Source organism: Chenopodium album, chromosome 16, assembly GCF_948465745.1.
Source record: "Chenopodium album chromosome 16, dcCheAlbu1.1, whole genome shotgun sequence".
Classification (NCBI taxonomy): domain Eukaryota; kingdom Viridiplantae; phylum Streptophyta; class Magnoliopsida; order Caryophyllales; family Amaranthaceae; genus Chenopodium; species Chenopodium album.
The window spans coordinates 20,396,588-20,468,676 of record NC_137849.1 but is presented as its reverse complement, the minus strand read 5'-3'; the positions used below and the strand labels follow the sequence as shown (position 1 = coordinate 20,468,676).

Genomic DNA, 72,089 nt, shown 5'->3' with positions numbered 1-72,089 from the left:
AATAAATCCTATGGCTACTGAAGTTACAGAAACTACTGTTACTGAGATCTTCGCCTGTCTGTAATTACCAGCTCCAAGTTCATTGGATACTCTTACACTGTAACAAGTAACATACAAACTCCCATAAATTCTGGTATTCTTTCGACATTAAAAAGAGAAAACCTTAATTCAAAACCTGAATCGACATGATATGAATTCCAAGGTTTATCATTTTAAATTTTTGGTTGGCAGTTTGGGCTTTGACAAAGGATATAGTACAGTTTTATAGTTACCTGATGGCAGCATTGAAACCAATTGCTATCATTGCATCCCAACCTTGTAGGTTCATGCTACAAACATGAAAATTAAGGTAAGGCTTCACAAATCACAAACGTAAAAAAAGTAAACATGAAAATGGCATTAGTTGCCAGCTTGATGAATGATAATATGGTAAGGAAGACTAAAGTATTAAATATTAACCATCTGAAGGATAGAAGGTGCCATTAAAAAATCTTACCAAATGGAAATGGCATCAACAGGTATCAAGGGGTCGGGAAGAACACCGACAATAACCACTAGCACCATCAAGTACCAAAACTCCAAGCTGCATAGGCACATGCAAAAAGTCAAAATTTAACACACATGCATAAAAACTCAAATTTCTTCCTGAAAATGATGGCTTAAAGCTCATACGTGGCAGATGAAATTACCCGTCTTTTGGGATACAAAGATATTAGAGCTTAATGAGTAAAGTTTGAAAGACACTATCAGATTAGGGAAAGGAATGAGATACCATAACATCACAGCTGATGCCAAGGAGAGCTGCACAAAACCCCATAAATCAGCAAATGCCAGCATTGAGAATCCACTCCAAGCACCATCTGACTTTGTTACGAAAATGTAGATAAGCTGCAAGATGACAATCAGCCACCATGACGCATTGAGCACAACAGCTGCGCCTGCCAAGCCCCAACCATACTTCAGCATAAATAGCCAACTGAAGGTCACATGGATCACCAATACAATAGCGGACACCAATGCCATCACAAACACTTTCCTCTGTGCTTGCAAGAATTTTTGTATAGGGAAATGGAATGCATAGGCAAACAGTTGAGGTATCATCCAGAAAGCAAATTTCCCTACACTCAGAACTCTCCTTGTTAGTACATCATATTGCCATAATAAAACTTTCAAAAAATAACTTAATTAATAAAACTGGTTCAGAAATGATTCAGAATTGCAGCTGCTTAAGTTGTAATAAGCATTAAACAATATAAGGATACAATGCAACAGAACTGTGATTTTATTTAATTGTGTACTTGGTAATGTAATTATCAAAACAAATATTAAGGTGGCCTTGCAAAAATGAATTTAATTACAGAATAACAACAAATTAGGCCCTATTCGCTTCACCTTATTCAAAAGTCATTTCAATTCAGTAAAAAATAAGTTTTAATCATAAAAACCAATAAATATAAAGAACAAATATTAAAAATTATAAGTTCTAATCAGTAAAAATAAATAAATTTCAATAAAAAAAATTTAAGTTATACAAAATAATTCAGTTTAGTAGATTAAGAAACTCAGCTTTAGAAGGAACATTGATACAATATTTATGCAGCTTCACAGTCTCATTAGGTTTGTACTTCTATATTCCAAATTAATATAGACTACAATGTTATATAGGAAAGTTTGTCAAAAATAAAATGACTTATAGCCATTCTGACATTTTGATTATTCCAAAATAAAACGATCATTGACAGACATATGCTTTGCCAAAGGTCGTTTTATTTTTAACTAGTTTAGGTCCCGTGCCATGCATGATGATTTTCAGTATAATTATCAATGTTAATCAATGAAAAAAAACTATCATTAGTGTGAAATAAACATAGTCATGAAAAAACCGATTAGCTAAATATGTACTATAAAATTAAGCATTTGAGCATATGGTTGTTTTATGTATTTCGGTGTGATATCTTAAAGTTTTACTTTTCTTGTTAACTAAATAAAATTTTTAAAGTTATGTACTAACCTTGCGAATAAATTTTCTTTGTACACACTATTAAAATCAATGTATTATTTCAACCAAACCTGTGTAACCTACAATAATATTATTACATATCATTATGTGGCTCTCTAAACATATCATTTCGATAACATATTATTTCTTATTCAACTTTTCTCTTAATATGAACTCTAATTAGATATCAATACATTTTAAATTAAATTTTGGTAATATTTTATATAATAATTAATAGTTATCAATCAATATATTATATAATTATTGATTGATGTTCTTACGTAAATATTGGTCATCAAGGTAATTTACATAACAAAAATAAGTAATAAAAATCTTAAGTTGATAATCTACTACGTAAATGACATTTTTCCTAAAAAAAGTTATTGTATTTTATTCTTTTTATAATTAAAGATCTAAAAAATAATTATTTATTTTTTTACAATTAAGATTATTTACATTTTAGTTAACTTTTTTTACCTCATTAAACTTTACTTAAAATAATCTTTTCTCCAAGGAAATAAAAGGGAAAAAAAAAAAAAAAAAAGACGATGACACGTGTCATTGTGGGTGTATCTTTTATTATATACTTTTTAATTCTTAATGTTGGTATTTCATTTCAAAACAAAATTATTGATGAGGTGGCAATTCTAAATGTGTATTTTTGTATCGAAGAGGTATCATATATATTTGTATCAATGTATCATTGTATTATGTTGTAACCACTTCGATTTCAAATGTTAGGTCATGTCAAGAACAAGTCAAGTTCAAACAAGCCTACTGGTCGAGTTAATTGCGTGACAAGTAGTATGAAACAAGTTATATTGGTTATAAGTCAGGTACAATTGGTTTTAGATTATTAACAGGTGAGTCTATAACAAATTAGGTCCATTTGGGATCAGGTACATTTGGTTACATATCGTGTCTGAGTCTTAAGTTATTAGTTCTAATCTGTTTCGGGTTTGCTTCAGGTTGGGTCAAGTCGGTTATGGGTCACCACCTCTAATGTCATTATTAGGTCGGTACAAGTTAGTTTTAGGCAATTTCACAAGTCGGATAAGAAATGGCAGATCTATTCCTAGTTTTCTAAAGACCAATTACAGAGTATAATACATGGAACATACAAGCTAACTATACAAAAAAAAAAAAAAAAAAAAAAAAAAAAAAAAAAAACCTCATGTTTGGTTTTTTTAATGCATCATTTGAGATTTTACACTATTCACACATTAGATTTGATATAACTTTTTAACTAATATACAATAAATAAATGGTATCATGTTTACATTGTTGGATTAATTACAATTACAATGTTTACTATAGTACAATTTTTGTAAATTTTTTACTAACATTTAACTAAAGATATTTATGTTTATGGTCAAAAGTTTACATCGACAAATGTATTCAAGTGACGCTTAAAAGAAATAGAGGGATTAATTTAGATTTTTTAATTAAAATAAAGCCAATCTATTACATATTACCAAAGTTGAAACCAATAAAGACACTTGGCAGCATTGTGTTAAAAATTTTCACTCCAATAACACTTGCCAAAAAAAATCCTTCAATAATCGTTGCTTTAAGAAAATTATTACTTTAAGAAAAGATTTTATCTCAATTATTACATTTGCTTTACATAAAATACAAACCAAACTTTCTAAAATTCATTTTATATGTGACTATCAAAAAAAAAATTGTTCAATACTTCATATAATTTTACATGTGATCTTAGAAAAAATTCGTTTTAAATGATAATTGAACAACCGTGCATCTATTGAACGGGGTTTTATCCTAGTATTAATAAGGATAAATTGAGAAGTATGAAAATATGAAACTTGAAGTTTAAAAGAGGTAATAAAAAACTGAAAACAAGCCGTCCTTGGCAACCATATGAATAAGTAATTACTCTGTAAAAAAAGTAGAATACATATAATAGTCATTATTATGAAAATGAAATTCCTGTCATATGTGAATAATTGAAAATTCAGATCTTGCAACCTACCCTAATAATGGTCCCAACTCCCAATTTCAACAACCCATTTACAAACAGAAGTTTGATTACACAACAATTGTAGAAGCAAGTAGCAAATTAATCCACGTTTTTGCTTAACACCCCAATATTATTACACGTTTATAAGTCAATGAACCACCAATTTCATACGCCAAAAGACATGTTAACTTTCTGCCAACTATCTTCCTCAGTCTAAAGATTCTTGTAATAATGCATATTAATGCAATTTCTAGATCACTAGTGCAATTTTCTATTAATGAATCAATGCACGTTACCTAATTTTATCTTATTGATTAATTGTTTTTCTTTTTAGTATTTGTTTATGATTATCTAGTTAGGTGAGCTGCTGATAATGTTGTATAAATTTAAAATAATTTTCCAAATCACACTAAATCTTGGATTCATACTAAATAATTTTTACTTCATAGTTTATGTACTTATAGAGTTGACCAAAACGAACCTAACATGAAAGCACGATGACTAAAATTGCTAAATTAAACCCAAACATGACATAACTTGATCCGAACTTGATTTGTAACATTTACTACCGTGTTATATTACGACTTTTTTGGGTGAACGAGACATGAAACCAAACACGAACATGAATACATGACCCATTAGCCTGAACTACACGGCTAATTTATAAGAACAGAAGCAATAACAAAGAAACAATACTAACCGGCAGCTTGAGAGATTTCGGGTGTATTCCCGCAAAGTTGAAGAAGGTAAGGAGAGTAAGTATAAAGTGGGGTGAGCAAACAAGCAGTAGCTAGTAAAATAACCCATGATCTCTGCATATAAATCCCCATCATCTTGAGCCTCCCCGCGCCATATGCTTGCCCACATAATGTCTCCAATGCGCTTCCCATTCCGAGCTGCAATCATAAAAATTCGATCTCTCGATCAATATTTTATTTGTGCATTTACTAAATAAAATGGACTATAACACTTTCGAATCAATATACACAATTACGTTTTACTCACTACATTGTTAACGGAATTACATTATCGGCGTGACTATTGAGTTATCACCAAAATATATGATTAAAAATGACTGTTGACTTTTCACCGATCACCCAAACCCGCCTAGTGGTGGGTCCAAATTAGCAATCAAAAGCTGAAGAAATTCATTGCCTTCCCATTTGAAATAGAAATAGGATTAGATGAAAAAGAAAAAAGGATCATTTTTTAAATCATTACATATTAGCAAAAGTAACATTTTCAAACCACCATTTTACACGTGACCAAAAAGTAAAGCAAATCAAATTTCAACAAAACTTCTATCATAATCAAACCAAACCCAGAAATTAATTAAAAAAAAAAAAATTAAAACCCCATAACAAATAAAAACTCCCCAAAAAAGAATGAACAAAAAAAAAAAAAAAAAAAGTTAATCAATCTCGTACTTTGAGAAAGGAATCGTAGCTTAAATCTATGAAAAAAATACAGCACAAAAGATAAATTCATCAACCAATTAGAAGAGGAGAGAGAAAATTAACCATAACACCGAAGCCAAGACCGGAGATGACAGAGTTTTCGACGGAGAAAGCGGCGAGCTCAAGGTCTCCGACAAGACCAGCAAAGGTCTGAGTGAGAGCACCCATTGAGTATTGGCATACGGCCGTGAAGATTGCTGGTCCAGCAATTTCCCATAAATTTCTAGATTCGTCACTGAATTCTCTTACTAAGCTTAATTTCTGCTTCTTCTGGTTTTCAACTTCTAAACCCAACAATGGCTTTTCATCTTCTACTTTTACTTTCTGCATTTCGGAATTTTTTGGTCAGCTTTTCTCGGGTTTGGTTTGGTGCGGTTCGATTTGCGTTTTTTTTTAAAGAAAGGGTACAATGATAGTGTAAATACAAATTGTAAGAGAATAAAAGGGTTTGATGGGGTCAAGAAATTGAGTTGAATAAGTATTTGCCTATTTGGAAGATTGTCAGAAAATTTGAATTGAAAAATGAGAATTGTATAACGTGAAAGGGAGCAGGTAAGCTAGCTCCGTAGCTGGAGTATAGTGACTTAGTGAGGGAGTTGAGGAAAAAATGTGACGCTTGATCATGTGAGAAGATGTATGACTTTGGTTGGTGGGTTCAAAAAAATAAATTAGAGTTTTTGTTTAATAGTCTTTGTCTCGTGGGAGAGAAATTATTTAGTGTTTTTAAAATTTTTATTGATCATGTTTATAAGCAACAACTCACGACCAATTATAAGTGGCTGCTCAAGAATTTTTTTTTTTAACAATTATTTGCTACAATAATTTTTTTAATTTGATAAAGGTGGTGAAATTTTGGAAGTCTTTGTTCTCTTTAAATTGATTGGATTAGATTAGTTATGACTTTAATGAATGTAAGTTGTTGTATGAATAGGGATGGACGAAAACACTTTAAGGGTTATGGTTATGTTTTTTGTCCAAATAGACATTGTTTCAGACAAGTTTCGGATACTAAACCATCAATTATTAGTAGCATCTTTAAACTTAGTAAACAATCCATCTTTGCCGTTGAATTGGTACAATTACTAGATAAATAGCATGAATCAAATTTTGGAGATAAATAGTTTGTTGAATTGAGTCAGCTTTATGTCTTGCTAAAGACCAATACTAATTTTTGGGTTAAATTAAACTCAAGTTAACTAATCGAATCCTATGTAATCACATGTGACAGTGATGGATCGAAAGGAAAAACCATAGCCCAATTGTTGGACTAAGATGGCTGACCATATGGGAGTAAATAGGGTATTGGTTTTAGCTCTATTTAATGTATAAAAAGATTATATAATTTGGCTATTTTTTTAAAACAAAAAATGACTACTTACTATTTAACAAAGCAAACAAATCGTATGTTTTCCCTTCTCATATCCCCAAAGTAATCGACTATTATTCTCCATTAAAGGGGAGATTGAGTTCTTCTGCGCAACTAGCATTGGTGAAGTTTCAACCCACACTTTTGACCACTCATAGAGGGGCATTACTTGTTGCTCCAATCTCCTAAAATAAGGAAAAAGATCAAATGTCGTAATGACAAAGGAATTATTACCGAACACATCAAGGAATTCATGCATGCATCAAATTAAAGGTTGTAATCTCTAAACTATTATGTGATTTGCAGCATGTATATGCTTGTGATCTTGGATTAGGTGTTATGTACATGTTACATGAAATTTCGCTTAGTGTACGTACCTAAACTCCTACAAATAGATCATTTATTTGTAGCTTATATAAGCATTAAGCACAATAAAAACAATAAAAACACTATAAAAACAGATACCTAGTTTTTTGGACCGTACTACAAAATAATGAAGACATGTGCAAACTGTATAGGATTTGTATGCTCAGGTGCACAACCTGTTAGGCGCCGCTTTTATAAGAGCAGTAAATCTTTGAAAACTACAGGACAATTTCGATGAGCAATGCACTCCAGTGCACAATGGCAGTGTTGAACTTGGTAATGAACAACAACCTTAAGAAATAAATGCAATTATTTTCCTCTTTGGATATACAAATAGAAAATAATTCATTACAAAGAACGTGAAGTCATTTAACCAAACGCTTTAGGTTTTAAGTTTGAACATGTTCTTTATTATAACATTTGTTCTTTATAAATATAGACTATAGATTACACAAGTTATTTAGATCTAAACTATATGCTCTAAGGTATGAGATATATTATTTTTATCTGTGTTTTATAAAATATGTGTTCTTATAGGGTTGAATTACATACATGAATGAGATTTTTTTTCTTGTTTTTTTTAATGGAATAGAGAGGGGTAATTTCATTAAATAATAATAGTCATTCGACACTTACAATCATCTCCGAAGAGATTTAAATTCTCAATACAAGCATTAAACATCCCTAAACTAATGTCATCGCTTCTTAACTGATCCTGAATAATTTTAGATGTCTTTGCATCGTTCTTGACGGAGCTCCATTGATGTATAGTCACGAAAGTGTTAATACTTGATTGGTCATCAAGATTGACAAATTTACAAGACGAATCTTTTAAATTTGCACCCCTATACCAATAAACCCGCAATTTTACAAATTTGCTAGACGAATCTTTCAAATTTGTATCCCTGCACACACGAAAAACAAACAAACAAACCATTATGGCCCCGTTCTTTACAGCTGCTCTGCTCAAAAGAAATCTGCTCTGCTCCATTTTCAAATAATAATAATAATTAATATTCAATAATAATAATTAATATTGTATTGATGATAATAATTTATTATTTTAAATAATTATAATAATTATTAATATTAAAAATAATTATAATCAATATTAATATTAATAATAATTAATATTTATTATTCATAATAATAAATAAAAATAATAATTATCAATAATAATAATAATTAATAATTCAAAATATTAAGAATTAATATTTAATAATATTATTAATTAATAATTTCTAATAATTATAAAAATTCTTTCAAAAAACAAAATAATAATAACAATTTCTATTTATTTTTTTGAAATAAAAATAATAACAATTTCTACTACTTAAGAATAATAATAAAAAACAGATAATATTTTTTTAGGGAATAGTAATACTTAATATATTTTTTTTTTTTTGAAAAGCAATACTTAATATTTTATAATAATATTAAATACATAATTTTATTTAATAATAATAACCAATGATATAAAAAGAGTAAAAAAAAACTGCAAAAAAATTGTGTGCTTTGAAATATGTGATAACAACGAAGATCAAAGCGACAATGAAGATGATAACAACGTGAAGATGATGAAAATGACGATCATACGGAAGTAGATGGTTAATTCACCACGATGTTAAACTCTTATCTAATTATGTTCTTATTTTGATATGCGCTTGTAATAATTTGAGAATGTTAAACTATTGTCTTTTATATTTCTACTATTAATATATGTTAAATATGGTACACATTTATTTATGTTTTCACTCACCTAAATCAATGGTATATGCACTTAATAATAGTAATAGTAATAGTAATAGTAGTAGTAGTGTAGACACCCAAAATAATAATTAGATTTTGATAAGTTTTATTTGGAATAAAATATTATTTTATGAGAAATATTATTTCGATTTTCATACGGACTTTACAAATCGATTTTCATTGATAAGTGGACTCCGTATTTGAAAGCGCGTAGGAATCCAGGTTGTCGCCAGACGACAGGCCTGTCGCCACGCGACAGATCCTGTCGCCTGGTGACAAGGTCGGTTTTGCAGCGACAGCATGGAGTTTTATTCCTTATCAAATTCTACCTATTTCCGGACTGTTTTCTTATAAATAAGGTCCCGAATCTCCGTTTTTCATCAACAATCCACAATCATCTACAACAATCATCATCCACATCCATCAATTCTATTCTCTCAATTCTCTCAATTCTTTTTCTAAACCCTCCCTCTTACAAAATTCCGCATTCGCGAGATCTAGAAACACCTAGCCAAGTTCGAAGTTGCCTTCGCCCTAGACGTGAAAGGTTATAATTTCTGAGGGTTTGGTCCCAAATCTCTATTTCAATTATTTAATTTGATTGTTTGATTTTATATTTTCCTTGAAGTTACTAACGTGTGTATTTTGTTATTAGAAAGAAATATGAGGCATCCAAGTAAGTGATTTAATTGTTTATTGATATATAGAAATCATGTTTAGGTTCCTATTTTGCTTTCTAGTATCATGTTTAGGGTGTCTTTTACTCTTTTCTAATATCATGTTAGTATCATATTAGGGCTAAAGCTTTGATTTTTATTGTTTAGTGACATGCTAGGGTTTGTTATTAATCTTGTTAGTATCATGTCTAGGATCTTGCTATTAATATTATGCTTTAACATGATTATTTTTATAATTATTATGATTTATGATTATAATTATGATGATTGTTGCTTGATGCTTATTTATTGTTATTGCTTGATCACGCCTTTTATGCATGTTTAAAGGGAATTTGTACTTGTAATCACGCTTAATAAGATAATTAATAATCTTGTTTAGGGCTAATATGGTTATAATTCAAGTGATCACCAATAATAGTTTTACTTGTGCATTAAATTCAACCAACATAGATAAACAGGTTTAGGGTTAATCTATTGATTGTATGTTAGTCAGAAAGCACACATGAATACACGAAAAGAATGAAGTAGAGGCCTATTTAGGGCAGGTTCAATCTCTTTTAGGTTGGATTTGTACCTTCATCCCCGAACCCTATTTGGTTCAAGACCTTTTGGAGTTGACGATCTCATGGATCGTTAAGGGGTGTAATCTTCACCTTGTGAACGGTTTACAAGTTCTTAAAACTTGTTGGCGACTCTTTTGCTCTAGCTTCCTTCCCTTTGGACGCTGTTGTTTCAATGAATACTACAAGAAGGGGGGGTTGAATTGTAGTATGAGAGTTTAGCCAAACTTTTTGCGGAATTAAAATTAAGCTAGCTAAAGGAACTGAGAGATTAACTAAAGGAACTAAAGAATGCAAGAGAGATTTTACGTGGAAAACTCCTTGGCCCTAACAAGGAGAAAAACCACGACCACTTGGGATTTTGGGAAAAGAATCTTCACTAGAATAGGGCAAATGATCCTATTACAAGCTAAAGACTCAAACTCAAGTTCCTCTACGAACTTGAGACCCTGAGGAACAAGTCACCCAACTTGTTACTCTTCTCTTCTCTTTCTCTCTTCTCACTTCTCTGTTCTCTCTTCTCTTTCTCTGTTCTCTGTTCTCTTTCTCTGTTCTCTCTTCTCTTTCTCTTCTCTTCTCTTTATCTTCTCTTTCTCTTTTCTCTTTCTCTTCTCTTTCTCTTTTCTCTTCTCTTTCTCATACACAAATGTTCACTCGAACTTCCCCATTCCCCAATTACAACTCGAAAGAAAAACAAACTCTAGTATAAGAACATTGAGAACACTCTAATCAACTTATGTGGAATTGGACGCTTGACTCAATTAAAAGCTTGAAAACTTATGTGAGCAAGGACAAGTTTTTCCAACAGAAATCAAGAGCTATTTATAGATCACAAAACGCCTTGGAAAAACTTCATTGTGCTGCAAACCCATTACGCCACTACTCATGCCCACTAAGAAGATCATGTCCCTTAATTTAAGGAACCATGAACTCCTCAATTTTGCAGAACCACGACTTGAAGAAGAACGTGGGAGAGTAGGCCGCAAGTTTTGGAAAAACAAGGTGATTTTATTTTTTCAGAAGATAATTTCGAAAATAAGAAAATAAAATAAAATCTTTTTGCACAAGATATTTTCGAAATTCAGAAAGAAATAAAATCCCTTTCAAAAGATAAACATTTTAGATTGCAACCGTTTTCCTAAAAACTAGCATGCACAATTTTATCTTCTTAGACCAATTCCACACAGTAAATTCGAATGTAACTAACTTTCTTATACTTACATAAATCCTAAAATATATAAAATATTTAGTCTTCATGTTTCTCTGATGAAGCTTCTACTCCGAGGCTTCTGTTCCTTGGAAGGAACTTCTCTTCTCTGGTGATGCTTCTTCTCTGAAGCTTCTGTTCCCTGAGGGAACCTTCTCTTCTCAAGTCTTCATTTCTGAAGCGCCAGTTCCTGTGAGGGAACTCTTCTTTTTGGATAGCTTTGTTTCTGGCCTTCCTGTTCCTCATGGTATCTTTGCTCGACACTTAATTCTCCTAGTCTTTGCACTGATCACACACTCAAACAATCAAGCCTTTATTAGTATGTAAGTAAGTGAGGTTGTGTCATCATCAAAATCATTAAGTCCAACAGACGCCACCATGCTTAAGTGTATGATCACTGTGGGGTTCAAGCTTGGGGTTAATGCTTGAAATATTCCCTACAGTTTTTGGCGACTCCACTGGGGAGGATTTCTATTTTAATTCCTGAAATTTATTTCGGCAATGATTTAGAATGAGTGGATGAGACTCGAAAAGTTCTAATTATTTCATGTGCGTAATTTTGATTAGCATTATTGTCATATGCATAAAAAAGGTCCTCATTGGATAGACCATCCGAAATGAGTCAAAAACATAAGATTTTTACACGTAGGAAATTTGAGAAATATCTTTCACAACTAGAATTGAAATAACGCTGCGAAATCTGGAAAATTCTAACAACGTAGATACCTGCTGAGGCATGTAGGAACTAGCGCCTAGAAAATAGGGCTTGTCGCCTGTAAAGTGCTTCTGTTGCCTGGTGATAGTTCTGTCGCTTGGCGACAGGGGTACTTTTGCGGCGACAGTCCTTGTAGTCTGGCGCCAAGTTCTTCCAATACCGAGCCAGAACTTTGCCTTCTTGTTTTGACCATTTCTAGCACTGTTGGCTCGATTCTACTTCCTGATTGAGTTTTTCTCTCTTTTCTGAAACCCATATGTGTTCTACATATGGACATAACCCTCTGGGGGTTCACGCTCCATCTACCCAATCGAACGCTCCTGGCAACGACGGGTACATCCGAGTTTGTGAATCCACCAAACCGTGGAAGCAAGTTTTTAACTTGCGGGGTCCCATCCACTCGCGCCAACCCTTCCAAAGGTAAGGCTTCCGCGCGGTGTATCTGGACTCATAACCATGGACCCTCTTTGACTAACTCATATCCTGAACTTTAGAGAACTAGAGCCATGGTTAGGTTGCAAACTCATTGCATCATGTTGTGATTACTTGACTATTTGTTCATTCTTTGCGTGTGCATACCTTATATGTGCTAACCGTTTGTTTGACTTGTGTTTAAGTCTAAATAAACCAATTAATGACTAAAAAGGACTTTGTCTAACTAATTAATTAATTAATTTGACTAATTAAAGACTAATAAAATAATTAATCTGACTTAGTACGACTGTAGGCATGTCCCCTTAGAGTAAACTTACTGGAAACAGTCCCACATTAATGTTCCAGCAATGGCACAAAAGTTTGGGCTGTGGCGCCGCAGTTTACAGCTTGTCTCCTGGTGACAGATTTGTTGTCTGGCGACAAGCTTTAAACTGTGGCGACAGTTCTGTTGTTCCAGCGACAGTCCAGATTCTTACTCGAGTCATCACGACGAGTCTAATTAAACAGTTTGCTAATCAGTTCGATTATTTTATTAATAAACAGTACCTTTGCTAAGTTTTTAATTGAGTCTAGTCACATAGTCCAGCCACATGGTCATGACACGAGTCTTAACATGTCACCTACATTCACTAGTCGTAGCACACACTTTGTATAGTCACCATGACCATGTCTTAGGTTCATGCATGAGTCCGTTTTTTCCGTCACTTGAGTTGGGGGTACATTCTATTCCTAATTTTTTTCATATCTCTCCATCCACATCATCTTTCCATTCTCTACATGCTTTTCCCATATCACAATATTCATTCTTCCTACCTTCTTCCATCTATTGCATGTGGAATAGAGTTGAGTCAAATAATTAACAACGAATATCCCTTAATTTCCCTTTCCACAGTACTTGGTCAAAGAGAGAAGAGCACTTAACCAAGACAACACTTTTGATAAAGCATCACTTTTTTATAAAACAAAAGGGTTGTAGTAATGGCCGGTGAAAAAGAAATTTCCTTAAGTAATATTAGTGAAAGCTCCTCAAGCCTGGAAAAGGATGTTCAGGAACTACGAAATACCGTTGTCACGCTTATGGATGCAATAGAAGGATTAAGAGATTGGATAATGGTTATCGAACAGCGTTCTCATTATCAACACCATAGAGGCCATGATCACACTACCAAAGGACGCTTCATCCTCAAAGATCGCGTCCAAGACCTCATTGATTCAAGTCTCCTTCATGTTCCTCCGCGCGACAAGAAGGCCCGGATTAGTAACAATAACAACAGTGGCTGTAAAGGAAAGAAGAATGACAATCCTTCTTCTTCTGGAAACGCCCACTCTAGTAACAATGTTAATAACGGTGTCTTAGCTATGGATAATCAAAGATATAAAAAGAAACCCAGGAGAGAGTTCACACCCATTGGAATGACCTATGATGTTGCTTTGGATTGTCTCTATGATCGAGGATTAATCAAACCTATTGGTCCTACCGAGGATCCAACACCAGAAAAGCGATCTTCGAGATGGGATCCCAATTCTCATTGCAAGTACCATCAAGGAAATGGTCACACCACCGATAAATGCTACAAGTTTCAAAATCTCATTTAAGATCTCATAGAAGCAAACAAAATCCCATTGCCCCTAGCTAGCGAAAAGACTGGGTGATGTTGAAGCAAACGACACAAGACAAGAGGCGAGCTTCAACGACAAGATTTCGTGACCTCTTTTTCTATTTCTTTTTTATTCCTTTCCCCAATAAGTCTAGCATAGGCACCGTTTTATTCTCCTTAGATTTATTTTATAGGATCATTATTTCTCCCCCTTTTAATAAAATGAGCATTTATTTTCTTGCATATGATCATTGCATTGCATTCATTAAAAAAAATGTCAAACTAAGCACAAGATATACCAATGATTTAAGGCACCCCTTGTAGCCACATCATATCACCTTTCACCCTTTAAAAAATAAATCCTTTTTTGATAAACCACTTTGAGTCTCGTCTAACAATAGACCTGTCATTTTTCAACCCATATCTACCTAACCTAGGGATATGATGGTGTGCAACTTATGCAATTTTCAAAGAACGAAAGCTTGAGTGATTTTACATAAAACTCAAAAATTCAAAAAGCAAAAATGATAAAAGTGTACAAAAGGGCAAGTGTTCCAATGTCATTGACATGAACATATCTTTGATATAAACACGTCTCAAATTGCGTTTCTTATCGAGTGCTCGGTACCGTGCCTGAGAAACATGAATGCCAAGTGAGTGATAGACCGCATGATCGGGATTGCCCACGCTTATAAAAAAGAGATTTGAATTTGAAAAAATGATAAAGCAAAAAGAGAGAGCAAAATATAAAGACTTAAAACACTCAAGCATAAAAATACAAAGATTCAAAAGCAAGGTTGCACACCTTGGGGGCTTACCTAGGGTGTTGAGCCTTTATCCCCTTCTTCTTCAAACCTTTGCCACGTTACAACCCTTAAAAGACCTTTTTGAGGTATACACACTTGTGCGAGGTTTGGCTAGAGCTACGTTCGGCCTGATTCCTAACGGATACGTAGGCAACCTCACATCGAGGTGCGGCCGTAATAAAAATGCATTCATATTTACATTGATCATATCAAAGGATCTCCAATTCTTATCCCTATTCATTTAGAGCTAGACTCAGGGACTTGATCCCTACATCATTTAGCTTACCTAGCCTAAGAGTCACCATCATTTGACTCTTCTAAAAATAATACTTTTTTCCACACACTTAGCTCTTGCGGCCTAACTTTAGTGTCACTTTCACACACTACACAGATACATAACTAAATATACTTCCCTTAGGAACCCTTTGTCATGAAATCTTAACACAACGCTGAAGCATGCCTTGTCATGTCAAAATCAAGATCAATCATCATTGCATCACAAAGTATGAAGTACTTAGCCTCCGCGCCTAAGCTACCTAAATACTTTCATCTTTAAGTCAACTAGGATAGTCTAAGATGTTACAACAATCCTTGTACTGTGAGAGACAACATTAACGGATTAAGCTCATTCAACTTGCACCTTCAAAAACTTCACTTTGATTCTTTTTTTCGTCTTTCTTTTTCGGGAGAAAGTCGGTACCCTCCACAAAAAATGACGGAAAATTTTTGCTTTTTTGCATTTTTCGAGTCGCACAATCACATTATAATGCACACACAAGTCATGTACGTTGAGTCATGTCACCTCGAATTGAGTCTAACGCATGTGTCAATACACATTAAATCACATAGGAGTCACACACGTGTCAAAACACATTGAGTCAACCTCAAGTCAGTCAATCACCTTAGGCCAACCTTAAGAAAAACACCAGCAAAGTCTTTTGGCAATCTTTTGATTCTTACAGGATACAACCATTCAGCAAAGCTCCTATTTGCAGCCAACCGAACGATCTCAACAAACATTCAAATATCATCAAAGCTCTTTGTTCAAAGACGCGTGGACATATCATCAAAGCTCTTTTGCTCAGAGACGCGTGGGCATATCATTTAAACCTCTTTTGTTCAGAGACGCGTGAGCATCCCTCTAAAAGCTCTTTTGTTCAAAAACGAGTGAACATCCCTCTAAAAGACTCCATTGTTCATAGATGAGAGAACATTCCTCAAAAAGAAGCTCTTTTGTTCAAAAACGAGTGAACATCAACGGCGACAAAGCCTGTCGCTTGGCGACAAGAATAAATAGCGGCGATAAGCAGTTCCGGCTAGCGCTGGAGCGACGACAGAGTACAGGGCTCCATAATATGGTTATGTGAACCTTGTGCAGCAATTTCAGGCTCCTTGGTACGCCAGTTAGCCCCTATAAGCAATTTGACATGATTAAGTAGTCGGCTTGATTACAATCGCAATAAGTGATTGACCTGACGAAAGATCGTTTCACTTAGCTTAAAGCGCCTAAACATTGGCTCAAAGGCACCGACATAATGGTTCATAAACAGCAAAAGCGCCGACGTACTGGAATAGCGGAAGCAAAGTTCAAGCAAACTTTAAAAGATCAACAGGCATTGGTCTTCGGTGATATTCTTCGGAGTATTGTCATAACAAATGAGGATGACTACAAGCAGAGTTATCTTCGGCAGCGTTTCCTAGCTTGTGGAGGGTTGTCACAAACAACTGAAGATGGCTACAAGCAGAGTTATCTTCGATCGTGTTCCCTAGGATGTGGAAGATGGTCACAAACAACTGAAGATGGCTACAAGCAGAGTTATCTTCGATCATGTTCCTTAGGATGTGGAAGATGGTCACAAAAAACTGAAGATGGCTACAAGCAGAGTTATATTCGATCGTGTTCCCTAGGATGTGGAAGATGGTCACAAGCGGGGGAGAATGACTACAAGCAGAGTCGTCTTCGATGAAATAGGAGGTAGCTACAAGCAGAGCGGTCTTCGACAAAAACAAAATGCAACAAATTGGTTACCTTCAGAGACGTGTGCTCGACGGTGCAAGATACGCGTTTCTTAACTCTCTTATCTGTTTAACTAATGCTAGTTTGCAGGTATAGGCGTTACAAGAATGATTTAGGATCGCAGAACGTTCTTAATCATTCTCCGTCCCTATCGCTACTTTGACTTTCGTTTTCGAAACTTGCGTTTCTCCAAACTCAATCAAAGTGGGGGCTTCTGTAGACACCCAAATGTGTCTCCCCAAAACCAAACTCAGTGATGAATACCTTTTGCGTCGAATGATTATCGAACGAGGCGAAAGTGTGAAAGGTCAAGTGTTGCGGTTAGTTTTTATTTCAAAATTCTTTCTTCCTGTTTTCAAAAAACAACTCTATTTTAGGAAAACAGCCAATCCGGTTTAGTTTTATCCACGACAAGGGTCCAATAATAGCGTAGTTGGATGGGGCTTGCAAAGAGCTTTCCAACGATATATTATAAGCCCAATTCCGATGAATAATGAGGAAGTTATGGCCAAAATACTAAACTGGGTCCGGTTTGATCTTTACATGCGGCCCAATGATCTAGGGGAGGGCCCAATGTTAATTATTATTCCTAAAGTTATTAGAATTGATTATAGTCTTCTAGAATTCTTTAGAAGGTTCTCTTTAATCCTAATAGAATTAGAATTAATAATTAGATTTTGATAAGTTTTATTTGGAATAAAATATTATTTTATGAGAAATATTATTTCGATTTTCATACGGACTTTACAAATCGATTTTCATTGATAAGTGGACTCCGTGTTTGAAAGCGCGTAGGAATCCAGGCTGTCGCCTGGCGACAAGGTCGGTTTTGCAGCGACAACATGGAGTTTTATTCCTTATCAAATTTGACCTATTTCCGAACTGTTTTCTTATAAATAGGGTCCTAAATCTCCGTTTTTCATCAACAATCCACAATCATCTACAACAATCATCATCCACATCCATCAATTCTATTATCTCAATTCTCTCTATTTTTTTTCTAAACCTTCCCTCTTACAAAATTCCGCATTCGCGAGATCTAGAAACACCTAGCCAAGTTCAAAGTTGCCTTCGCCCTAGACGTGAAAGGTTATAATTTCTGAGGGTTTGGTCCCAAATCTCTATTTCAATTATTTAATTTGATTGTTTGATTTTATATTTTCCTTGAAGTTACTAACATGTGTATTTTGTTATTAGAAAGAAATACGAGGCATCCAAGTAAGTGATTTAATTGTTTATTGATATATAGAAATCATGTTTAGGTTCCTATTTTGCTTTCTAGTATCATGTTTAGGGTGTCTTTTACTCTTTTCTAATATCATGTTAGTATCATGTTAGGGCTAAAGCTTTGATTTTTATTGTTTAGTGACATGCTAGGGTTTGTTATTAATCTTGTAAGTATCATGCCTAGGATCTTGCTATTAATATTATGCTTTAACATGATTATTTTTATAATTATTATGATTTATAATTATAATTATGATGATTGTTGCTTGATCCTTATTTATTGTTATTGCTTGATCACGCCTTTTATGCATGTTTAAAGGGAATTTGTACTTGTAATCACGCTTAATAAGATAATTAATAATCTTGTTTAGGGCTAATATGGTTATAATTCAAGTGATCGCCAATAATAGTTTTGCTTGTGCATTAAATTCAACCAACATAGATAAACAGGTTTAGGGTTAATCTATTGATTGTATGTTAGTCAGAAAGCGCACATGAATACAAGAAGAATGAAGTAGAGGCCTATTATTAGGGCAGGTTCAATCTCTTTTAGGTTGGATTTGTACCTTCATCCCCGAACCCTATTTGGTTCAAGACCTTTTGGAGTTGACGATCTCATGGATCGTTAAGGGGTGTAATCTTCACCTTGTGAACGGCTTACAAGTTCTTAAAACTTGTTGGCGACTCTTTTGCTCTAGCTTTCTTCCCTTTGGACGCCACCATGCTTAAGTGTATGATCACAGTGGGTTCAAGTTTGGGGTTAATGCTTGAAATATTCCCTACAAGTAGTAGTAGTAGTAGTAGTAGTAGTAGTAGTAGTAGTAGTAATAATAATAATAATAATAACAACATTAATAATAATAATAATAACATTAATAATAGTATTAATAATAGTGCTGAAATCTACTCTGCTGAAATCTAATCTGCTCTGCTGACCCCTGCTCAGCTCTGCCATAGAGGGACTGACTACAATGTTTAGGAGACGATTCTATCTTTTGTTGGAAACTGCTTATTAATATACCACTTTTGGAAATAATTATCTATTATTGTTGATTGTTCATTGTAGATGTCATATGACTTTACTTAGTGATATATAGTGTCCATTAAGACTTGTTTAAAATAAATAAATAAATAAATAAAATAAAAATAAAAAATAAATAAAAAAAAATACCCTTTATACCCAAAAATTTGGGTAGCACCTAATTTCGTCCAAAAATGCCGTTTGCATGCCCCACTTTTTTCTTTTCTATCTAGCTATTTACTTGTTCTTTGTAATTCAAAACAAATTTAAATTAAAAGGACATTCAAATTTCATTGATTTAAGTAAAATTTCAACATCAAGTATATTATTATCATGGGAATTAATATTATATTCAGATTATATAGTCTAATTCAAATTTCATTAATTTAAGTAAAATCTAACTAAAAGAACGTTTGAAGGGAAGGATGTAAGTGCATCTTTTTTTTAGATACATAAATGTCCTTAGAGCGTTTTAACAAAATTTTCAAGATAGAGATTAGTAAAGAATAATGAAGACTAAATTTCCATTAGATCAACAAAAACCAAAATCCATGTTTTGTGATTTCCTTCCATTTTGTCTCCCTGGATACTTTCAAAGAAGATCTAGCCACTAGATAATATAGTTTCTGATTACAATATATGCCAAATAATATCATGTATGAGCATGTCTATGGCCTTTAAAAACTGGACTGATCGACAACTATCCACACCCGCAGGTTTGGGTGTTTGATGCTAAAAATTAAATCCCATCCCCACAACCTTGGTGCCTGTTTAAGCCATGTTCATGGCTTGGTAAAGCTACAGTTCCCGACTTTAAGAGCAACTTCCTTCAACCATGCTACAAGTCAGCACCACAATCATTGGGGCTACAATGCCATGGTCGACAAGTTTGTTGCTGGCCTTGATTTTTGCTTTCTTCCTATACTTGAAATTCAAGCGAAAGTTACTATCTATTTACAGAAGTATGTACATAGTTCTTTCACAAATCACAATCTAGGTGTCCATATAAATGACTTCTGCCTGAACAGAAGCTCGCTTATACCGCACCAGCTCTTTAAGCAATTCCAGTCCTCCATCAGCACTATTCGGTTTAACAGTCAACTTCTCAAGCACAGGAGAATTTGCAAGCAGAAACTTCACAAAATCTAGCTCTGGTTTAGTCGCACAAATATCGATAATTCTAACTACTCGAAGCTGGTGAAACACGCACTCGGCCTGAAGTTTCTCCTCCCAAAAGGTTGTTCCTGTGTTTGCAATAGATTCCTCCTCATACCTAGCCTACAAATAGTCAAAACATACCATGTTTTAATCTCGAACAAAATCCTGATCACAAAAAGGCACATTACATAAAAGTAGCTCTGAAGACACAAGTCTTAAGCATATTTAATATCCTAAAAACAGCGTAATTTAATTAATTTGCTACTTGTGCATGATATATAAATGTTCCTCCAGATTTCTTTCTTCTTTTGGGGGAGAGGGGTGTGTTTAAAATCAAAGTCAGGCACTTACCAGCATCTCAAGTTCGGACAAATTTGGAGAGCTTTTAAACAGACAAAAAGCTGCCTTATTTTCCTTGATATCATAGTAGTTGATACGGATGGAGAGATAGTACAGATCAAGACATGGAACTGGTAGTTTACTTGGCACATTGCCATGAGCTAGATACTGTAAAATCTCAAAGACACAGAACAGTTAAATTTCTGCAACAGGTAGTTACAAATAGAAACAGTAAGATTCAAAAGATTAAGTTAAAAACTGAGAGGTGTTGTAAGCTTGTAATACAAAATAAGATTCCATGTCAAAAACTTTCATGCATCTAATTCAAACGTGATTTATTTTTATTTTATTATTATTATTATTTTTTTTTTTTGTAAGAGAGGGGGGGGGGGGGGGGGGAGTTGCGGTAATGAGACTAACATACCTTTAAGAAGTAACTTTGGACCTCAAGCCTCTGTATATGAGGAAGGCAGGCGAAAAAATTCAACATGTTGCTTGGATGGTTTTGTCTTCCATTAAATTCAGTTTCAACATTGATATATAAACCAATTGAAATTATAGACAACATGTTGGTATTCTCAAAAGTAACATCTTCAAAATCACCTCCAATGTCAAAGAACTGAAGATTAGGAGCATTAATCTTGAGATTGAAGAAACCTTCAAAGTTCATCAATGTCAACCTCTCTAGTGAGGGACACCACGCAATCAGATTCTTGAATGCGTCTTCTGTCATGGTAATATGCTGAAGATCAAGGCTCCTCAAGTTTGGAAAACCTTTGAAAACTGGTGGTGGGTTTAACAGGCAGTTGAACAGCTCCAGATGAAGCAAGTGCTTACAAGAATACAAAGAAGAAGGCATTTTGTATCTCTGACCCTTCCAAATTTCAAGTACAAAATCTTCAACAGGGCTTCTAGATACATATAGAATCCATCGGTCAATATCAGCGACAGCTTGAAGATCTTTATGGGATAGCTTGAACTTCTGTATTATGCCAGTGTGAAGTATCAAAACTTGATCAATGATATTGATAAGTTTGCTCTTGGCTATAGCTTGATCATTAAATGGGCAGCAGTCCTTGTCAAATATGAGATTTGGTAGACTAGCCCATTTGTACCTCCAATTACTCGATAAAATACTAGTCCTAACTGCATCTCTAATAGACAACCAAGACAGAATCCCATCAACAATATGGCTTGGTAAGTTGCTTAGTCTATCTGATTGATTCTGCATGTTGCACAGCGCCTTGGGCGGTTGTCTTCTTCTCTGATATAGTTGAAGCAATACTCATGAAAACGCCCAATAAATACACAATCAAGCAGATATATTGTTATAACAGTATACAGTCATACATAGACTTGAGATATGATCCATTCTTTAGCACAAACATAGAATCTTAAATTAAAAAGCACAACCTGACAACTGAGATACCAAATGTTTAATCTATTCATTTGCAAGTGTAGTTCCCCTCAGGCATTAAATGCTGTGTAATCAAATGCATGTAAACCAAAATCTCTTGTACTAAGTAGAATGATTGGCTCTAGTGTGTTAAAGCAACGTCGCAAGGATATCCGTACCAGGGGTTATCATGAACTCATGATTTTATCCACGACAATGGTAGATTCTTTGGTGAAAATTTCATATCATGATCTTACATAACTGTAATTTCGAAAGAAGTATAAATACTGCTCTATAAGATACAACCAACATACTAATGATCCTATACAAGAACTAGCCTAGATGTTTGCATTTGAAAACCGGGGTCAACTCGTCTAAAATCAAGCCAGCTTATACATTCAAGCCAGGTTGAATTTAAATCAGCTTCTAGGTAAAATCTATTAATTACTAGTTGCCAGCAATAACTTTGTGTTTCATGTGAAAAAAAAAAAAAAAAAAAAAAGGTTAAAGCCCATACTTTTATGGGAAATCAGTGGTTTCCCTGGTATAGTAACTTTTTGTAAGTCTATTTCTGTTGCTTCATGCGTCACATGAAACTTTTAAACTGATGATATGTCTAATAAAGAAGGGTCCCTGGCTCCCTGCACGTGTGAGGAGGAGGAGGTGGTTACTTGGAGGACTGTATTGTATGATACTAGATGAAAGCTAATGATGATCAAAGGTAGGATAACAAGATGACACTACAAGTAAACACCGTTGTGCACTTCCCATTTGTATAGGCATGACAAATCGGTAAATTTGGTGGTTAAAAATAAAACCGATGCATGCGCAGTATATAAAGTTAGTACTTGACAAGGATCGGATGTAGGTCTCCCTCCCCCAACTCACAATAGTACTTGTACATAAAGGACAATGATTGCTCCTATAATTGATATATTTTCAAAGGATTTTTACAGATATCAATTGCAAGGAAACTACAGGAATGTGACTTAGAAGGTAAAGATTCAGTTAAAAAAAGTTCAAGAAACAAGCATTCAAAGCACATTTATTAGTAAGTTTTGTAATTTAATCCAGTTTGCATTTTAAATTTTATTCTCGCTTTATATTAAGTTGAACATTGGCATTTCTTTGTAAGCAAATTTTAGGTTTAATGGTAGGGGTTCTGCAGGAGGTTGGGTTGGATACACATATATGCAGATAAACCAAATACATGGATTACAAGTCCCCATTATTTTGGCATGAACTGCAACAGGTTATTAATTAAGCATAATTCAGTTAGTATTAATGCAAGCTCCAAGGATCGAACGAGGACACAGATGAAGAGATTTACTTTGCTTCAAACTCATAGATTCACACATATGGAATTGTTGGTTATTTGCATTAAGAGCAACTTTCCAGCTAATTTGTCCCTCCTAATCAGCATAGGAATGGTATAGTCAATTGGATAAGCATGGGACGTTTTTCAGACCAAAAGACTGCATGCTTATTATTTAAAGCTTACAGATTTGTAAATTGACCATACCTATTTCCGTTTCTTAGATGACAAAAAGACTTCAAGGACATGATGTGATAAGCAGTGACTAAAAACCTTAATATAGATAATTTGTCCATCAGAGCTGCATATGATACCAAAGGAAGAGATAGGTCCTTAGCTGTTGACAAAAGGGTAGTCCTAGAAATCAAACTCAGCACTAAACAAAATTAGAAGATTAAGCATCCACTTGGCAGCAAATACGTATATGAACCCCAACAATATAAGCATGATCATCTCAAATTAAAAATCTTACACCTTTGTTATCTTCACCTCATTTTATTGATTTAAATTATTTCACTAGACAAAATTATTTTTACTAAATAAATCTTGTTTTTACTTGTTGAAACTGAATTTTATTGATTAGAACTTGTTTTTACTGATTAACAGTTATACTTGTTCTTTAAATTTACTAATTTAAATAATTAAAACAAATATTTACTTTATTAAACAGAGTATTGTTACTTGTTGAAACATATTTTTAACAATTTGAACAAAGTTTTGCTGAATATTACTTTTTAAGGCAAAGATACTAGGGCTCTTAGTAATAGAATAGGAGACTCAAAATTATTACATTAGTTATTCTATTATAACAATGAATTTATGTTATAGTAATGAACAGACCTATGGGGAAGGGCATAATAAGTTTGTTAGGGTTAGCTTGGAAAGAAAGCAAGCAGTGAGTTTTGCTCTATAAAATAAAAGTTTAGGACGAGATCATTATGATGAATGTTGACTGGAGTTATCTTTTAGTTTTATTTTGTATTTTGGGAGAGTACAGCCTCTTGAATGCTTGTGTTTATCGGTTACTTGTTCATATTTCCAGTTTATCAATCATAATCACCTTCTTTTCCCATTAAATTAACACCATTAAATCTGTCAAAGCTATGTCAGTTCACAACAGGTAGTTTACATTGATGGTAGCAATTATCATACTAGACTGGTTTTATTTTATATAACGATTTCAATGCTACAGTAGCAACACGTTTTTTATTTTATTTTTTGACAACCATATAAGGATTTCAATGCTACTCCCTCTATTTTTTTTTATTTTTTTTTTTTTATTTGCATCAGTTTGACCGGCACATTTGCCGAAACGCAACTTTGACCATTAATATCTTTAATTATTAATTGGTAAAAATTATAACAAAATTATATTATGAAACTAGACGTTATGACGAATCTAATGATACATCATATAATAACATTTATTTATTTTATAGAGGTGAAAAAATCAAGTCAACCATGATATGTGAACAGTGTAAAAATCAAAGTGATGCATTTAAAAAAAACGGAGGGAGTACTATATTTTATATAGCAACACACTATAACACTAATTATGAAGCTACAACATTTCTTACGATTGATGATGATGTCATATTCCATTTGGGATTAAGGCTTTGATGCTGCTGTTGTTGTTGATTATCTCATATGGAATCTTGTTGGGGCTTTGAAAACATAGTGAATTAGTGATGTATTCATATTAAATAAATGATCAGTTTGTTCCTGTGGGAGATCATGTCCAGCATGTTTTTCACATCAGAGATTGAATTTAATCATGAAATCATGATCATGCCAGTCACAATCTGGACCACATGATTCGATGCATGGCATTTAATGAAGCTAATTTGATTTTGCTTTGTAATATAACTCATATACGACAAATCAACTTATCAGTTTGGTGAGAAAAGAAGAGCATTTGATGACACAAAGTGGGCTTGAAAGCAAAGCATTATTTAGTGCATTGTTTTAATGAGATAACCAAGCTTCTTATTTTTTTTTTTTAATAATGAAATACGCCTGATTTGTTCCACAAGTTAATAAGGTAGTCGTTGAATAATATCCAAGAGACGAGTTCATGAAGAAAATGGTTGAATGTTTTGCTATCTTTCAGTTTAGTATTAAACCAAACAGATAAACATGAGTTGTGTATCTTGACCGGCAACTACAAGACCCCTCAAACCCGACTTTTTAGATATGAATTTGTTCTTTTCTTTTAGCATACTCATCTTTAATACCAAATGATGTGGGTACAATGGACTTATCCTTATTATTTTCTATTTGAGCTCCATGTTCATATGATTGCTAAAAAGTAGATCACTTAAAATGGCAATGAAAAATCTGTTTAAGAACACTGTTCTGACACAATTTGGCATCAACAAAGTGGTAAAACATCCAAAAATATGTCTCTCACTAATTTAGAATTATCATAAAAATAATACTTCCTGCATTCTACTAATATTGCAACAAGGAAAGACACGTAATTTAAGATGAGGAGAGAGATAGAGAGAAACATGTGAAAATATGACAATGTTGCAATATTTGTTAGATTGCCTAAATATTAGGGGAACGGAAGAAATAATAATACTAATAATAATAATATATAAAATAAAATAAAATAAATAAATAAATAAGGCAAATGTCATAGAGCATTGTTTCACAGCGAGTAACTAACCATTGTTCCTAACCTAGCACATATTATATTTTGTTGTTCTCTAATAAACCAATATTGCCAAAAATGGAGAGCAACACATCCGTTATCTGACTAAAGGACCGAAGGAGGAGTACTCAATAGCTTCATTTTCATGTTTATTTGTAAGTGATGCAAATTGTTTAATGGTGACCCCTTAAAGCAACCCATAATGACTCACTAATGCATGATTTCCACAAATTTAATTACAAAATTGCACGTTTTATAGTGGCTCTTAGTAGCTAGGCAAGGAACTAATCGGTTCCCACGAGTCCCATCATATATCATAACAAATTAAGATCCCTAGTCTTCAATTTGCTATCATGTAACCATCAGCTTTATTAGAATTTAAATTATATACAAATGATCAGTGATTAATTAACATTAAGACCCTATTCTCTTCACCTTATATTTGCTAAACTGAAATTTTTTTGCTGAAGTGGATGTTGATAGTAAGTTGTTTTTACTGAACTTGAATTGTTTTTACTAATGAATCTTTACTGATTTTCTAATATATATATGTTCATTAAGATACTGATTTTTATTGAACTTATATATGAATAAGTTGAAGAGAACGGACCTAACAATGATCACTAGCTCACAACCACAGTACTCAAATATGACATTGCGTAAATAGATTTACCCTTTAAATATTTGAGAACCCCTAATATTGAATTAAAAGAATTCCTAAAGGGTTCCAGTAACAATATACAAAAGAATTTTATGATACTTAAAAGATAATGTGCTTAAGTGCCAAAGAACCCCTATAAGTCAAATCAGCTACTACGCTTCATTTAATGGCAATTCTTTGGTATATAGTCCATAATTCATTTTTAATTCTTTTAACTACAAATTTGCACATATATAATAAAATTTTCAAGGAAGATACGGAAGTATAACAAAAGACATAAATCTTCATTTAAGGAAAGCAATTCATAAAAACAACATAATTAAAAAAGGCATGCTGACACTAATTAGGAAAAAAGCTCAAGTTTACCATAGTGTTGCAATAAGCAATCGCCTAATGAAATATTCTAAGCAAGATTGGTGATCCCTTTTCCATTTCAATGCTTATCAATTCCAAATTCTACTGCAACATGGACATAAAGTGAAGTAAATACAGCAGTTCTATCATGACAGAAAAAAGAGGCACGGAAAGCAGAGAATAACTGCTAAAATAACATAAATTGAACTTTGAGATGAAAGCAATAGAGCTCAAACAAAATTCAAAGGTATTATTCAAATTTAAAACAACACTAATGCATTCATTACAAGACTATTGGACAAGTAAAGCATAAAAAAACCGCAATGACTCTAATGGGGGATTCTCCGGCTAACACAAAGCTCAGGCTGTAATAGACTAAAAAAATTTCAGCTTGGTTAATGGGTTCAATTAGGCTCGAAAAATGCAACGCAATAGCAATAAGATTCTCGTTCACGAAAATCAATGTACATTTGCACGTAGCAAAACTTCAAGCAACAAAATCACTCATTATAAGATATCATAACTTCAATTAACATAGCCAATCAATAATCCACCTTAGAAGATCCCTAAATTGATTACACTGACAATTAAATTAACGATAGCGTGAAATTAAACCCTAGATTCAAGCCAAACCTATTTCAAATTGAAGAAAGAACTAAGAACAACCAGAACTATCCCTGAGCTAGGGCGGCAGGGCGGCCACCCCGGAACCAGGGAGAAGAAAAAAGAGGTACATTTTCATAATTTCGTCATCAGATTACATTAAAGGTTGCATAAACAAAAGCTTGTAAGCATCGAAACCAAATTTGACTCCAAAATCATAACCATTATCAATGCTGGCTCGAAAAATCACATTATAAATAGCAAAATTCTAGCAACGAATTGCTCATTATAATCTAACATGATTTCAGTAATTTTATCCAAAAATGTGTAATATTTCATCTTTGAAGAACCCTAAAAGCCTAAATTGATTATACTGATGATTAAATCAATTATTAACACTATATTGAGAAATTGATATTCAATTGTTAAACATAAAAGGAATTGAAAAAGAGAAAAAACAAAGATATCTTACTCAAAGTTACTTCAGGAGAGAAAAATCATTAGCTATTTCAATGGAGATTTCAGAGTAGCTTCAATGGAGGAGAGAGATAAAGAGGGAGAGGGGGGTGCAGCGTAAATGTGAAAGGTTCTAAAGGAAAAAAGAAATACTTGTAATAATAATTGAAGGTGTCTGGGGATGTCAGTGGGACGGATCAAGTAGGAGACCTGTTCCATTCCCGCCCCGATTGGATGGAGATGAGTCTTGGTTTGGCGGGTGGTAGGGTAGGGATGGGGATAAAAATTATACCCGCCATGGGTGATGGGAATAAAAAAAAAATATGTAAATTAAAATAGTAAATATAATAATTGTAATACACTAATATTATAACTAAAAGAGTGTGTAATACTTCTTCAAAAAAAAAAAAAAAGTGTATAATATTAACAATAATTTTTTTCTTGTAATCTATATTACTTATGTTGAATTGTGTATTGGGAGGTGGGGATTAGGCAGGTCTTAGGTGGGGATAAAGTGGGGATGGATATCTAAGTGGGGGGTGGGGCGGGGATGGTTTTGAAATTGTATCCGCCGGGGCGGGGATGGGGATGAATTTTGGACCCGCCGCGAGGATGGGAATGGGATGGGATGAAAATTTTTGGTGGAGATAGGGATGGAAAAGCAAACATCCGCCCCGCCCCGCCCCGCCCCATTGACATCCCCTAAGTGTGACACGCATATAATGTGATTCATCGTATTTTACTTATTTTATCATGTTTTAGGAAAAATATGTTCTTTGTCAAGAAAAAAAAAATAGGAAAAATGGAATCTAATAATACCTCATTTAGGCCATGTTTTAGTTCGCCTTATATTTGCTTATCTGAACTTATCTAATCTGGTCTGGTCTAATCAGGTCTGATTTGGTCTGATCTGATCTGAATGTCAGATTTGACCAAACTTTGACCTTAAATATACGATAATCTAAACGGAAAAAATATATCAAGTGGGGTCTTGTTAGATTCGTAATAACGTGTATTTTATTACTATGTGATTTTCTGAATTTTTTCATTACAAAATTAAAGATATTTCGCGATAAAAAACTGCACATAAAACGATGATCTGATCTGAACTTTTTTTTTCTGATCTGATCTGATTTGAACTTATTTTTTCTGATCTGAACTTATTTTTTCTAAAATAAGTAAAAATAAGGTGAACTAAACAAGGCCTTAGTTAGTCTTCCATAAACAATCCCACCTTTTGAAATTCAGAAACAATTCCACCTTTGACCCTCATCTTCCATTAACAATCCCTTTTACCTACAACTTGTTAAACAGGTTAAATTTTTTTTTTTAAATCTTTTCTTTTTATTTTTTTCCAAAATCTCTCCTTGGGCCACCAATCCACCACCATAGCACCACCTGAATTGCAACCCTGCCATGGCCACCCTCACCCCCACCCACCACAAAAAAAACCATCCAACCTAGAAAAACTCAACCCCAAAGCCACGAAAAACACCACCAAGCCTCGGAAAACACCACTTTGCCCCGATCTAACACCAAGACCGACCGACCAACCACCCAGCGTCACCACCAAGACCAGGCAACACCACTCACACCGCCTTCACCATCACCCCCATGAAAACCCACCATTTCCAAGAAAACCACCCCTAACGAAAACTAGGCCACCAACTCCACAAAAACCACCCCATGAAACCCACCTATACAAAACCCGCCACCCCCACAAAACCCAGGCCTACAGCCCCACGAAACCCAAGCACCACCCTAACGAAATCCCACCCCCACGAAAATCTCAAAACTCAAGCCCCAACCCCGAAAAACCCACCTAGCCCTCAAAACTCAACCGCTAGCCTCGAAAGCACCCGAAACTACCCCTAAAATCCCCACCACGAAAACCTCCTACCTGGAATCCTACACCCCTGTCTCTGTCGCTCCCCAGTCGTCGATTTCTGGTCGCAAGGATGCCTAGATTTGGTGTTCGAATTATATTATCGTTGAACTCTGGGATTGTGCAAAATAGATGGTCGTGGATGGGGTGTGCGATTGGTGGTGTTTTCGGGCCTTCTAGATCTAAGGGTGAAAACAACTTCTTTTGTAATTTTATCAATCCCCATGTGTCATGTGTTGAGTTTCTCCTTCGGTATGAAACAGCCCTAGATACACAAAGGCATGAGTAAGATGAACAAAATAGGCTGAACAAGGAAATGCCTAAACTGATCACTCCATTAAAGTTAGAGAAGCATGCTTGTTTTGTTTACACTCATTCTATTTTCTATGAATTTCAACAAGAATGCAAGGCTGCTTGTTTTTCTTGTGGTGTTGAAAGCTGTAATTCTACTTATGGTGATGGACAGGAGTTTTTCATTGTTGTAGATAATGAACGTCAAAGGAATTTTGATGTTACATTTGATTTATCTACATTAGAGTGTACTTGCACTTGCAAGATGTTTGAGAGTCAAGGTGTACTGTGCAGACATATAATATTCATTATGAAAGGTAAATTAGTATCTAAAATTCCTGAACATTATATTTTGTATCGTTGGAGAAAAGATGTTAAGAAGAAATCTAACTTTGACAAAAAGAAGTAACTAATATCTGATGCGTGGTCAAAATGTTCTCTTATGTTAGTCTAGCAGAGGATTCTGAGGATAATCTTTCTGATTTTGTTAAGTATTTGTCTTCATTTGAGGAAAATATGATGAAAAAGAACAGTGGTGAAGGTCTGTTACTTTTAACTTTGTTGTATTTACTTTTATTTTGATTTTATTTACTTTACTACAACTTATATACTTTTTGAATGTCAGTTGTAAGTTTCAAAGAAGGCAAAGAAGCTAATATTTAGCTCTTTGTTGGATTTAATGCTGTTGATTTAGACATTTTTCCTTCGAATCAATGCCTCAACAAAGGGTCCGTTAGAAGTTCTAAGCACTTGAAGAGGGCCAAAGAGGTAGTTGTTGAAGAAAAAAGCAAAAAAGGAAGAACTTGCAGAGCATGTGGGCAATCAGGTGTTTCTTATGACAGTAGAAACTGTCCAAATAAGTAGTTTTTCTAGTATGTTACTTTTAACATTCTTTTATTTACTTTTATGTGATTTTTGTTTACTTTATTACAACTTATGTACTTTTTATTTATTTTTTATCAGGTTCATCTGGGATAGGCAGGCTTCTTTATTGGATTGATGCAGTTGATGATAAATATGCCTTGAAGTTCATAAAATATACTTCCTCCGTTTTTTAATATTTGCAACACTTCCCTAAAATGAAAATGTCACAATATTTATAACACACTATAAAAGGAAAGTTTTTTGGGAAAAAATTGTACTATTTCTCTTATTTAAAGCACATGACCCACTAAATTATACTCCAAAAAACCTCTCACCCCATTTTAAAGTGTATTACTTCATGTGAACCCCACTTTTCTTAAATTGCGTGAAAAAGTGTGTGTTGCAACTATTAAAAAACGGAGGAAGAATAGTTTTTTGAAATACTTTTTTTTTAATTAATTATAATACTGTTAACTATAGTTACTTTAAACAATTTCTTTTTAACTTTGTAATACATTTCATTTACTTTAGGACGTTCATTTAGTTTTTTTTATAATATTTGTATACAATAGAATTTGATAATAGAATTTCTAATTTGTCTTAGTTATCATTGTACTTTTTTTTCCAGACTTGTGAGAATTGTAACTTTTATTTCAAGCTTTATTAAATTTTTTCTTAATCTTATAAGCAAAACCCCGTAGAATAGTGGTTAATTTTCAATCTTGTTACGAATTTTCAATAGAGAAAAGGCCGAAGAAATCTAGAAAAGTAATACTCCAAATATGTAAATTACTTATTATACTATTACACATTACAAATTAATAAAAACAAAATTAAGTTAGTTTGATTGCGGTTAAATTAAGTTAGTTTGATTTGCGGTTAAATTGATTTTGGTCTATTTGAGTCAATTAATTCAACTTAAATTAACGTCGGGTCGAATCACTTCGAGTCAAAAAAAGGTTGGGTCACTTTGAGTCAACTTCGGGTCAAATCACTTCGGGTATTGGTCAACTTCGAGTTGTGTAATTTAGGTTGGGTCACTTCGAGTCAACTTTGTGTCGCAAATCACTTCGATTATTGGTCAACCTCGAGTTGGGTCATTTAGATGGGGTCGTTTAGGGTTGGGTTATTTTGGTTTTTTGTCAATTCCACTTCAGTTTGCATTGCAAATAATTTTTATTTACTTTTAACAATTTTGTTTTTAATTTTTAAAGATATTTCTTTTACTTTTTATGTAACAGATATATTAAAACATATACATTTTTATTTAATAAAAATATACGCCATATGAAATTAAGTGAATAAAAATAGACACACAACATAAATATTATTCTCATTTTTATGCATTACTTTAATAGATAATCCTTTTACTTTAATAGATAATTTTTTTACTTTAACGGATATTTATTTTATTTTTCAAAATGTTTTGTTTATTTTTAATTTATATGAAAAAATATCAACAAATAGTTTTTGCAACCACCTCACAACCACCTCTACCTCCACAACTACCACACAAAGACTTTATTTTTTTTTTAACTTTTTCTTTTACTTTTAACTTCATGTCTTCTACTTTAATACTAAATCCCTTTACTTTTAAATCAAACATCATATTTCTGACTATTTTTGAACTTTTTTTCTCTTAAATTTGTTCCATTTACTTTAATGATAATTTCATTTAATTTTGGATTAATTTCTTTTACTTTAACAGTACTTTTCTTTACTTTAAAATTGAACACAATATTTCAGAAAAGACTTCATTTTCTAAACTTTTTTCTTTAACTTTTAACTGATTTCCTGTTACTTTAACATTATTTTCATTTACCTTTTGATTGATCTCTTCTACTTTTATATCTATCTCCATTTTTCACACAGAATAATTCTACTACTTCAACTCAGAGATATAGTATGTATTCTTCATACAAACATACTACTTATACCTTCAAACTAATGTTTTGGATTAATACTAAACAATTAGAAGTACTCTAATACCTTTGATATATTCAAATCTATTAAAAATATTTACAATTCTTCACATGTTTTTTTTTTTTTTTTTTGCTTTCTTCTCTTCACAATCCTCAACATTTGTCAGCAGTTTCTCTTGCATTTGATTGTTATCATTGAGAAGTAGGTGAAGTACTATTTTTTATATGATGGTGTGTCAATTTTTGAAATTCCTGTAAAAAAACAAAAGATTAAGCTTAGATTTAATAAATTATGCTCTAAGTAATCCATATAACTTAAAGAATTTAAGGACTTTAGACATAAGTATGGTAACTTACCTCTTTTATGGTTCCCAATCCTCTCCCATTAACACCATCATACACCTTCATGTGCAGCATTAGATAGATTTCTGAGTAAATTTCTTGCCTTTCTTTTTGGAATGGAAGATCAATTATTTTCAGCTTGTAGGAACACATATCATTGGACTTTGGATACTTTCTTTTTTAAAACAACTTCTACATTTGTATGACTCGCAATGGAAATGACTCGCAATGGAAATGAATATTAATGTAATATGATACATTGAAAAATGAATTTAATGACATTTTGTTAATCTATTTATGCTTTACCGTTTCTAAGATAAAATTCTGTACAGGCTCATATTTGTTAAGTGGTCTTTGTGACCACTTTTATCACCCCTTTTCCCCTCTATTAAAGCCCTTTCTCGTTCCTTTTTCCCTTAATTCTCCTAGTTTTGATTTAACGTGCTTGTCTTCCCCCTCCTAGTAGATATTATGTGATTTTGGGTGTTTTCATCCCCTTTTTCCTCCCTTACTTTATCCCTCCACTATTTTGCTTATATTTGTGTGTGAGTGTTTGTTCAGGTTGAATGGGAAGCTCGTGATAATTTCCTCAAAGCTTCGCCCGAACCTCGGAATGCTTTGGAGTAGTGAAAGAGTGGAGAATGAGGTGTTTTGAAGAATCGGATCAGTTGCAAGGAGCGGTCGTTCACCCCTGTATGAGCGCCAGCTCCATTCGAACTCAATTTCTGCACATTTGTAGCAGTTTAGTTAAGCGCCCGCTCATCATCTGTAGGAGCGCCCGCTCCCATCTGTAAGAGCATCCGCTCCTCCATGTTGGAGCGCCCGCTCTAATAGATTCGGAGAAATCTCAAGACCCTCTGGAGCACTTGCTCCCCCTCGATTGAGCGGCCGCTCTCGTGGGTATTCCGTGCACTTTTATTTCATTCTTAAGCCTAATTTTGGGGGATTAGAATAGGGTATAAATAACCTTAATGATGTAATTAGAGGAGATAGAGATTTTTAGCCCTTATTTAGAGAGAGAAACATCCTTAGTTTTAGTAATCTAGAGAGAGAAAGTGTGGATTTCTCCATTGTTGATCTTGGATTTTAAAGAAGAAGATTAATCAACCTCTTTGTAGAGTTTCAACGTCAACCAATGAACATTTCCTTACTCTTTTCTCTTTATTTTGCTATTTGATTTTTGCTTCCGTTTGTATTTGTTTTGTTGATTACTCATTAATCATGCCTTTGCTTGTTGATTTCATGATTAACTTGTTAATTGCTATGGATAGTGAGTAGTTCCTTAGCTAAGGGTGTGGGGATGATGTAGTTGGAATTTGTTCATGCTTTTGGTTTGGAATTCAGTTTGATTGTGATTAAAGCCTTACTTGCTTGATGTTCTTCTATCTTCTAGCAAAGTACACGTTGTTAGTTGATTGAGGGTAAATTTATGCTAGGTGATGCGATAGTTGAACTAGCTAGATTCATTTGTATCAATTATTACTTGATTGCACCTCCTAGTATATGTATCTAATGCGACAACATAGAGGCTATTTTAGGATGGAGAAGCCAATTGACCTCGATAGGTGGCTAGATTGGACCTTAAATCGATATTTAAGCATGTTTAGTTCATGATTAGTTTATTTCCATGTTATTGTATGTTCAAGTGAAGCCTACATTTACCCATTTCCCTTAGTGTTTTCATTGCATTGTTTCTAGTTCATACCACTTTTAGTTTTAATATCTTAGATAACTTCAATCCCCTTTTCCGAGATAGCTTAATTGTTGGTTGTGATCGTAGTGCTTAGTTTCTCCTTGTGGTTCGATCCCTCTTCTTGCAATATACTTGTATTAGGTTAGTTGAGTGTTATAAATTGTATTTGATTTAGGGATAGACAAATTGACGACGTGTTTATTCCCTTATCAATATTCATCAGTGTTATCGTATAAAGTGTTGTTCAAATGATCAATTATTTCATTTTTAAAGTTTATGACAGCAAGATAATAATGATCTTCCTTCTTCAGAGGTATAAATACCTGCACATAAAAAATATTTACACATATTTACTTTAAAGCTGTTTTTTATGACTTTAAACATATATTTTTCTACTTTAAATGTTTATTCTATATCTTACACATTCAGCTGCATCCAAGTCCAATGGTTGTGATTTTGTCTAATCAATCCATAATTTTTGCAGACTTGTTACTCCCTTTTTCCCATGTGAATTCAAACACATAGTTAAAGCAATCTGCAAAAAAATTCCCAAGTTTATTTCACATATTTATACAATGCATAGTTTTATATTATAAAAGTAAATGTAAAAAACTTACCATGAAGTCAAGTCCAAAGAAGAATCTGACCATGTCATTTTCAGACCTCTCATTTTGCCTTTCATTGTTATTGAGGTGGTTTGACCAAGCAGTGATCAGATTAGTTGAAGCTTTTCATTCATTGAGCAAAGTGTTACAATCTTCCCTTATTATTTCAATTGAATTTCCAAACCAACCTACTACTTCACCGTAATAATGTTAAATTAAATTTAAAATTAAATTTATGCCAAACAATTTAATATATAATGCAACAGGAGTATTATTTTTTTTGCAAGTATAACACATACCTCTTGTTTGAAAGTTTTCATCATCATTAATTGCTAAGTAGTCAATCACTTGGTTACATGTCAAGCTCAAGTTTTTCATTACTTCCTTGTGTGTTTTCAAGAAATCAGAAACATATATCATATCTTTCACCCCTTTCTCAAACTCAAGTTTTCTAACTACTTTGAACCTTGAAACGTTTTCCACAAGACTTTTTCTTTTAGTGTTTATCTCTACCAAAGCAAGTACAGCACATATTTCTGCACGATACACCTTTCTCCTATTTGCTAAATCAAGGTCAAAATCAAAAGGGTCTCCAGTAAAACACAACATATGCATCATTGCAAAAACACCACAATCAAGAGTATATTTTGGTGTTTTCCACTTGAACTTAACTTCATCAAACTCATAATCTATTATTTCATCAGCTTTTTCATGATTAGTTCTCTTCAGGAAGTTTGACATTTCCTCCACCTATAACATTTGTAAAGCAATATATAAGTAAAACAAATTTATAATATAGTTTACTTTAAATAACATATGTATTACTTTAATGAGAACATCATTTACTTTATATTTTATATTATTCTTTTTACACATAATAATGTATACTTTTAATACAAACATATTTACTTTAATAGTAATGTCATTTACTTTATATTAATAACTAGTTTTGTGTGCCCCGTGCGATGCTCGGGTTGTTTATTGAATTTTAAGATAAATTTTTAATCTATATATCAAATTTTAAAATATATCATTGACACAAAATTAGTTAGAAATTGGTGTGCTTTTGTGACGATTTGTTATCTTGTAGTCATGTAATGACTAATAACAATGTTGGTGGATTTGTTTGATTTATAACATTAAAAAAATAAAAAATTAGCAAAAAATAAATTAAATAAAATAAATGTTCAAAGCATATTGGGCTGACTCGAATCCAAAACTTTGGGCAAGGGTTGAATATTTCTTGACTTGTAACCTGAAGTGACCCAATTCGAGATGACTCATGACCCGGCCCTAATTGACAGGTCTACATAGTAATAAAATTCTATTAGATTGTGAAGTATATTATTTTAACCAATTAGTATATATTATAAATGGATGTTTTATGCTTTAAACCACTTCCTTTGCTCCAAAAATTATTATGATATAAAAATAAATTTATAAGATAATTTTTTATATTTATAATCTAATAATTTTTTTGAATAAAATTAAAATATCAATATTCTAAAATATTGGTATTTTATCGAAAATAAAACTCTAAACTAATAATTTTATCCTAAAATTCTATTCAAATAGAATTCTAAACTAACTTTTTTATCTTATGAAGTCTATTTAAATCTATCCAACGTGGCGCGATACTTGGCGAAAAGTTGAAACGCCAAGTGTCGCTGCCTTGTGACCTGACTAAAAGTTTAGCTTTATATATTAGTTATACGATAATTTACTTTTGAGAAATTAAAAAATCTTACCACATGAGATGTAAGAATTTTGTAGAAAGGCTTATACCTGTCATCATACTCCCTGTTATCCAAGTATTGAATAGTCTCTTTCAACAAGTTAACCACTACCAAACTATAATGGTTACTCAAACAGATTGGAACAAAGATCTGTCATCAAAACTACACTTATTAGTCTACAAATTCAAAATCATAATGCCTTACAATGTAGTTTAATTGACATGAATAATCAAACATACCAACTGGGCTGTCATAATTTTCTCATTTGCATCACAGAGGCACATCCAATCATACCATGCCTGATTCAATTCTACCGCGTGTGTTGAAGGAGATGTTTTTTGTTTTTCATCTATTTTTGGAGCTGGCTGGAAAGGATCTTGTGACATGAGAGACAACTCTAGAGGTCTCTGTGTATTAATGAGGACATAAAACATGTTACTTAATTAGATCATATACATTTAATTATGTATTTAGCAAATCATTTAATTCAATGCTTACATTATGGTAAATGCTAAAGAAAAAGCATGATGGATCTTTCTTTCAATCGTGAATCATTCATAAGAAATGACCAACATTGAACTATATTGGATTTTATCATTTGAGGGGGGGGGGGGGGAGTTGGAGCTAAGGATATTGTGTCATCTCTTTCTATCATGAGAGGAGCTTTATATTTCACAAGCTCTTCACTGTGCACATTTAAATGTTTATAAAGTAAATAAAATACTACCTCTATTTTTTATTAGTTGACACGTTTTTACTTTAGCACTATTCACACACTTCCCTTTGACCATGTTTTGTGATTTATATATGATGAAAAATATAGTCAAATAGGATCTTGTTAGATTCGTCACAATATATATTTTCAAAATATCAACTTTTTAATTTTTGCTTATCGGTAATTAAAGATATTAATGATTGAATTTGTGCATTGGCAAACATGACTAAAGAAATGTGTCAACTAAAAAGAAACAGAGGAAATATTATTTAAAGTAAATTAAATATTAACTAAAGTAGATAGAATATTTTTAAAATTAAAAAATTTCATAACTTACTGTTTGAATGCACTGTACTTCACAAAGCAGTAATCAACCACTACTTGATACAGCGCTGCCATTTCATTCATTCCAGATTTGTTGATTCTCATCGACTTTGAAACGAAATCAACTTCAACATCTTTTTCTCCACAATCTACCTTGATGTTTATCTTTGAAGCTCTTGGTGAATGTTCTTAAACACAATGGTTTCATCTACAACAGGTTGTTTATCACCATCACCTGAAATAAACAATAGATGCAGTATCAAAGAAATCACACACTATCCACTTTTAATTGATTTTAATTTACTTTTATACAATATTTACTTTCTTTTGTTAACATCTTACTTTCAATTGTTTTTGTTCTTGCTTTCTTTGTAAGATTTAGCTTATTCTCTTGAACAACAGTATCCTTTAGGATACTCTTAGTGATTGAGCTTACTAAATTAGTAAGGTCTTCATTTGGTTCTTCATCAATATCATCACCATCAACTGCCTGGTTTGCAGTACTTGCATCAACTGTTATACTAACTTCGACTTCCTTCTCTTGTTCCTTATCATCCTTCTCTTTCTCCTTGTCATCTTCCCCTTTCTCCTCTTTATTTTCTCTTCTTTATTTTCTTCCTTCTCCTCTTTGTTTTCATCGTTCTCCTCTTCGTTTTTGTCCTCTTCCTTTTCCTCCTCTTTTTCAGAATCTTCATTTTCATCATCCAGATTGATAGCATTATGTACAAAATTTGAAGGATCATCTGCATCCTCTTGATTATCTCCATCATAATCTGGATTAGTTTAAGGATTTTTATGCTGCTCCTCTCATGTTGACAGAAACACATTAGACAAATCTCTTAAATCATCGTAAAGTTTCACTATTTCATCAATAGCCCTTTGCACTCTAGGGTCTTCTATCAGCCTTTGTGTTTTAGAAAATAGTTGAGAATCTGATGCAGATACACTCAATTTTTGTTTTTTAATCCTGTCTGTTATGCAGATTATGCTCGGCATGTAACATTGAAAAGAGTGTTGAATCTCTAGCCAATAAAAACAGATCTTCTTCAATTTCCTTCAAATTAATAACATAAATTTATTATTACAATATTTTTGATAAAAAATACTATTTACTTTTGCAGTGTATTTTATTTACTTTTCATTTATCATTTACTAAACATTATTACTACTAGAAGCATAGCAAATATAAAAAGTAAATACAAAAAACCTAACAAATCAATAACCAAGAAATCTTTTAAAGCTAGAAAAAATTACTCACATCATCTGCAGCATCATGTATCTCACTGTCTGTCATAAGACCTTCTAGAAGGTTAAAAGAGACTAATCTTCTCCCTCTGTCAGCAAAATTCCTATATGTAGTCTCAATAACATCACCTAAGTATGCTTGTTGACCTCCTTTTCTACAAACTGGATACACATCTTTCTGAATTTCTCCTTGACAAAATGATACTTTTGCTTCACTTGCAATTCTTTCTCTTACTTTCTCATCTATCTAATGTTTAATCAAGGGCAATGTTGTTGGTTCAGGCTGCCCTCTAAATGAAAGGTGATGAAAGTTCACAATCTGAAGAATCAAAACATATGCACTGATTCCTGTTCTTGATTCCTTATGCTTGTTGTTCTTGAAGCTCCCCACTGCTTTGCATAAGTTATTAAGTACATAACCACACCAATCTAGGTTATGTATTTCTTTTACATTGTCTGCATAGCTAATTATCTTGTAATCTATCACTCTGTTTGCAACAGGGGCCAAGAATGTGCTGCAAACATACATCACAAAGAATCTTTTAAAATCATCCCCTCCTTCCTTTAAAGTCTTTATTTTGTTCTCCAAATTATTCACAAAGATGTCAACGCTTTCTGGAATTCCTAGCTTCTTCTTCCATTCCTTTAGAATCACCATGTTTGCTATATGTTGCTTCCTTAACTGATAAGTCAAAATACAAAAGCTTATTTAAATAAGAAAATGAAGCTTGACAGTTCAGATAAGGAGGTACAAGAAGTTATAGAGGTTAAAGAAGGAAGTGACGATGATGATGGTAATCTGGACATCAAGAAAACACACTGCAGACCAAATGTAGTATTTGATATGATCAAGGATTTAAGTGAGAGATAGAAATTAGATGTCATAAGTGTTGGATTTGGAGGCTTGCCTGAACTGAAACTGATAGAAGTTTCAACAAAGATGCTTCCATAACTTTGTCATCATTTCATTGAAAACGGTTGTATGTTCAAGATTGACATGATGAAGGAGTTACCTGTAAGTTCCTATGATGTTCAAGATATTTTCTTTGATACTATTGCAATAATTAAGTACAATAAGTTGCAGCACATTTAAAAAATTGAAGACTAACAACTCTTAAAAGGGTTTGTATTTTCATCATCATTTTTTTAATTTTTCTTTTTATGGTGTTCTTGAACGTACTCATTTCCGTTCTCAAACAAACCAAACGCTCCTAAAGTTGAATTAAACTTAATCATAACCGGCAAGGTTGCTTATGAGTAGAGATAACTGGCGAACAACTTGAGCTCGACTCGAGCTCGAGATTGACTCGATATGTTGATGAGTACATTCGAGTAGTTCATTACTCGACTCAAAATCACGTGAGAAACTCAAATTCCCTTATATTTTGATAAAAATAAAAAAAAATTGATTTAAAAACTTTTTTTTTACATTAACAATTAATACTCCTTCCGTTTCATAATGTTAGTCCCATATACTATTTTAGACGTTTCCAAAAGATATACCCATATTGAATATATTCCATTTTTAACTTAGTTTTGATTTCCTATTTTATACATATTAAATTCTAATTGGTTAAATTAATTGATTGTTGATTGATGACATGACTCTAAGTAAGGAAATCCCACCCATGAATTATGCAATTATGACTAATACTTTCCAAAAAAAATCAAAAAATATAAATAAGGCAAAACTAATTATGAACGATTTTTGTACTTTAATGTTAGATTCCAAACATTATTCTTTTCTTATTTTATGTGATTGATTCCATATGGGACTATCATATTGAAACGGAGAGAGTATGTTATTTATGTACTCATATCATTATATGTATGTTTCACAAAAGACAAAATTAAAGAGTAGGAAGAGATCTTACACTAAATAGCAGGTTCTACTAAAATGGATTAAATTACAAGCTAATCGAGATAGACTCGGGCAAAGCTTGACTTAGTCAAATTTGATCAAACCTCAACTCGATCAAAACTCGATCAAAACTCGACTCCAATAAAAATCGACTGAATATGTAAACAAGTCGAGTCAAATTACCTTAGACTCGAACTCAACTTGGATCATAAACACCCCAATCAACATGTAAAATTCCATAAGAACAAAAACATATTCCATAAATGAAAATGACTGTTTTATTCAGATTTGGCGGTTGACATATGCGTGTCATTATTATTTATCTTATTTATGTTTAACTCTCTCTTTTTTCCTCTTTGGAGCTTCTTTACGTTGACGCTGCATCCACCAACCCCTCTCCTTCTCTCCTCCATTAAAGCGCACTCTGAATTCTCCATTGAAGCCGCTTCTGAGCTTTCTCTCCTCCATTAAAGCAGCTTCTCAGGTAATATTTTTATTTATTTATTTATTTATTTTTTTATCATGGAATATGAATTTCACAACCTAGTGTTTATTGTAAATTTAGTCAATTTAGGGCTCTTCTAAGATGAATTATTGAACTACTGCTAATAATTACTGAAGTTATGAAATATTATAACTACTGATTTTGTTGCTAGGATTTTCTATTCATATTATGAATCGAGTAGAATTTGACTTATTTTCAACTAATTTGATTATTGAGTCAAAATTGGCTGCTAATTTGTTTGTGGATTTTAAAATGTAATCCTACCAACCCATAATTTGTTGACTTTATGATGATAGAGTAGTTTAGGGATGACTTGTACAACATAAACTATCAATCAGTGTTATTAGTCAAAGTTCCTTTGACTCTAAATCTGGTCACATCTTGAATAATGCTTGATGTTAGACAAGGATCCGATTTCGATTTCGATTTTGATTTCGTAGCCATGTTTCCGACATTTGGTATGTTGGAAGGATCGGATTCCTACTGTGTATTGGAAGGATATGGCATTGGCGTTATTATATATTACCTGCGATGTGTAGAATTTAGAATTATGACTACAATTATCTTCGGTGTAGTGAAAAGTTATTGGACAGCATTGGATTAATTCAGATAAAACCAATCTATCACGCCGTGATATTATAAGCAAGTTTTTTAAGGTGGTACATATAAAATCAAAGTAGAAATGTTACCAACCGAGTTAGTTGTTGACTGCTAACTTACTTAGGTTGACTCATTTAAGTGTCAATTTATGAAAGGTGAACTGGACAGAACAAAATTGGCTCAATGAGCGAAGAATCTGCAATGTATGATGATAAATTTAAGACTAAACAAGATACTTACTCAGCCCCCCGTTTAACTTTCTGTTTCTCCTAGACACAGGTTTTTACGAGGGAAGTTGTAGTGGAGATTTGTTGATTAGAAGTCTTGAAACATGTAGAGGGTATGTTTTTTAAGGGGAGATAAGACGATTGAAAAATGCATTTTATTATTTAGATCCACCCAAAATGTGATATCAGAGGTTTAATGGGAGACAAGTATTTTTGTGAGAAATGGGAAATTTAACAGGGGACAGAGGGAGTATGAATTAATGAACGTGAAACTCAAACATTCTTCTGGGGTAATTCCATGCTCCAATCATTAAATTAGACTAATGTACCTAAGTAACCTGAATAGAACTACTAAGCTGCCATAAGATAAAGTACTTTACTGTAAAACAAGCTTGATCTCGCTGGAATTAGCACTGATGGCATTTATGCATCTTACTTAGCCAATCAAGCTACTGATTCCATAACTCTGTAGGCATCCCATATTAGAACTAACAAACCAGGTTCAAGAGGAAATAGAACACTTCCCCTTATACAAATTAAATCTAAAGTTCTATATTATAATCATTGTAATTTGTACATTTGAATCAAAGGTCTATCTACTGAGCTGGTTTATTAAGCACTGCTGGTGTACTGTGTTCAGAATTAAATACTGCGAACATCAGTTTTACAACCTTACATCTAACCATTAAGATCAAAGCCCTCTATAGCTAAAGAAATGTTGGCTTAAGTGGAGTTATATTCCAAGTTGGTAGGAGCTGCTTGCCTTCTTTCTTGAACTTCATCATTGCAGACTGCTGCTCCTTTGTTTCAGCTTTTCAAAAAGATGACACGGGTAGTTTTTTTAATGAAATAACTATATCTATTAGATGAATTACATCATAGGATGGAACTTTAGTTAGTTAAAGCTAATTAAGTTCCTGTTGTTTCGACTCTTAGAACTGTTGTAGATTTCCTGTGTTCAGTCTTCAAGCTCAAGGAGCTTTCTTTAACCACTGGCTGAATTACAACCTAAGGAAAACTTCAAACTAATATAAGTATGAAAAGCCTAACTAATGAAGATAGTCTAGCTACCTACACACATAAAGCAACTGTCTTAACTGAATGACTGAGAAATTAGTTAGCTAAACTGGATTAAGGAAAGAATGCTTGCATTACTCCTCCTTTCCTTCTCTCTTTGTCCTACCCCTTTCTTTCCCTCCACCATTGCTATTAAAACCCATTTAAGTCAATTGTCATAGTACAGGTATATGTAGAAATCAAAAATAATAATTAGGAGATTTTGTATAGAACTATCCTAAAGATTAACTATTTTGTGAACAACTACTCGTTTTTTCAAATTTTTTGTAAACTGCCCATAATCGCAAAAATTTGTCTACCACTAGCCATTAACGGTTTGCGTCTAATTGAGCCATTTGTGGGGCCCATTTCTACGGTTTCCAACCTAATTAACTCCCCTCCTCAACTACCTCTCCCTTCCTTCATTATTTACTTTTCCTCCATTTTCACTTCTCTTTGGCCTTCCACCTTTCACCATCTTAATCTGATCTAAGCAAATCTCCAAATTCTTCCTCTTTTTAGAAAATTGATAGTGCCTAAAACCCTTTTTTTTTTTTTTTTTTTTTTTTGTTCCCTCTCTCTTTCCTATTCATCTTCCTGCTGTATTGGGTAATTCCATGTCAGAGATTGAAACTACATCAATGGTTAAAGGGAAGGGCAAAGTAAATGCAGAAAATATTGAACGAAAACAAGGATGAATGAGGTACAATATAGTAATTACTATGAAATTTTTGGCATTTAAATTAAAAGTTGTTGAACATGTGGTAAACCCTAATTTTTTATGTTCAAATTAGAATTCTAAATTTTTAATAAACGAAATAAGCAAAACCCCTAATTCAATTCAATCCTTAAGCCCTATAAATTAAAATCTCCAAACTGATTTAAAGCTCTAAACCTTAAATTGTATCCCTTATTATGTTAATTGATGTAAATTAAAAACCCTAAACGAATTAAACAGATCAAGAATTAAAATAGTAGCTTAAAACATTACTTAATTTAGTGAGAAATTGTGTTGAATTGCTTGAATTTTTTTCTCTTTGGTTTTTGGATGAGTTTGGAGGGAAAATAAATGAAGGAGGAGAAAATTGAGTGGGAAACCGTAGGAGTGTGTCCTACAAACGGCTTAGCTGGACGGAAATTGTTTATGGGTAGTGCCGGACAAATATTTGCCATCTTATGGGTAATTTTAAACGGAATGAAAAAAAAAAAAAAAACGGGTAGTTGCTCACTAAATAACCTATCTTTAGGGTAGTTTTACACAAAATTTCCTAATAATTAGATGGAATAGTGTGTAAGTTGGTGGTTTTTGAATTATAAGAATAAAGATATTGTGTATGCCTTTTTTTTCAAATTGGTTAACTTTATATATGTTTGTACTGAAACGTGGAGATTTACGATCTCTTATTTTAAAAACATTATAGTACTTCGTACCCATAAAATTCACAAAATTTTATCTTGAAACTAATGTTGTCTGTCAATGATTAGTTTGCGGGATGTAATTGTAGATTTTTGGTACCTTTAAGTTTGTGTTATCATTGTCCATGAGATTAATGGTATTGTTAGATCGTAGTTGAGATGACAAGAGTAGATGAAATATGGTTCGAGCCTAAAATAATTTACTCCTGTCCTTCAATGTTATGCATGTGTTGGTTCTGCTTGGGTGGTAATATGAGTTTGAAGGATCAGTCTATGTGAGGATAATTGAACTAGAAATGCATCTCTTTGTTAGGATATAGGTCTGGTTTTCTCACAAATTGATGATCTAATGGAAATTAATTGACGAGTATGAAAGAAGAAATAGAGGAAGGAGATAAGCTTTTATTAATTGATCAGAGTAACCAAACAATTACAAGCTACCACAAAATTTGAGGAGTGGACTGGCCTCCTAGCTAACGATAAGCAAAAGTGATGAAACAGTTTTCAGTATGCCCTCTCCATTATCTTATTCCCGTATTTATATTCTAGTAGATGTTACTTCTCATTCTTCAAACAAACTTATGGATAATTCCTTGACTGCCCTTGTATGTTTTCCAATCATTCCTGATCATTTACTGTATGATGTCATTCCTCCTTTTCCTCCTTTTCTAGAGTATATATCGAAGTGCACAGTAACAAAGGGGGAAAATGAGGACAGTAAAATTCACACTTTAATGCCAAGTCACAAAATTAAACTCCTACCAATATACTGTTTTATTTTTACTTCCCATCTACCGGAGGATTAGGAAAAAAAATCATTACTCCTTCCGTCTTTGTATACTTGTAAGACTTTTCTTATTAGGTCATCTCGTATTGCGTGCAACACATCTATAAATGCATGGGCCCATTATTTAGTATTATTTTTGTTCACTTTACTTGGTATCTATTATCACTAGTCATAATAATTTTTTTTTTAAAAAAAAACCACACTGTTAACTAAATTTAATAAGAGAACCTCACTAATTATTATCTATAATAAAAATAAACCCACTATTCACTAACTATAAAATAAAAATTCTCCCACCACTATCAAAAATTAGAAGTCAACAAGTCAATTTGTCTGTCTAAAACCCTTCCCGGTCAAAGTGTGGCGAGTAATTTGGGATGGAGGGATTATTTAATTTCAAATAAGTTATCCATGCATTTTAGAGCATAGAGTAACTCAAAAGCATTGTCTGGGCTATGTACTAGTACAATAGTTCTTCATAACATTGTACGACTAAATAAAATATAACTCATAGGTTCAAGCAAAGATTCATATTTGTGCTAAGTGTCTTTAGGTTTCTATTCACAGTCTTAAAGTTATGTCATCCTAGATGGGCTAGTTGCTATTGCCATTTTTAATGATAAATCATGCTAGATGGGCCAAACTAACATCAACAGCATCTTGCAGTTCCCTTCTGTCACTTATTCATTCCTTCTCTCCTAGTTGGCAAATTCTTCTTGTGTTTATTTTGTCCAAAGTCACTTATTCATTCCTTCTCTCCTAGTTGGCAAATTCTTCTTGTGTTTATTTTGTCCAAATCTTCTCATATTTGATTTCTGTAGTACACTTCTGTTGCATAGTTTTGGGGGCTTGTTCCATGATCATTTTCTTTGCTTCTCATCAATTATCTACAACTAAGTGATCGTCTATTTTGCATTTCCACTGTCTTACCAAGGTGTTTTTCCCCCCTTAAAATTTAAATATTGTGTTTAATGTCTTATAATGCGTGGTGACATCCAAATGCCGTGTTCTTTCTTTCGTTATGCAGTTGCACTGAGGAGGGAGGTTTGAATTTTGAAGATGGAAGTTGGCAAGCCCCTTAAAACTGAAATTGAGTTAAAGCACCGTCCTTTGACACCTTTTAGGATTTTGAGGGGTTTAATATGCTTGACGGTCATTCTTTCAACTGCTTTTATGTTTTTAGTGTTCTTTGCACCTCTGGTAGCAGGCTTGTTACGGGTCTGCAGTATCCATTACAGTAGGAAAGTTGCAGCCTTTTTCTTTGGTCTTTGGTTGGCATTATGGCCTTTTCTATTTGAGAAGATAAACAAAACCAGTCTTTTTTTCTCTGGAGAAAACGTTCCTGCTGGGGAGCGTGTTTTGCTTATTGCCAATCACAGAACTGAGGTTGATTGGATGTACTTATGGGATCTCGCACTGAGGAAAGGACGTCTTGGCTACATCAAATACATCCTTAAAAATAGTTTAATGAAACTTCCAATATTTGGCTGGGCATTTAATGTTTTTGAGTTCATACCTCTAGAAAGGAAGTGGGAGACTGATGAACCGATAATGCAGCAAATGCTACTGACATTTACTAGCCATCAGGATCCCTTGTGGCTTGCTCTGTTCCCTGAAGGAACTGATTTTACGTAATAACTCGTACTCCTCTATATCAAATTAATATATTTTCATCACTTGGTTTGATATTTTATTTTGAGAAAAGTGACAAGCATAGTGATATTTGAATCGAACATCAGTGTACAATGTAGTATTTCACTGTTCTCAATGCTTGCCATATTAATGCAATGCTTCTGAATCCTTAATGTAGCTTGATATTACAAATTTACAATGCTATTCTTACTGCACGTTGTAGTCCCTTATAATATGGTGGCCAATTATTGGCCAAACTACTGGGGCATTAACTCCAGTGACAATTTATTGCTTAGCTATGCTGCCGCAATGAAAAAGGCACCATGGGTTCTACATTTTTTTGGAATTTTATGCTAACAGGTTAGTCAAGCAATAGATTCCATGCTTGACTTTTATTGGCTGCCAAAGTATTGTTTGGCTTTTATTGTTAATTGTTCTATTGTTTCCCTTCATTTAGCCACTGACTGCTTTATCACTTTTCTTTATACTTTTGGCAGAGAACAGAAATGCACAAGTAGTCAGAACTTTGCCGCTCAAAATGGTCTTCCTGTTCTGAAGAATGTTTTGCTTCCTAAAACAAAAGGTTTCTGTGCTTGTCTGGACACTTTAAGGAGTTCCTTAGATGCAGGTTTGTTCAATTTCTTTTTCCCTTTTTCTGTTAATTTCCATTCATGCCATTCCCCAAAGAATGTGTTTCATGATGAAATCAGGCAGTAAAGTACAATCTCTGAGAAGTGCGTACTTGAGAAAGAAATTGTGAAAACCGGACTCTTCACCTATTTTCTTCTTTCTTTTGTTCGTTTACAAAAATTAAATAAAAATTTGAATTGGTGGTTCATGGTTTTGAAATTTTGTATCTGTGATAATATTATGAGGTGCATGAGATTACCAATTATATTGTAGTTAAAGAATATAATATTGTGGAGGGAGTTGCAGCTCAAAATTCTTTTGGAAAACACATTTCTAGAAATAAAAATTAAGTGCTACTACCTCTGCTGTCATTAGAAGTTCTTAACATTTACTATTTGCACTTAAGATAATTAGAGTGTTAATAGGTGTGTCGCATACCTAACAAATACTTCCTCCGTTTCTTTATAGTTACAACACCCACTTTATCACAGTATTTAAGAAAAGTGGACCTCAAATGGTATAATACACTTAAAATAGGGTTAAGAGGTTGTTAGGAGTATAATCAAGTGAGCCATGAGTTTTAAATAAAGGTAATAGCACAATTTTCACCATAAAAACTTTCCTTTAATAGTGTGTTGCAACTATTGTGACGTTTCCATTTTAGGGAAGTGTTAACTATAAAAAAATGAAGAAAGTATAACTTAACTATTTCTCCTATTGGTAGTTGAGTAAGGGTATATTTCTCTTGTAACATCCAATGAGGTCGGAAATCACATTAAAATCTCCAAATTCCTACATAAACACAATAAAATGGATTAGACCACACTAGAAGAGAGATTGTTAGCGAGAACGGCTCTGAAGAGCTGAAAACCATACGAAATTAACCTTAAAGCAGGTTTTTATTTATTTATTTTTTTATTTTTTTTTAGGTAAATAAGTAGATTTTATTGCTCAAAAACCTTTCTTACAACCAATCCCAAAGAGGGAGCTGAGCAACACCCAGAAAAAAAAAAAAACAGCAAGCTAAAGACTATACAACTTGCTCATCTAGCCACTCTCTAGCTTTACAATCTATCCTCTTAGAGTTGGTCCCTAAGAGTCTATTTCTAATATCTCTTTTTATATTTCTTACAACTGTATCTGTACACAAAATTTTCAACTCCCAGAAGGCTGTATTTCTAGTTTTCCAGATCCAATACACCACAGCTGAAGTGCAGACTCTCATCAGGCATTGCTTGAAAGCAGGCTTGCATCTCCTAGCCTTCGCATTAATCTTCTGCATGCTATCCAGATTCCCATTCATACTGCACCAAGAATCAAGATGCTCCCAGATTTTCTTGCTGTACAGACATGTGAAGAACAGATGATAATGGGATTCTTGTTCAATGCCACATAACAGGCATTTTGTTTCTGAGAACACCCCAAACCTAGAAAGCCTGTCTCTAGTCTGAAGTCTGCCATTTATAGCCAGCCAGCTGATAAACTGATGTTTGGGAGTGGCTAATCTTTCCCAAACTAGTTTATCCCATCTGCATTTATCTTGAGCATCTTTTAGCAACTCATAATTCTTCCTTATCTTATACTGACCCTTGCTAAAAGTATTTTTCATGTACACAGTCTTGAGTTTGTCTTTCCTTATCTTAAAGCGGGTATTAAACATAGTATAAAATGTATATGTCAAGAGTGAATGTTGATGTGATGAGTGGCTGAAAGAAAGGTGGGTAAATTAAGAGAGATAATGTATAAAGGTGAGTAGGTGTAAGAAAAATGTGAATAAAATAAGAAATAGCGAGTAAATGTTGTAAATATTGTTGAATAAGAGGGGTAAGTAGTAAAAGGAATTTGCTAGAAAATGGAATTAACACTACGTTTGGATAGCAATAGTGAAGGGAAATGGAGGGGAAGGAAAAAGAGGGAAGGGAAAGGGAGGTGAGGGGACGGGGAAGGAAGAAGGTGACCTTCCATTTCCAAATCTCTCCAACAATGGAGGGATTTGGTTTATTAAAAGGGAAAGGGAAATGGATCATTCCAATTTCCTCCGCTTTCCTTGCATTAGGTATCCAATCAAAGGATGATGCATCCTTTCTTTTCTCTTATCTTCCTTTCCCTCCATTTCTCTGTATCCAAAATAGTGTAAGTTTTAAGAGCTTTCAGAAATAATTGATAAAGTGTTAAGAACATTCAGAGAGCGAGTGTTAAGAACATTCATAGAGCGTGACTTGTTTGCCAGTTTAATTGTGTAGCTGAATCAGCCTTCTTTTTCCAACACTTGATTACATTTTTTTTTTTTTTTTTTGTTTTTTTGTGCGCGCGCGTGTGCAAACGGGAGGGGAGCACATATTTCTTTAGGAAAAGAAAAGAAAAGACGGGCTTCTTTTTAAACATGTTGAATTTGTAATCTTTGTAGCCTGTGAAATCTGTGACAAGACTTTGGATCTCTTTTGTTGTATTTTTTCTCCAACAATAGTTTTACAGCTTCTGATCTATTTTTTGCAGTTTATGATGTGACTATTGCATACAAGAACAGTTGTCCTGATTTGATGGACAATGTTTTTGGAGTAGATCCCTCAGAAGTCCATATTAATATTCGGCGCATTCCATTAAAGCAAATTCCAGTACCTGAAGAGGAGGCTTCTGCTTGGTTGATGGATGCATTTCGGCGCAAGGATCAGTTGCTTACATACTTCAACACCAAAGGACATTTTCCAAACCAGAGAACCGAAGCAGAACTGTCAACTGCTAAGTGCTTGATAAATTGTACCCTGGTAATTGCATTGACTGGTATTTTTACATATTTTGCCTTCGTTTCTATGTGGGCAAGAGTTTACATAGCCTTAAGTTGTGTATATCTTTCTTCTGTTACTTATTTTAACTTTCGACCGTTGCCATTATTGGACTTTATAAAGCCACGGCTATGTATAGACAATTGTAGAAAATGAAGGAAGAATATTAGAAAAAAAAAATTGAAATTTTTTCCATTAAATTTGAGTTTGTAGATAGTTTCCTAGAAGCACATACAAACACATGTAATCTGATGCCCTTTTCCTTCTCAGGCTATTGCTTGTGGATGTACAATTTAACTATGGTGATATATCATACTGAATATCTACAAACTATAAATAAAGAAAATAAACCAGTTTTGTAATGTAGGAAAGAACTGGCTTTTTTTAGTCTAATGAGAACAGCAGTAAATTTTTTTTATTTTTCATTTTATTTTTCTTTTGTTAGGTTCCTTTACTGTGGATGAACATATGAAGTAAACTCTCGGTTCATGCAGTCGACTCCATATATTTGGTAACAAAGCTAGGAATTTGTTGCTGTTAAGGATCCACCTCATCTCGAGGCTCCACCTTTCTAATTCAAGAATAGGAAATATATTAGAACTATTAAAACAATTTTTTTTAGAGAGCTATAAGGCTGTAAGGGGTAGATTATGAAAATCAATCTCTTTGTCAAAAAGAAAATCAATACAAGGATTCCCTGAAACTAGGCGAGAAGATCTAATCAACTGAGCTATATAATATTTTATTCTCAACTACTAAAACAATTGATAGACATTTGAGATGAAACTCAACGTCGTTTGATGAAATACAATACTTTTTCTTTTACCAAAGAACAGAGACAATATTAATTGCTTGATCATCAGAATACAAATAAAAGTAGGAAGTTTAGAGGAACAAACATACTACCGATTGAATCAACACTTCATGATTAATCTCAATCGGAAATGTGTAACTGCTCCCAAAGATTATAACATACTAATGCTCTCGTTATCACTAACTAATCTATGCCACTACGCCTAGAAGCTAAAAAAAAGAAAAAACAGAATTAAGAAAAGCTGAAGCGAATGTAAAATGCAAGTTTGATTAATTGATTTGATGTCTTGATTTATGGTGTTTTGTTCTAATTTTATAGTTTTGGATAGTAGTTATCACATCGTGGGGTGGCAGTTTCCTTGCATGTATCATTGTCTGATTAAAATTGTCTTGAGAAGGATAAAATTCAATTTCATCCTTGTTATCATCATTGTTACAATGTTACTATAGACTTCTACTTTTGACCTCCTATTCCGACAGGAAGTGCTATGACGATAAATAAAATCATCTTTGTGTTGGATCAACGTGAAGAATGCTTATGGACAACTGATTAAGTCACAAGAACGCAAAATGACTAGCCTAACCCAAAACAAAATGAATTAAGGTCCAAATTAATTAAGTCCGATCATAATTAGGCTTACGCCCGAGGTTAAAACCTAATTATGACGGATTTAGAGGTGCCTAGGTTAAAAATAAATGTTGTCGCAGAGAAATCCGCGTGCATCTCAATGAGTCGCGCTGGTGTGGCGAGTGCAACTCACAAGGTTGCTTGACACCCAGTGCAACCTCTAGTGATGCGCTTGCGGAAGATTCAGAATTTCATAAAAATATAAAATCGAATCTTACCATAATATCGCGCGTAAGACATTCAGTTGTGCTGCTTATAGCAGCGCATCTAGATCACTTGCGCTGGCTGTCACGCGCAACCTATTCAGATGCGCGCGACACTTGTTGCGGCAGAATACTCAAAACCCTAAACGCATCCATTCCCTATAAATAGAGGCTTAATACGAGGCTTAAAGAGACATAAATTAACTTACAACTCTGGAGAAACTTTGTGAACTTGTGTACTCTTAACCCTCTTGTCCTAAACACTCACCCCCTCAATACTTGTTACTACGGTGGAGGTTTCTGAAAAAGAAGGAGGTCATAAGTGTTCTAAACGATCTAGCAAGGAGAAGTGGTAAATGCCCGAGCACTTAGATCAATCACCTTTGTTTTCTTGTTTAAATAACCTTTAATTAATTAATTAGTGTTGTTTGATCACTTTAAACGAATTTTTAATTAATTAATTAATTCCACATAGTATCTTGTGTTAAATAAAGAATAGAATAGAATAATTAATTGTTGATTGATCACCTAAGTCAAGGCGAATCTTGTTTATTTTATCGTTCTTTTCACGAATATTGATTAAATAGGAATATCGACCTTTGCAATGTAATTCCTATGTGATTGATGCTTGTAAATAAAATCAACTAACTTAGTTTTTAGGTATCGCGTTGCATATATTGTTTGGTGATGAAATTGTGAAAATGGAAGAGCTAGTAGAGGCGGTACTAGGGCTAGGATAGTGATTCCCCCCTAAAGGGAACGTTATTGTAGTACCCTCCCTCCCGAACTCATTTCTGGTACATGTACACCAATTTGGGCACGGGTAAACTTACGTTTCGTGCTAAGTATCCCTTGAACTCTACTTGGGAGAAAGGCATGAACGAGGTTTATGAGTTTTCCTAAAACTCATTGGCGACTCCTACTTGTTTCTTACAAAAAAGCGTAATGATAGAATCAATTCTAATTCAAGGTCCCCCAAACAGTCAGGAATTCAAATCCTAATACACCCTAACAAGTGTAAAGTCCTAGACTTTTAAAGGGTCATGGGCATTTAAGGAGAAGGATCCCCTACGATGGGCACACCCTCCTTACTGTGGAGACTCCACTAGGGACTTAGAGGTTACAAGATTAATTTTTAGTTATGGTCTAGGGTTTCCAACACTAGGCTGCCTATGGGTTGTAACGGGAATTAACTTGGATAATCTCTAGTTAGAGAGCGAGACTTGAATGCATAATATCTTCTTTTTTCACAAAAGTAAAAACTAAACAAGCAACATTGCATCATGCATAAATCATTGCACACTATAACCTTTGGGGATTGAATCATTGACTAGGGGTTGCCAATACTAAGCTTCTGTCCCGAAATCAATAACAATCATCCCACCCATATCACCAACTAAATGTTGGGAGGGCTATGTCATGAGTCAACACGTTGAGTGATTGATTTTTGCATCGTTCCTTAAGATATGGTACCTTTGGACACCCAAGCTTTTGACCTTAGAAAAGCATTATGTGAATCTTGGCTTATGGTATGCTTATGTGATTATATAACTATATGCGACGTGTTTAGGATAACTTTTTTTAGTTTTGTTAGGTTCCCAATTGTGAAGTTGTCCCTTCGTAATTTTGAGTCGCATTCGAAGGGTATCATAAAAAAAAATCGTTTAAAAAAAATCGTTAAAAAAAAAGAAGATACTGCATTAATAATGATATTGTTTGTACGAGTCAATTGTCTCAAAAAACAATTGACTCGTACAAACAATATCATTATTAATGAATTGTTTAAAGATGATGTTATCCATTCGAATGCATCTTGCGTCTTTTTCTTTTTTCTTTCTTTCTTTTTTTTCTTCTTTTTGCCTTCAAAACAAGCGTATCGATTTCCTTAACCTTTCGTTCTTCCTTAAGGGCCGGTTTCCAACCTAGGGAACGAAGACTCCCGGGCACTCGCATTCTATGTTTACCACCAAACAATTCACCCCTTTCAAACCATGTTCCCTCAACAACTCACTCTAGTCCAACAACAATATCAACCATAGAGCAACTCCAAGAAGAGATTGTTTGTTTGAGAGAAGAAAAGGCTCAAGAGGCCGAGGAGAGAAGAATTAAGAAACTAGAAAAAGTTGAAAAGAAAAATGCCGAATCTTTGGCTTTGCAACAAAAGATAGATGAACTATCCATAAAAGAGAAGTCATTAGAGAAGCTTGTTCTTCGTTCCACAATGGGGAACAAGTACTTTGATGCAGAAAAGTTTGCTCCTCCTACAGGACTCACTTTACCAAAAAAGTTCGTAGCTATAGACTTGCCAATATTTAAGGTGACCAATAATCCAAAAAACCATTTAATGAGTTTTACTGGCACCATGGCTTTAAAGGGAGTTGATCCTAAACTTTATGCTTTGACTTTCCTTTTATCTCTAGACCCAGTTGCGAGAGAGTGGTACTAGGGGCTAGATGCTAAGTTTAAGATATCATGGGAAGATGTAGTTTCGGCTTTTATCACCCAATATGAGAGTAACGTAGAGTTCAAGTTGACTTTACGTGAACTTGAAATGCTTAAGAAAGGCGACGATGAAGGTATCCTTGCTTTCTATGGTAGATGGAAAGAAAGGCGGCCCACCTTGCCCAAAGGCCACCTGAACTCGAGTTAATAAAAAGTTCATTGACAATTGTCATGAAAAGTATAACAAACATCTACGCTACCTTGGTTTAGACACTTTTCAAAAGGTTTATTCTGTGGCTACTAGGATTGAAGATGATCTTGCTAAAGCAAAGGCAAATAAGTCTCATCATCATCAACCTAAGAATAATTACAAAAAGGGGAATGATAACACTTCATCCTCTATTGATGTATTTGTGACTTCCACGCAATATAATAGCACAATGCAATGTCATAATTGTTTGGGGTATTTTCACCCATGACAAGTGGACTAATGAGGAGGTGCCACGTGTCAGAGCTGGCAGGTCACCCTTGACCAATCCCCAGCTGACACGTGGCCTCTCCAGATACTCCCTTAGAGTTGCGGCCTTTAAGGGCCCAATTCCCCAAAAATTCGCTATTTGGCGGCGCAGCCCATCAGTCCTAGGTTAAAATAACCTAGGAAGGGGCACTTTTCCCAAGGACCCTATAAATAGGGAGATATTCCCCCAAAATGGGGGACATTCAGAAATTTACTATCATTTATTACATCCTACTTTCTCTCTCACCAGAGAACACCTGAGCTTGGAATCCAAGGAGATCCCCCCCTAAATTTCCGCACTTTTTATTCTCCTTCAAGTTACTAACTTGAGCGTTGGAGGCGGAGCACCACCCAACTGGTGTCTCCGTTGTTTTTGCAGGTACAGAGTCAGCAGGACCAGTCTTCGAGCTGTAACTCTCCCAAGGGACAAAAACACCCAAAACATTTGGCGCCGTCTGTGGGGAGAGTACCTCAAGATGGTTCAAAATTCTGTACCAATTCTCAATTCTACCTCTCTACGTCCGGGTACTCAGACGGGTAACCCGGAAGACCTGCAACCGGTTATTCAGCCGGTAGGGTTTGAAATCCCTCAGCCTCCACCTCAGCCTCAGCCAGAGGTATTCACAGAGGAGGAGGAAGAAGAAGAAGACAATGATGTGGAGACCTATATGACTAAAGATGGTTCTCTCATCTCTAAATCCATCCGTTCCAGAGACCAGCTGGAACGAAATCTGGATCAGGCGGGCCCAAGCAGCCGGCCCACTGGGAGGTAAGACCCGGAAACCCGGAAGACCAGAGGAGAAGCTCCAGTCACCCGGAACGAGCTCATGAAATTCATGAACTCCTTCAAGGGTGAAATCAAGGAGATGATCAAAAACAAGGCAGGCTCTTCCAAGAGTCAGCCGGCTAAAAAGACTCCCAATGATGGGAAGAAGAAGAAGCCGGTCAAGGACATGCAGCCAACTCCCCATCCAAAGGAGAAGGCAGCCGCAACACTTGACTGGTCTAAGATTCTGATGCCTCGGCGACCCCAGCCGGAGGATAAAAAGACGTCCACCTTCGATGCTAGAGAAGTCATCAATCGAAGGAGGCAGCAGCAGTCTGAGTCAGCTTCTACCTCAAGCTTTCCAGACAGCTTCAAGGAAGCTTCTGCAAGGAACTCTATGTCCTTGCATGAGAGTCGGACAGGCGGTAAATCCGTCAACACCGAACCTCAGCTGATGATAGGGTCTATGCCATACGCACCCCAGGCGCAGTATGGACAATATGGCCTCCAATTCATGCAGCCACCTCCATTCGGAGGTCAGACGACATATACTAATGTCCAGCCACTGGACTGGAAGCTCCGGCTGATGAGGCTAGGCGAACAGCCGTCTGCCTTTGCAGCCAATATAACCGAGGCGGCTCAGCCGCCCAAGGTTAAAAACATTTTGGTTGGTGCTTATGACGGCACCACCAACCCTGAAGATCACCTGATGGCATACACCAACCTAATGTGTTTACAAGGTTGGGACGATGCCACCTGGTGCCGTTGTTTTCCGGCTACATTGAAGGGCATTGCCCAGCAATGGTTTGGCAACTTGCTAGCCGGATCTGTTGACTGCTTCAAGAAGCTAGCCTTCTTGTTTGCCACCAACTTCTCAATGAACATCCCTGCTAAGAAAACAAGTTTAGACTTGAGCACCATTAAGCAGAGAGAGAGAGGGGCTACGCTCATATGTCAGACGGTTCAACCTGGTCAGAATTCAGATCCAGGGGCTGTCTGACGAGGTAGCATTCACAGACTTTTTCAAGGGTCTGAGAGACGGGTCGACTTTTAAGTTCGACCTTGTCAGAAAAGGGGCATTTACGCTACAGGCGGCCCTGAGGGAGACGGAAAGCTATATACAAGCAACCGATCTCTGTACGCCTGGTAGCCAGTCAGACTCCAAGAAGTCTGACAAGCAAAAAGAGAGCCGGTCTGCTCAGCCGGCGAAGAAAAAAGAAGAGAGCAAGAAAAGAAAAGAAGTCTGGGCGGTCAGTGATTCTAAGCAGCCGACCCAGAAGAAGAAGAAAGAGTTTAAACCGTACGTTCCCCGGTACGAGTTTAACAAAGATTGTAACTCCATCCTCATGGAGGTAAAGGACCGACTATCCATTGAGAAGCCGAATCCAATGAAGAGTTCCGTCCAGTTTCGGAACAAAAACAAATATTGCCAATTCCATGAGGAGGTTGGCCATGACACCAACGATTGCTTCAGTTTACAGCGGACGTTGGACCGTCTGGCTGACAAAGGGCATCTGAAGTCCTATATTTCTAAGTCCCCAGCCGGGACAAAGAAGAAGAACAAGGGTCAGTCCTCTAAGGCTACCCCCAGCCTGCTAGTAGTTCGGAAACCGACAAGGATCCGGTCTTCACCATAGCAGGCGGATTTTCTTGTGGTGGCCCTACCATCCGGGGCACCAAAAGCCATCTTCGAAAGATGGATAAGGATGAAGAGGAGCAGGCGTCTGCCAGTTCCACTTTTCCGGATGTCCTCATTACTGAGAAGGACAGGGGCAGCGTCCGCCGCCCGCATGACGACCCGGTTGTTATTGAGTGCAAGGTCGCCAACCAGTTAGTTGGGCGCATCCTTATTGACACCGGCAGCTCGTCAGACATCATCAGCCTCCGGTGCTTGCAGAAGCTGAAATATAACTCCAGCAGCATGCATCCGGTCACCCACCCTTTGGTTGGTTTTGGGGGTGGGATGGTCTATCCAGCCGGAAGAATTGACTTACCCATCCGGATGGGTGAGAAGGGCCAGGGACGACATATTGTCGTCAGATTCTTGGTCGTTGAGGAGTTGACTGCCTACAACATCATTCTTGGGAGGCCAACCCTCAACGAAGCCAAGGCTGTAATCATCCCTGCTCTCATGCTCATCAAGTATGAGAGGGATGATGGTTCTGTTGGTTCCCTGAACGGGGATCAGAAGACGGCCAGGGAGTGTTACCCCTCAGCCGTCAAAGATACTGTGGCCGCAGACGGCCAAGGGAAGGAACCAATAGACCTTGACAACGTCAAGGATGCTCCTTCACCTCCACCAGCAGCCGGGAAAAAGAGAAAAGCTGCAGAGCTGGTGGTGGTGAAGAAAGAAAAGAAATAGCAATCACTGACCGGTGAACGGTCAGAGGAGCTCCGTCCCCAACCGGCTGGTGATAGCATTGATCTTGTTCTGGACGACATCCGTCCAGAGCGAACTATTAAGGTTGGGACGGTTGCTAATGCTGTTCTGGGTGCAGACTTGCACCTTCTGCTGAAAGAATTCAAAGATGTGTTTGCCTTTGAAGTGGAAGAGATGCCAGGCATCAGCCCGGATCTCGCTGTCCACAAGCTCGCCGTGGATCCAAAAATGAAGCCCATCCGGCAAAAGAAGAGAAACCACGGTGAGGAAAGAAGTCAGGCGGCAGTTGCCGAAGTAAAAAAGCTGTTAGATGCCCGGTTCATTCGGCCTTGTAATTTCCCTGACTGGGTTGCAAACGTTGTGCTTGTAAAGAAGCCGAATGGTACTTGGCGGATGTGTGTAGATTACACAGATCTCAACAAGGCATGCCCAAAGGATAGTTATCCACTTCCTAAAATCGACAGCCTGGTTGATTCAACAGTCGGCCATGCCTTGATGAGTTTTATGGATGCCTATTCCGGCTTCCATCAGATACCTTTGTGGAAAAAAGATCAAGAAAAGACGGCCTTCGTCACTGATCAGGGGTTATTCTGTTATGCTGTGATGCCGTTTGGCTTGAAGAATGCGTTGGCTACGTTCCAACGGATGATTAATACAGTCTTCATTAATCAAATTGGGAGGAATGTAGAGGCATATATTGATGACATGATAGTCAAATCCAAGCAGCAGGCGGATCACCTTGCTGATCTCCGATAAACCTTCACCACACTCATGCGGCATAAGGTTATGTTAAATCCTAAGAAATGCGTCTTTGGTGTTGAGTCTGGGAAGTTTCTCGGATTCCTGATTGATCAAAGGGGGATAGAGGCTAACCCTGAGAAGATACAGGCGGTAATTGACATGAAGTCACCCCGCACTGTCAAGGAAGTTCAGAGACTCACCGGTTGCGTGGCCGCCTTGGGGAGGTTCCTCAGCCGGTCAGGTGACAAATGCCTTTATTTCTTCCAAGCAATCAGGAAGAAGACTAGATTTGAATGGGGGGATGATGCTGAGGCGGCATTCCAAAAATTGAAAAAGCACTTGCACTCTTTGCCAAGGCTTGTTAGTCCTTTTCCAAGAGAGAAGTTGTACATGTAGCTAGCCGTCTCATACCATGCTCTCAGTGCCGTTCTCCTTGATGAACGAGACGGTACGCAGCTCCCGGTATATTTCATAAGCCATGTGTTAAAAAATGCTGAACTCCGGTACCCCATGGTGGAAAAATTTGGTCTTGCTCTATATATGGCCTTCAAAAAATTGAAGCCATACTTTCTGGCACATCCGGTGGTAATCTACATCGGCCAGCCCCTCAAGCGGCCAATGTCCACTCTGGAGTCATCCGGCAGAATGTTGAAATGGGCTATTGAAATGCAAAGTCTTGAAATCTCTTACGAACCAAGGAAAGTAGTGAAAGGTCAGGCGTTTGCCGACTTCATTGTTGAAATGACCCGTCCGGTCCTCCCGGATAATGTTGATCAGGTTTGGAAGGTGTATGTAGATGGGAGCTCTACAAAAAACGGCTGTGGTGCAGGCATTGTTTATGAATCTCCAGAAGGAGATAGATATGAGTATGCACTACGGTTCAAGTTTCAGGCCTCGAATAACGAGGCGGAGTATGAAGCCCTGCTAGCCTGAATCCGCATGTGTAAGGCAGTAGGGGCAACAAAGATTGACGCCCATTCTGATTCTCAGTTGGTTGTTAGCCAGTATGAGGGCACTTATGAAGCGACCCTTCCGGCAATGATCAAATATCTTCAGGCTGTCAAAGATGAGGCCGGGACCCTTGAGGAATTCAGATTGAATCAAGTGCCCCGGTCAGATAACCACCCGGCGGATGCACTGTCAAAATTGGCATCATCCGCCTGCCATGATACGCCTCGGTCAGTCTTTTGGGAAGTTCTTGAAAAAAGAAGTATTTATGAAGAGCCCATTGGAATTCTGGATCGAAGTTCTACTTGGATGGATGGCATCCGGGCGTATCTTGCAGACGGCACGCTCCCTGATTCACCTCAGGAAGCAGCCGTCATGAAAAAGAGAGCAGCAAACTTCGAGTTGAGGAACGGAGAACTCTTCAAGGCTGGATTTCTCAAGCCCTTGTTGAAATGTGTTACCCCAGAAAAGGGGAAAGAGGTACTCGAAGAGCTGCATGCGGGATTTTGCGCCTCCCACATAGGCGGCAAGTCCCTAGCCGTCAGAGCCAGGCGGCATTATTTTTGGCCTACTCTTGAGGCAGACGCCAAGGAATTTGTGAAGAAATGTGATAAATGCCAGAGGTTTGGCAAGCTAATACATCGCCCGGCTACTGATCTGACGGCAATCCACAGCCCAGTCCCGTTTGCTAAGTGGGGCATGGACATATTGGGTCCTTATACGCCTGCTCCAGGCGGGAAGCGCTATATCTTGGTGGCTGTGGATTACTTCACCAAATGGGTGGAGGCAGAGGCAGTCAAGAATATCAAGACAAAGGATGTCATCTCTTTCATATGGAAGAATATTATCACCCGGTTTGGGGTACCTATGTCTATGGTATTTGACAACGGCCCTCAGTTTGAGACGCCTCAGCTCAAGATTTGGTTAGGAGATCAGGGTATCTCAAGTTACTTTGCCTCAGTCGGCCGTCCTCAAGCAAATGGTCAGGTTGAGGCATTCAACAAACTCATCTCAGACGGCATAAAAAAGAAAATTGAAAGAGCCGGTGGTCTGTGGGCTGAAGAGTTTATTCATGTTCTTTGGGCCATCCGAACAACTGCCAAGGGATCAACCGGAGAAACCCCGTTTCTCATGGTATACGGGGCTGAAGCCGTTTTACCCATTGAACACTATGAGCCTACGCTCAGAGTGATGCTCTATGATGAAGAGGCAAATTGGGAGGCCATGCGGCTGGCATTGGACTCCCTCCCGGAATGCAGGGGCAATGCTGCCCTGCGACATGAGATATACCGTCTGAGAATGACGCGAGCCTACAACAAAAGAGTGCACAAACGTCCTTTGAAAGTGGACGATTTTGTGTTACGGAAAATGGAGGCAACAGGTAGGGCCAATGAGCTTGGAAAGCTAACTCCTAATTGGGAAAGCCCCTACCGGATCTATGAAGAAGTTAGGGATGGCACATACCGCCTGGAAACCCCAGACGGTAGACGCCTGCCTAGAACTTGGAATATAGACAACTTAAAAAAGTACTACTTTTGAGTATTGTAAAATTTTTTGTAACAAGAAGTATTAATGAGAGATGCTTTTGTTTCATTTATTGTCTTTTTATCCGTCTGGGTTTACCCATACTAATGATGAAAGGTTCAGTAGCAAATTTAAATAACTTGAGGCCAATGGCCAGATAACTAAGTTTGATACTTAGTATATGAAATCAAAAGTCCATAAAGACAAGAGGCTAACAGCCGGATTCTTAAGCTAAGCACAAAACCGTTTAGTGGCTATCAGCCGGTCTACAACAAGACCTGAGGCCAAGGGCCAGATGGTTGTCCATTTTCACAAATTCGTCTATCCTAATATGGATATAGGCGTCCGGCGACACCCCTCCGGGTGCAATCGTTGCAGAGAACAGCCACCTTGCTTGTTCTACATACCCATGCAGGCGGCAAAGATTGAGTGGTTAAAACAACCAACTCATAGCTATCTGACCGTGTTATTTCTACTAAGTAATATTTGGTTGTAAATGCTCCGGCTGCCTACCAGAATCAGCCGGAGTATCATCATTAGTTTTTACTTGGTTAAATTTTATCCAAGTTGCGCACTTGTAGGGCAAACCCCTTTTTTGCGTAATGGCTATAAAGAATACCCAGGCGGTTTGATACCGACTGGGGCAGAGGTTGTATGTCTGTCATTTGTCCGGCTGTGTACTTGGTTTGGGGAAATCACTATTGTGATTGATTGCCTTACAAACATCCCATACTCTTTGAAGTATGAGAAGTTTCCAAGGCAATCAATCCTTTTTCAGATTAAACCAACCACAGAGCCGCCCAGGGGCAAGGACAACCGGATTTGTACCTGCCGCATGCTTTTCATAAGATAGGCAAATTCACAAGTATATATATATTGAGTATATATGCAAAAGTGAAAAAATTGAAAAAACTGTGCAAGTATAAGAAAACCGACTGAGTCGGTATACTTCAATAAATAAACTGGCTCAAGGCCAGAAATAATTGTTAGCCGGATCCACATCCGGTATAAAGAGAAAGAAAAAATAAAAGTTACATAATTACTCGGCGCACAGGCCGGAAAAGCAAAAGCCGGAAAAGCAAAAGGTTGGCATACTGCCGCAGAGAAGGAGGGGAGCTATGCTGCTGGCTGTTCCGGCTGGGCTGGAGTCGTTGAAGGAACATCATCCGGAACCACAGCCTCTTCAGGCTGACTGTCCTTGTTCACTTCCTTTATAATCTCGTCCATGTCCGGCTCCTCTGTGTCCGAAACCTCAGCACTGTTTTCCAGGGCCCATTCCTTGAAGCGAGCCGGAGTAGGATCCTGGAGAACCTTGGCATCGTACACCTCAGTGGCGTAGTTGTACCTCAGCTTGTAGACTTCAAAGTCTACTTCAAGATAGAGAAGCCCCCAAGCGTATCGGAGGCGGATCTCATTGTCCCGCTCATTCTCTTTGATGAGCCGGGCCTGCTCAGCTTCGAGCTCCTCAGCATGCTTGCCCTTCAGAGTGGCAAGCTCAGCAGTCAGCCGGGACTTGTCTGCCCTTAGGGCAGTGTTCTCTTGATCAGCCCCCTCCAAGGCCTTGAGGTTGGAGCCGGCAGTTTTCAGCTGAAGCTCCAAGTCGCTGATCTTGTTGTTGGCTTCATCATTAGCAGCCGTCAAAGTCCTGACCAGCTCCTCCTGTTTCAACTCGAGGGCTTTAATCTCAACATCAAAATTTATATTGGCATATTCAGCAGAGTTGAGATTGGCTTGAACCCTTCTCTTGGCATCAGTTACCTCTTCTTGCTTCTTCCGGAAAGGCAACCGGAGCCCATCCACCCGGACCATAACCTGAGCAAGGTCATCCGGGAATCTAAACACTTAGCAAAATTGAAAGACAAAATGAAATGAAAAGAAATGAAAAATATAAGGGGAAAGTTTCACTTACCTCCGCCAGCTGCCCCAGAATCTGGTCGAAATCGACCTCGTGGCGGTTGGGTATGGAGTTCTTCTCCGACTGGGTGAGAGTTCTCACCATCCGTTTGCCAAACCCCGCCAGGTCCGGGGCAGAAGTAGCATCTGCAGCATAAGAAGGACTTGGTGAGAGGCTAGCAGCGTATTTGGCATTCATTCTTTGCCGGCTACTCATAGACCCCCCGGAAGGGTCAGTCATAGTCTTGACGCGCATAAAGTCAAGCGGCCAAGGAATTTCAATCTTACCTTTTGAGTCGACCCTCGCCGGCTCCTCCCTTGCGGCTGCAGCACCACCTGCAGCCTTGGATGGCTCGCCATCCTTCGATGCTTCATGAGCATCCGGCTTTTTCTTTGATTTCTCTGAGTTTTCACTCAGAGTTGCCATGGCTTCGGGGCCCTTTCCCCCGGTTGTAGGGAAACCTTTGGCGTTAACGCCAGAGGCCGTTGGGGTTGCCTTCCTCCCGGTTTTAGCAGCCGATTTTTGAAGGTTCTCATCCCCAGGTCTTTTTAAGACCTTTGTCATGGAACGGGGGAGGATGCCAGTTGAAGCCTGCAAAAACATAAGGAAACCATAAGTCATCCGGAATCAAAAGAACTTGGAAAATTTCAAGGGAAGTTGGAGTTATCTTACCCCTCCTTTTTTGGCCTCCTTGGCCTCAATGGTGGCCTTCTTGGCCAAGATGGTTTCTTTGCGGAGCTGAGCCGCAGATTTTTGAGGGGTCTTAGCCGGATTGACCATTTTCCTTGCTTCCCCTGCAGAAAAACATAAAAGAGTTAGAGCAAGAAAAAGTTCAAAGCAATGAAATTTAAATTGCAGACGGAAGACCGCCGGGTGGGTGAGTGTATCTACCCTTTGGAAACATAGGGCTCAACCCGCAGGCGGACAAGAATCTCTTATCCGCAAAGAAATCCGGGTGGGGGATCTAGTTTCTTGGAACAACTATGTGAGTCCCATCCCCCAAGGGCTCAGTTGTTGTCTTGAAGAACTCCGGCTCTATTATTTGCTCCCGGGCTTTGGTAGTAAGAGCTGGGCGTACGCACTTCTGGCCCACCAAAGCCGGCTCTTTGTTGTAGCGACGGAGAATCTTGTTTATCCTCACTTGAGGGGAGGAGACCAAGTACCATTTATCTTTCTAACCTCCCCACTTGGACACTTTGTCCAAGGTCATCAAATATTCTGAGAGCGTGGAAATAGTGTACCACGCTCCATATCCGCCTAGGGCACTCTTGAGGTAGTGCATATGGGCGAAGGCGGTGAAGCTGGGCTCAATGTCCTGGAGCTCGCAGGCGGCGATATAGCTAAGGATATTGACCCAAGAGTTAGGCGTTAATTGCCACACTCCCAAGTCATATCCCTTCAGGATCTTCCGGATGCCTCTGTGAAGGGGAAAGCGGAGGCCGGCTTCTATTACCGCCTCATAGCAGACAAAGTAATTGTCTGCATTGTCGATGTCATCCCCCCAGGCTAAAATAGCATCAGCCGGAGGGACAATGATGTCCCACTCTTCCCCAAAGGGGTGTTGTTGTTTGAAAGCCTCAAAGCCACTTTCAAGAAGGGCCCTGTCCCCAGGCTTCATCCGGGTTTTAGTAGGATCCGGATTTGCTTCTTTTTTTGCTGTTTGGCGATAAGCCTCAGCAAGGTTCTCTCCCTCCGCCCCGGATCCTTCCTGCTCCTCAGCCGCTTCTTCAGCTGAGTTACTTTGGTCTGGAGAGGAGACGGTTTCCTCACCGTCTCCCCTTGAGTCATTGTTGCTGGAAGTAGACGGGGTGTCCTCAGCTGAGTTACTTTGCTCAGCCGCCTCGTAGTCTTCCTCCCTCACAACTTCACTTGCGGGCACTTCCCTAGTGCGCCGCCTGCTGGGCTTGGTAGCCGTTTGCTTAGTTCTAGCCATTGTGTCCTGCACAGACACAGAGAGGGAAGAAGCCGGAGATGAGCAAAGCACTCCAGAAACTCCAGACAAGGCACCCCCGGTTCTAGACTCAGCCGTCCCTGGTGACCGGCTGAGCGTCCTAGGCAGTGCCGTGTGTGTAAATGGAGAGTTCATTTTATTTTTTGAAAAGTTAATGTATACAGCCGGAAATGAGTGTATACAGGCTAAAGAAAAAGGAAAAAGAAGAAAACTTAAAGAAGGAAACGGATGGTTACCTTACTTTGAGTTCTAAAAAATCTGAAAATGGCAAAGCAACCGGTGACCGGGTGACTTCGAAAGAGCACACGGGAATCTTGAGTTGGCTTAAACGCAACCGGGATCAGAGCACCTCTCTCTTTATCTCTCTAGAAAAGTCAAGATTTGTAAAAGTGAAGAGGAGAGAGGGGGAGGGTAAATCCCTATTTATAGGGGGTGAAACGGCACGAATCCCCGTCATCACTGTCAAAAATAGCCGTTTTCACTGTTCACCCTTCATGGGTTGACACGTGTCACAGGCACCACGTGGCCTGCCACGTGCCACCTGTGAGGGGCAAATGTTTGGGGTATTTTCACCCATGACAAGTGGACTAATGAGGAGGTGCCACGTGTCAGAGGCTGGCAGGTCACCCTTGACCAATCCCCAGCTGACACGTGGCCTCTCCAGATAATCCCTTAGAGTTGCGGCCTTCAAGGGCCCAATTCCCCAAAAATCCGCTATTTGGCGGCGCAGCCCATCAGTCCTAGGTTAAAATAACCTAGGAAGGGGCACTTTTCCCAAGGACCCTATAAATAGGGAGATATTCCTCCAAAATGGGGGACATTCAGAAATTTACTATCATTTATTACATCCTACTTTCTCTCTCATCAGAGAACACCTGAGCTTGGAATCCAAGCAGATCCCCACCTAAATTTCCGCACTTTTTATTCTCCTTCAAGTTACTAACTTGAGCGTTGGAGGTGGAGCACCACCCAACCGGTGTCTCCATTGTTTTTGCATGTACAGAGTCAGCAGGACCAGTCTTCGAGCTGTAACTCTCCCAAGGGACAAAAACACCCAAAACAATAATAATGACCCAACAACAATGTATCCTCATTGGGGAAATTTCACATTGATGAGGATCATGTGGGAAGTGATACGTTTAATCCTTTGAATTATATCACTCCCATAGGGAAGCCTCTAACCACAACACTCATAGGGGCAACTAATGAAGTGTGTGGGTTATGGGACGACGACTTCCAAGACTTATATGTCTCTAAGTATGCCGCCCTACACCTTGTCTACAAAAGAAACAAGTGGAGCGCTTGATTGGGATCATTTCTTGGGGAAATCACAAGATTTATCAAATCTCTCCTTGGATGAACAATGGCATCAAGCACAACTTATGGATCATCTTGAAATGGAGGCGCACTCAAAGCCTCTAGAAGGAAGTTGGTTCTCGAGTTCTACAACTAACCCAAACGAGATAGATCATCTAAATCGTTCTGGGCGAGTTTATCAAACACAACCAAATGGATCTTTGACCACTCAAAATCAAGTTCAAAATCCAGTACCACCTCCACCTGAGATGGAAGATCCATTGGTTAAACAACTCCGCCAATCTAAGGCGAATGTTAGCATTTGGGAACTCCTAAGTACTTCTAGGAATTCTCTTATGAATGCTCTAACGGCTTTGTCTGTAAGTACAGACACAACTCCACAGGATCTTGCTAACTTGCTTACTAGCGAAAAATCTGACAAATCAATCACCTTTACTAGTAATGATTTTCCCTCAAAAGACATTACCCACAACAATGCATTATACCTAAATGTGGGTTGCAAGGGATACAACATCCCTCTTACTTTAGTTGACAATGGGTTTACCGTAAATGTATGCCCATTACGAACTGCGAAATATTTAGGCCTTAATCCAGAAAAAGACTTTCAATCAACAACACAAAGCATTAGGGACTTTGATAATTCAAGGAGATCGGTGTGTGGGACTGTTAAGCTACCAATTACCACAGGCCCAATACAAAAGATGGTTGAATTTCATGTCATGGACATTAAACCTACGTTCAACCTTCTTCTTGGACGTCCTTGGATACATGAGCTTGGAGTAATACCATCCTCGCTCCATCAAATGGTTTGGTTGAACTATCAAGGTCTTCCTATGACTATACATGCTTCTCCTCTTAAAATAGCAATAAATGATCAATTACTTCTGGAAATAAACCATGATAATGATGAAGAAGACATGTGGGGATTCGCCGCGGAGGCAATTTGCACACTAGAAATTGAGGAAAGCCTTGAAGAACCGTTCAAGCTTGATCCATATTCCACCCCAATAGTAAACAACATCTTATTCAAGAGTAGTTACTTTCCTGGGATGCCCTTGGAAATAGGAATAAAGAAATCTCTTTTACTTCCTATCCCAAAGAAAAGCTTCTCTTTTGGATTGGGATATAAACCAATCAAAGAAGAACTTGAGTCTCACGATGCTAAGATCAAAGCACGTAGAGACAACAATAAGAAAGGGATAATGTCTTTACTTCCATCCTACAATCAAACCCTTAACGGTCAATTCATTAGGGAGGGAGAAGATTACCCATGCTATGACTTTCTAGAACCACTAGTTCTAGAAGGTATCAAGAAGCCTGGATTCGAAATATTCCACGATTGCTACTTCTTGAATGATGATTTTGAAATCGTTCGATCAAAACACCCAACTCCAGGGTGCTATGATAGGCAAGCATTTAACTTGCTATTTGGACTAGAGCAAAACCATGTTGCTACAATGACTAATCAAAATGCCATCCAAGATGAAGCTTTTGACCCAACCTCGTTGATCATCCCTTTCAATGAAACTTTCGAGCTTGGATGGAGGAAGACTTTCAAGTGGATTAATCATAAAGGTGACAAGCTAGAGATCACCACAGGTGAAGGGGAGATGTTTGAAGAATCTGACGATGAGTCTAGTTTAGATTTTAAGGAAGATGAAATTTAGGCCTTGTGGCCATTGCTGAGTCTTTATTTTCTAGTTCTAAGGATGAGGATCCCAAAAAGGATTCTCCTCTTGATGTACTTTCTTTTGATTTCAATAATATGAGCTCTATTTCCGAGTATATGCCTTATCTTGAATCTTTTGAATGCTATAATAATCAATTTAATGAAGATGATAACATTAACAAACTGGTTGAATTAATGAATGAACGAGAACAAAAGAATCCTGTAATTGAAGAAACTGAAACAATTAATATAGGAACAAATGAAAACAAAAAGGAAGTCAAAATTGGCTTAACCTTAAATCCGAAAGAGCGATCGATCCTCATATCGACGCTCAAAGAATTCGAAGACATGTTCGCTTGATCATACAAGGAAATGCCTGGACTAGATAGGGAAATTGCGGAACATACCATTCCCTTGAACCCTACCTCTAAACCAGTAAAACAAAAACTTCGACGAATGAAACCCGACGTCGCTTTGAAAATAAAAGAAGAAGTACAAAAGCAATTAGACGCAGGCTTCATTCGCATATGTAATTACCCAAAATGGGTAGCAAACATCGTCCCGGTCCCTATAAAGGATGGACGAGTTCGCATGTGTGTCGATTTTAGGGACCTCAACAAGGCTAGCCCTAAAGACGATTTTCCTCTACCTCATATCGATATATTGGTAGATAACACGACTGAACATAGGGCTGGCAATCGGATCAGGTCGGGTCGGGTTTGTGTTCGGGTTAGGTAATTTCGGGTCAGATACCCCCTGACCTGAACCTGATCCATTTAACATTTTGGGTTGAAAACCTCAACCTGAACTTGATTTTTTCGGGTTCGGGTCAACTTGAAAATGACCTTATTTGACCTGATTTTTTGTTAGGATTTAAGTAAGGTTATTTTAACCTGAAATTAACCTGAATATGACCTGAAATTAACCTGAATATGACCTGAAATTAACCTGAAACTGACCTAAACAACTAAACAACAAAGTTTCAAACCACAAAGGCACAAACATTCAATGCTTCAAACAATCAAATCTAACAAAAATTCCAAATAAAACCAAAAGTAGTCTAAGTAAGGCACCTAATTATCAATTACAAACCAGAAATTACAATCCAAACAAGTTCAAATATCTAAGTTCTCAAATAACATTAGAGGATTCAAAAGGGCTTTCAAGTTTTTCAAAGTCGGGTGATGTAGGTTGCGTATCATTCTTGTTCTCTATCTCAAGCTTCATAATTGATCCACAAAGCATTTCCAATTGAGGATCCATAGAGTCTACAAAACACACACACAAAAAAAACAAAACAAGTTACCATCAATAATACATGCCAACATAAGAAATAAAATCAGATTACATTATATATAAGTTACCTTGCCCAAAGGCCCAATCCCTTAAGCAAATTATAGCCTCCACTGTATCTGGCTTCAATGAACTTCTATAACAATCAAGTACCCGACTCCCGGTACTAAAGGCTGATTCAGAAGCCACAGTTGATACGGGGACAGCAAGAACATCTTTAGCCAATTGAGCTAAAACAGGGTAACGAACTGAACAAGTTCTCCAATAAGCTAAAATATCAATGTTGCTGGATCGAGGCATAAGTGGCTCCTCATAATACATTTCCATCTCTGATTTCATAGCCACAGATGATTGCTCAACAGAAAAATCATCAAAATCCTATAAAAACCAAATCATAAATATCAGATTATATTATTATATAATCAGATTAATATCAGATTATATAATCAGATTATAATCAGATTATATAATCAGATTATAATTAGATTATTTAAAATCAGATTATAATCTGATTATATAAATCAGATTATATAATCAGATTATAATCAGATTATATAAATCAGATTATAATCAGATTATATAAATCAGATTATAATCAGATTATATAAATCAGATTATAATCAGATTATATAATCAGATTATAATCTGATTATATAAATCAGATTATAATCAGATTATATAATCAGATTATAATCTGAATATATAAAATCAGGTTATAATCAGATTATACAAATCAGGTTATAATAAGATTATATAAATCAGATTATATAAATCAGATTTCATAATGCAACAAAACATTAAATCAGATTTCATAATACAACAAAACATAAAATCAGATAAGGGAAGAAGTGTTTACCTTCATAAAATCATCACAAGGTTCCTTCAAAACCTCAGAATCAGTAGATTTGACATTTACATTGCTTGATGAAGAATGAGATGCGGCATACGAATCGTATAGTTCCTTTATAGAATTGCTAACTTTAGAGAACTCAAGCTCATATTCAACACCATCCCCATAGATCCTCTTGTAACCCCATTGGACACATTGAATCTTATATCATGGATCCAACACCACAGCAACAGCCATAAATGTACTAAAATCAGCCCAATACTTTCCAAATTTGTCAAGCATCTTGTTAGCCATTTTTTGCATAAAAAGATCCGAACTTATCTTTTCATTTTTTAATAACAATCTAACCTTTAAAACATTAGAAAAGTAAAGATTGGAAGTAGGATATTTGGTTCCGGAAAAGGCTAGTGTGACATCATGAAAAACTTTCAAAAACTTGCATATTTTCTCTACTCTACCCCATTCTTCCGTGGAAGGACAATGAGCATAGTTGGCATCAACTTTTTGAAAGTGAATTAACGCTTTTTTGAAATACAAAGCACTATCAAGCATCATGTAAGTAGAGTTCCATCTAGTGGGAACATCTTGTTGTAAAGATCGAGTTGATTGAAGTTCAACATGTGCTACACAACTTATAAATCTTTGTTTTCTAGATTGAGAACTCTTACAATATTTAACACTCTCCCTAATCTTACACACAGCCCCATCAATCTCTTTTAAACCATCTTGAACAACTAGATTAAGAATGTGAGCACAACACCTTACATGAAAAAATTCCCCACCACAAATCAAATCAAGTTCCCCTTTAAGATTTTCAGCAAAAACATTATTTGAAGAAGCATTATCTAATGTAATTGAAAAAATGTTTTTTTGAATACCCCATTTCTTTAACAACCCATACACATGATCACATAA

The 72,089-nt window shown here is 36.1% G+C and overlaps 4 protein-coding genes across 5 annotated transcripts in view; 2 read left to right on the top strand and 2 right to left on the bottom strand.

The window, feature by feature from the left end:
• LOC145585001 (protein DETOXIFICATION 33-like) overlaps positions 1 to 5,782 on the bottom strand; it is a 6,873-nt gene extending 1,091 nt beyond the window's left edge. The window contains exons 1-6 of the mRNA XM_081641771.1: positions 5,501 to 5,782; positions 4,681 to 4,876; positions 773 to 1,118; positions 497 to 583; positions 273 to 329; positions 1 to 97 (exon numbers count right to left, since the gene is read on the bottom strand). The exon at positions 1 to 97 is cut by the window's left edge and continues 142 nt beyond it. Coding sequence (XP_081497897.1) covers positions 1 to 97; positions 273 to 329; positions 497 to 583; positions 773 to 1,118; positions 4,681 to 4,876; positions 5,501 to 5,767 — 1,050 coding nt within the window. The 5' untranslated portion in view covers positions 5,768 to 5,782. The remainder of the gene's footprint in view (positions 98 to 272; positions 330 to 496; positions 584 to 772; positions 1,119 to 4,680; positions 4,877 to 5,500) is intronic.
• Positions 5,783 to 19,753: 13,971 nt separating this feature from the next.
• On the bottom strand, positions 19,754 to 28,273 carry LOC145585000 (F-box/FBD/LRR-repeat protein At1g13570-like). 2 transcript variants are annotated; one of them, XM_081641770.1, is made up of 5 exons: positions 28,136 to 28,273; positions 27,073 to 27,162; positions 21,103 to 21,942; positions 20,691 to 20,846; positions 19,754 to 20,459 (listed from the first exon to the last, which is right to left on the bottom strand). In XM_081641770.1, the coding sequence occupies exons 2-5, from the start codon at positions 27,073 to 27,075 to the stop codon at positions 20,175 to 20,177; spliced, it is 1,284 nt and encodes a 427-aa protein (XP_081497896.1). In that variant the 5' UTR covers positions 27,076 to 27,162; positions 28,136 to 28,273; the 3' UTR covers positions 19,754 to 20,174. The 2 variants fall into 2 exon arrangements, with proteins under 2 accessions (XP_081497896.1, XP_081497895.1); XM_081641769.1 differs by having other exon boundaries at positions 27,073 to 27,165; positions 28,136 to 28,269.
• Positions 28,274 to 30,320: 2,047 nt separating this feature from the next.
• Positions 30,321 to 31,159, top strand: LOC145583974 (protein FAR1-RELATED SEQUENCE 9-like). The gene is made up of 3 exons (XM_081640917.1): positions 30,321 to 30,700; positions 30,745 to 30,836; positions 30,990 to 31,159. Exons 1-3 carry the CDS (start codon positions 30,321 to 30,323, stop codon positions 31,157 to 31,159), a joined length of 642 nt encoding a protein of 213 aa, XP_081497043.1.
• A 10,768-nt stretch (positions 31,160 to 41,927) lies between these two features.
• On the top strand, positions 41,928 to 51,612 carry LOC145584998 (putative 1-acyl-sn-glycerol-3-phosphate acyltransferase 5). The gene is made up of 4 exons (XM_081641768.1): positions 41,928 to 42,086; positions 47,221 to 47,824; positions 48,323 to 48,453; positions 50,952 to 51,612. The coding sequence occupies exons 2-4, from the start codon at positions 47,253 to 47,255 to the stop codon at positions 51,392 to 51,394; spliced, it is 1,146 nt and encodes a 381-aa protein (XP_081497894.1). The 5' UTR covers positions 41,928 to 42,086; positions 47,221 to 47,252; the 3' UTR covers positions 51,395 to 51,612.
• Positions 51,613 to 72,089: the final 20,477 nt, after the last annotated feature.

Bases quoted from the DNA above. Each gene is read 5' to 3' on its own strand.
- LOC145583974 (XM_081640917.1), top strand. From the start codon at position 30,321: ATGCCTAAACTGATCACTCCATTAAAGTTAGAGAAGCATGCTTGTTTT. The intron at 30,701-30,744 runs GTAACTAATATC...CTCTTATGTTAG, and splicing joins TCTAACTTTGACAAAAAGAA to TCTAGCAGAGGATTCTGAGG. The intron at 30,837-30,989 runs GTCTGTTACTTT...CTGTTGATTTAG, and splicing joins GAAAAAGAACAGTGGTGAAG to ACATTTTTCCTTCGAATCAA.
- LOC145584998 (XM_081641768.1), top strand. From the start codon at position 47,253: ATGGAAGTTGGCAAGCCCCTTAAAACTGAAATTGAGTTAAAGCACCGT. The intron at 47,825-48,322 runs GTAATAACTCGT...TACTTTTGGCAG, and splicing joins CCTGAAGGAACTGATTTTAC to AGAACAGAAATGCACAAGTA. The intron at 48,454-50,951 runs GTTTGTTCAATT...TATTTTTTGCAG, and splicing joins AAGGAGTTCCTTAGATGCAG to TTTATGATGTGACTATTGCA.
- LOC145585000 (XM_081641770.1), bottom strand. The intron at 20,847-21,102 runs GTATGTTAGTCT...GAGATTTTACAG, and splicing joins TCCAAAGTTACTTCTTAAAG to TATCTAGCTCATGGCAATGT. The intron at 20,460-20,690 runs GTAAGTGCCTGA...GACTATTTGTAG, and splicing joins TGTCCGAACTTGAGATGCTG to GCTAGGTATGAGGAGGAATC.